The sequence below is a fragment of the Aedes aegypti genome, chromosome 2, assembly GCF_002204515.2.
Source record: "Aedes aegypti strain LVP_AGWG chromosome 2, AaegL5.0 Primary Assembly, whole genome shotgun sequence".
Lineage (NCBI taxonomy): Eukaryota > Metazoa > Arthropoda > Insecta > Diptera > Culicidae > Aedes > Aedes aegypti.
The window spans coordinates 299,334,543-299,406,631 of record NC_035108.1 but is presented as its reverse complement, the minus strand read 5'-3'; the positions used below and the strand labels follow the sequence as shown (position 1 = coordinate 299,406,631).

Sequence of the window (72,089 nt, the reverse complement as noted above, 5' to 3'; positions counted from 1 at the left end):
TATTTAACCCACCGTCAGCCCCTCACATGGGTGGATCGTGGGAGAGACTGGTCAGATCTATCAAGATCGCTTTTTCAGCCCTAACGACAACCAAAAATCCAGATGATGAGACACTTCTGACACAGACAAACAGACGTCACACTCTCATCGTTGTCCATCGACCACCTTTTTAACGGTCGATTCAAAAATATGGTAGGTGGCCGATCCGCCACCCGCAGCGCTCGTATCGTTTTTGTTCGTATTTGACGTTTACACACTACCGCCATCTGTTGGCCCGTCGGCCAAAAATACCGATTATAGCATTGGGCGTACATGTCTTCGTGACTATGATTTTGATTAAGATTTATTCTAAGTGTTACGTCTGTTTGTCTGTGCTTCTGACGTTGATGATAGAGGCATAGTTAACTCTAGGCCACTAACGTTTGTGCCTCTAGAAACAGAATCCCAAGCGGCTCTCACACCGAATCATTTTTTGTTGTTGAGCTCGCGTGGAGTCGCTCAACCACCAATGACCATCCCAGAACGTCCAGAGTCCCTTAGGACCAACTGGCGAATGACGACGAACCTGGTGAATCAATTCTGGCACCGTTGGGTGCGGGAATACCTCCCAACTATCGCTGTCCGTACCAAGTGGTACGAAGATACTAAGGACCCGAAGGTTGGAGACCTAGCTATCATCGTAGATCCATCGGTTCGAAACGGCTGGCTGCGTGGGCGAATTCTTTCCGTTATCATTGGTCGGGACGGAAGATGCAGACAGGTTCTTGTGAAGACATCTAGCGGTGTACTACGGCGTCCTGTGACAAAGGTTGCCATCCTGGATATTAAGCCAGCAGAGCGAGGTGATGTTGAAGGTAACGCAGTACCGCCGGAAGTGCTGGACCTGCATTACGGGTCGGGGGATGTTGGGGTCAAACCTACGCCACTGTAATCCGATCGCAGGCAACCCTGCTCGTCGTCACAAACACTTATCAATTGACAAGCCGTCAAACCTTGACAGATAGCACTGTCGTAATATCCGCTAACCATTCTTCTCTAAACCATTATTTGTACCACACAAACAAGGCAGAGTCAGAATTTGTAGAAAGATATAGATCGTGAATTTGAACCGTCATCCTGTTGCTTTAACGTTGAACTAAAACTAGGAGACCAATTGTAAGTTAAATTGTATGTATTACTTGAACTACTTACTTATAACCATTCTTAATGAATAGTTGGAGCTCGCTTAACTTATAAAACGGCGTGCTACAGAAACTCCGAAAACGTCCGAAACGTTCCAACACATGGTGAACAAGACACCAGCGGAGATGGACCACAAGAAGTCGACTTTCGTGGTTGATTCTGGATGTAGCGATCATCTAGTGAAAAGCTTGGAGTGCATGCAGTCGGTGAGGAAGCTCAAGGAACCGTTCGTGATCGATATGGCCAAAGATGGCGTCTCGATTGTTGGCAAATATGAAGGTGAAGTCCTTGGATTTTCCAAAGAAGGCGTGCGGTTTGAGAAAGAGCTAGTCGTCTGCTGAAGCGGATACACTCGGATGTGTGTGGACCGATCGATCCTCCTGCTTGGGACGGGTCGAAGTACTTTGTCTCATTCATTGACGATTGGAGCCATTTCGCTTGCGTGTACACAATGAAGAAGAAGTCTGAAGTATTTGGTCTTTTTCAAGAGTTTGAAGCGATGGTGACTGCCCAGTTTGAAAAACGAAACAGCAAGCTTACCGTTGACCAAGGACGAGAGTTCGGTTCGAAGGAACAAAAGGCGCTCTACAAGCGGAAGGGGATACAAATCCAGTCTACCGTTGCATATTCCCCGCAACAAAACGGTGTTGCTGAGAGATTCAACCGTACGCTAGTTGAGAAGGAAAGGACGATGCTGATTGATTCGAATATGCCGAAGTACATGTGGCTGTGCTTGCTGGTACGTATATCTTGAATCGTTGCCCTACTGCCTCTCTCTCTGACAACCGTACACCTGCGGAGTATTGGACCGGTGTTAAACCGGATCTCTCGAAATTGCGAATTTTTGGATGCAAGGCTTTCGCATGGGTGCCAGGCCAACTTAGAAAGAAGCTGGACAACAAGAGTTGACAGGCGGTGATGGTCGGATATGCTCCTAATGGCTACCGCCTTTGGGACAGATCGTCAAGAAAAATCTTCATAGCTCGTGACATCAAATTTGACGAGAAATCAATGCCGTATGCAGTTGAAGACAGTGAAGATTTGAAGCTTCCGTTGATGATTCCGACAGTGTACCCAGCCGAGACAGATGATCAGGAAGCCGAACCGGAAGCGGTAATTTCATTTCCAAGCGATGATGAAGATTCGGTTGACCTGGAGGAACTTCCTGAAGAACAGCTTGAAAATCCTGGGGCGCTCCCTTCACAAACAAGAGGTGATGACTGTTTAGAGTCTAACACTAGGCGCAGTGAACGGGAGCGCAAGCTCCCAGGTAAGTTCTTTGACTTTTTGACTGGGTTCAGAGCAACCCCTTCAGGCGAAGTGAGTGTTCCGTAACAAGGAGGATGAGAACGGCAACCCCGTGCGCCGTAAAGCGAGACTGGTCGTCAAGGGTTTTCTACAGAAACCTGGCCTGGACTACAACGACACTTATGCACCTGTTGCGAAGCTAGCGACAATTCGGATCGTGCTGGCTGTTGGTGTTCAAAAAGGGTTTCATTTCCACCAAATGGATGTAAAGACGGCGTTTCATAACGGAGAACTTGAAGAAGAAATATACATGGTGGTTCCAGATGGTTTGCCAGCGCGACCAGGCCCGGTATGCCGTCTGATGAAATCGTTATACGGACTGAAGCAATCCCCTAGATGTTGGAACGAGAAATTCAATCAAGCGCTCCTTAAATTAGGCTTTGTTCGTTCCAAGCACGGTTATTGCCTTTACACCCGTACCGACGAGAGGGGGGAAGATGTCGTGTTCGTCGTACTGTATGTTGATGATCTCCTCATAGCGGGCATGAAATTGTCGACGATCTTGAAGCTGAAGCGCGAACTGTCCCGGATGTTTGCCATGACTGACTGTGGGGAGCTTAACCATTTCCTCGGCATGAAGATACAGTACGATCGGTCAAGCGGAAAGATGGCGTTATCTCAAGAAAATAGTCTGGAAAAAATCTTCCAGAAGTTCGGCATGTCGCAGTGCAACCCTACAAGGACCCCGATGGAGAAGGGTTTGCAGCTCGATCGTAAAGTAACCGAAGCCTTTGACGAACCGTACCGTGAACTTTTGGGGAGCCTGATGTACGTTATGGTGTCCACGCGGTCGGACATCTGTTTTCCAGTCGGGTATCATGGAGGTTCCAATCCCAACCCGGACAGCAGCACTGGACCGCACTAACGAGTGGTGCGTTACCTAAAAGGAACGATGGACCATTGCCTTACGTTTTACCGAGATGACCGAGCGCTACCCCTGATCGGATTCGCGGATGCAGACTGGGCTACCGACACAGAGGACCGGAAGTCAGTTAGCGGATTCGTTTTCCAAGTGTATGGATCGACGGTTGTATGGTCAAGCAAGAAGCAGACGACGGTGGCCACTTCGTCAAGTGAAGCAGAGTATGTGGCATTGAGTGCTGCAGCATCGGAAGCAGTATGGCTAGCCGGAATCCTCGGTGATTTAGGTGAGAAGACGATCGAACCAGTGACCATATTCGAAGACAATCGTGGATGTATCGGTATGGCCAAGAACGTGGAGAGCAAGAGAGTGAAGCATATAGACATCAAGCATCATTTTCTGCGAGATCTTGTTGCTACTGGGAAGTTGCTAGTCGAACCGATTGCGAGCGTAAACCAACTAGCTGACTTCTTCACGAAGGACTTGGACGTTGGACGATTTGAGAAACTTCGGAAGAAGCTAGGAGTGTCCCAACGAGAGGGGGTGTAAACGTAGTAGCCGTTGGTTTACTGACGTGAGTGCCCGCGCAATTTTTTCAACCCCATTCCACACCAAGACACCGAAGTGTACAGACCGTTTCCTGTTAATAAACCTTGTTCGTTATTGTTAGAACCCGTGTCCTGGTCATTTCTCCCAGCCCTGTCCGCCTCAGATTCCATCAAGAACCAACATTTATAACAAGTAAATCAAATAAAAATAAATTGATATTAATAGTAATTGAAAATACGTCGAACAATTCGAAAGAAGTTTTTATTAATGGCGAAAACATAAAATTATATGTAAATACTTTAAATAATATGAAACAGGAATAATGCCGACACTTGTAGTGACGAACCAAACATAGTTTGTTTGAAAATTACATATGTACTGTAATCTTTACAGTGCATTTCTGTCTCGAGATGGTAGAAGTTTTAAAAAATACGTCACCATTCATTATGTCGAACAATTCAAAAGATAGTTTTAGTAATGTCAAAAAGAGAAAAATATATGTATATTGAAATTGTATAGAACAGACATAATGCCGACACTTGTAGTGACGAACCATACAAAGTTTGTTTAAAATGTAATATTTAAAGGTAACGCTTCCATGAAAAAATGTGTTATCATAAGCATGAAACGAGCTCACCAGTTGGTAATCCATCTTCGACTGAACACGAATATCTCTTCGCACTCACACAGCACGAACAGCAAACTCTCCCCGTCTTGCTTAGGCTTTCCAAAGCACTCCCTTGTCAACCGGCGTTCACGGTTGGATACGAATTCAAAGCTCTTAATCTATACAAAACAGCGTTCAAACCGTCAATGACGTACGGATCTCCCGCCTGGTATGACTGCGCTGCCGTTTAAAAAAAAGCTTCAAGTGAAACAAAATAGGATACTTAAAATGTTTTTTTCATGTTTTTTTTTAATTTTTTTATTAGTATCATTCTAAACATTACATTCATTATTTCTTATATCTAGGTGTTCTGTGTTATTAGACAACACTATCATCCTAATTTGGTAAAACAAATTTAACATTTTGTTAACAACATATTACATTTCATTTCCCGTAGCAGTTCAGATTTTTTACAGGTGAGTTGATTTCACCTGCTTATAAGAGAAAAAAAAACACTTTGAATATACTTAACCTAACTTAACCTAAACATATAACGCATTAATCGTGGCAATAGAAGATTGCAACGATTTTTGCCTGAAATTATTTATTATTTTATTTGACATTTGTTCCAATGTTTCAACATTGGATATTCTATGTAACTCATTGGTACTATACCAGGGAGGAAGTCTCAGAATCATTTTCAAAATTTTATTTTGAATTCTCTGCAGAGCTTTCTTCCTGGTATTACAACAGCTAGTCCATATTGGTACAGCATACAACATGGCTGGCCTGAAAATTTGTTTGAATATCAAAAGCTTGTTCTTAAGACAAAGTTTTGATTTTCTATTAATAAGGGGATAGAGACATTTTACATATTTGTTACATTTGGCTTGAATGCCCTCAATGTGATTTTTGAAAGTTAAATTCTTATCTAGCATGAGCCCAAGATACTTAACTTCATCTGACCAATTTATTGGAACCCCTCTCATCGTGACAACATGTCTACTTGAAGGTTTCAAATAAAGAGCCTTTGGTTTATGTGGGAATATTATTAGTTGAGTTTTGGAAGCATTAGGAGAAATCTTCCATTTTTGCAAGTATGAAGAAAAAATATCCAAACTTTTTTGCAATCGACTACAGATGACACGCAGGCTTCGTCCTTTGGCGGAGAGGCCTGTGTCATCCGCAAACAAAAATTTTTGACATCCCTGAGGTAACTCAGGTAAGTCAGATGTGAAAATATTGTATAATATTGGTCCCAATATGCTGCCTTGGGGAACACCAGCTCTTACAGGAAGTCTTTCAGATCTGGAGTTCTGATAATTAACCTGAAGTGTACGATTTGACAGATAACTTTGAATTATTCTAACAATGTATGTTGGAAAATTAAAGTTTTTCAATTTTACAATCAAACCTTCATGCCAAACACTGTTAAATGCTTTTTCTATGTCTGGAAGAGCAAGACCAGTAGAGTAGCCTTCAGATTTGTTGGAACGGATCAAATTTGTTACACGTAAAAGTTGATGAGTGGTCGAATGTCCATGACGGAATCCGAACTGTTCATTGGCAAAAATTGAATTTTCGTTGATGTGGGCCATCATTCTATTCAAAATAACCCTTTCAAAAAGTTTACTGATGGAGGAAAGCAAACTGATTGGACGATAGCTAGAAGCTTCTGCAGGATTTTTGTCTGGTTTTAAAATTGGAACAACCTTAGCATTTTTCCATTTGTCAGGAAAATATGCTAATTGAAAACATTTGTTAAATATATCAACTAAAAATGGTAAGCTACTTTCTGGAAGTTTCTTGATGAGGATGTAGAAAATTCCATCATCGCCAGGAGCTTTCATATTTTTGATTTTTTTAATAATAGTTCTCACTTCTTCCAAATCAGTCTCTCAGGCATTTTCGAAAACGTTCTCTTGATTGAGAATATTTTCGAAGTCCTGAGTAACTTGATTTTCAATTGGACTAGTAAGTCCTAAATTAAAATTGTGCGCACTTTCAAACTGCATAGCATGTTTTTGAGCTTTTTCGCAATTAGTTAGTAATAATTTGTTTCCTCTTTCAATGCCGGTATTGGCTTCTGAGGTTTTTTCAAGATTTTCGATAATTTCCAAATAGGCTTAGAGCCAGGGTCCAATTGAGAAATTTTATTTTCAAAATTTTTTTTCTTAAATCTGCAAAACGTTTCTTGATTTCTTTCTGCAAATCCTGCCATATAATTTTCATAGCAGGATCACGAGTGCGCTGAAATTGCCTTCTCCTCACGTTTTTAAGACGGATCATGAGTTTAAGATCATCGTCTATAATCACGGATTCAAATTTTACTTCACATTTTGGAATTGCAATGTTCCTGGCTTCAACAATGGAATTTGTCAAGAGCATTGTCAATATCAAGTTTAGTTTCTAAAGAAATGTTAACATCAAGATTGGAATCAACATACGTTTTATATATATTCCAGTCGGCTCGTAAATAATTGAAAGTGGAGCTGATAGGATTGAGAATCGCTTCATGCGATATTTGAAATGTAACAGGGACATGATCAGAATCAAAATCAGCATGAGTAACTAATTGGCTACAAAGATGACTAGAGTCGGTTAAGACCAAGTCAATCGTAGATAGATTTCTAGAAGAGGAAAAACATGTAGGGCTATCAGGGTATTGAATTGAGAAATATCCTGAAGAGCACTCATCAAATAAAATTCTGCCGTTGGAATTACTTTGAGAATTATTCCATGACCGATGTTTGGCATTAAAGTCACCAATGACAAAAAATTTTGACTTATTGCGAATCAATTTTCGCAAGTCAGTTTGGAGCAAATTAACTTGCTGTCCAGAGCATTGAAAAGGCAAATAGGCAGCTATGAAATATCAAGTTTAGTTTCTAAAGAAATGTTAACATCAAGATTGGAATCAACATACGTTTTATATATATTCCAGTCGGCTCGTAAATAATTGAAAGTGGAGCTTACCAAACTGTGTTTCAACAGAAACACCTGAAGTTTCAAATGACGAAAACAGTTGATGTTTTATACGCCTATGAATGATGATTGCAACTCCCCCACATGCCCCATCAAGTCGATCATTACGATAATCAAAAAATTTAGGATCTCTTTTGAGTTTAGATCCAGGTTTTAAATACGTTTCGGTAATAACTGCTATATGCACGTTATTAACCGTAAGAAAATTAAACAGCTCGTCCTCTTTACCATTCAGAGAACGAGCATTCCAATTTAAAATATTTAAATTATTATTTGGATCCATTAGAAAAACGTAATCCAATAACAATTTGATTTGTAAATTTTACACCTACTTGGACTGCTTCAGTCATAGTGGTGGCTTTGAACATTGCATCAATCATTAGATTCAATTGTTCAGTTAGAAAATTAAAATCAGAGGCAGACATATCATCTGATGATTTCCCATTGGAATTTTCGGTAGACGAAGAAGCGGGGTAGGAGTTACCTGTTGCGGTAGGGTTTTTTCCATTTGATTTGAAACAAGTAGAATGGGTACTCATGGAACGAATAGGGGAAGAGTTCAAATTACCTGCTACGATATCGGCAAAGGATTTACCGTGGGTAGATACATTCGAAATTGAATGATAGCCACCCGGCGGATTAAAATTTGTTTGTGAATGAGCATGATTATGATCTTCCTGGTGGGTATGATTTCTCATCAAGCGATCGCTAACTGAAAAATGAGCATTGTTCGATACTCTACCAGGCACGACCGTTATCGTAACGGATATTATCCTTCATCTGCCTGGCACGAGCCTCAATGACTCTTTTGCGTGAAGGGCATTCCCAAAAGTTAGCTTTGTGAGGGCCCTTGCAATTGGCGCATTCAAACTTTCTGGTATCTTCTTTCACAGGACAATCGTCCTTTGCGTGAGAAGAACCTCCGCAAATCATGCATTTAGCATCCATGCGACAATTTTTTGTACCATGACCCCACTTTTGGCACCGACGGCACTGAGTGGGGTTCTGGTAATTTCCTCCAGGTTTCTGGAAATGTTCCCACGTCACACGGACATCAAACATAAGTTTAGCTTTTTCTAAAGCTTTAATATTATTTAGTTCTTTTTTGTTGAAGTGAACTAAATAATATTCTTGAGAAAGCCATTTCCGAACAATGCCAGATTGGGTTCTCTTTTTCATAATGATTACTTGGACTGGGGAAAATCCAAGTAAATCATTTATTCCATTTTTGATCTCTTCAGTCACTTGAGAGACCTTTCAAGACAACTTTGAACAAACGTTCAGTTTTGTCGTCATAAGTAAAAAAATTGTGCTTCTTCTCTTCAAGATGTCTGAGAAGAAGTTCACGATCTTTAATAGTTTCCGGCAAAACGCGACAGTCTCCTTTCTTTGCGATTTGGAAGGAAACCTTGTTTCCCCTAATGGAGTTCAAGATCTCCTGCCTAAATCCCCCAAATTCGGAACAACTGACCACGATAGGCGGCACTCTTTGCTTTCTCACTTGAATCAAAGAGCCTGGGCTAGAGGCTGCTTCGATTTGGTGTTCGGAAAATTTGTCTAGAGCATCGAACTGATTGCTCCCTACGATGCAATTATCAACATTTTCCATTTCACCCTTGGAAGAAAGTTCGCATTCCGGAGAAACGTCCTTTCTTCCATTCTTGCCACGTGTAGTGACAGTTTTAAAACCCACTTTTTTTGGAAGGAAGTAGTGAATTCAGAGATTCACCCTTCCTTTTGTTAGTTGTTGATACCATGTTTAGTTAATAAACGAGAAAGACGTGACCTTCGAGAGGTTTTTTCCCTAGACGGTGTCCAAGAAGGATTACCACCGCTAGCTTTCGCCAACGGGCCAACGAAAAATCGAAGGCACGGGTCCAAACAAGGATCGTAAAGGGATAAATAGTAGAAAAAATAGTACTGAAAAGTACTGTTTAAGTAGCACTGAAAAGTACCGTTTTTAATTTTAGCACTGAAAAGTATTGTTTGTGTAGCACTGAAAAGTACTGTTTTATTGCTTTAGGTAGTTTTTAAGAAAACTTCCAAGAGCAGAGAGAATTCGTGTACGCACAGCACGAAGGTACGATGCGCACTATACTTAAAATGATCCTGAACCTAAAGCCACAGTATCCGTTCACGAAATTGCGAAAATAATTTTAAAAAAATCGACGACTGGTTCCAACGTGTCCTTCCAAAGTTTTGGACGGGATGTGCAACATCAGCAAACCCTTCACTCGAGCAATTGTGCCTGTAGTTCCTGTGATATTAGAATAGTAGTATTGTACCTTTCCTCTATGTATACTCTTTCTATTTGCTATAATAAAGGTTTTTCTTACTTTTTCCTTCCATGAATTCAATTTAACCGTTAAGCACCAGTAATTTTGTAATTAATTGTTTTTTAGCTGTTGAAAGGATTTCCATAGCTCAGCTTAAGATACCGTCAAACGGGGTGACTTGCAACACTTTTCAACTTCAATCAACCAAAACCATGATCTAAACGTAATCTAAAAATCTAAATTCCTTGTGGAACTTTGAATGGCCGGCTCGCCTACAGAATGAGATGATAGAAAATTGAATCGAATTATTTTGTCATATCAAAAGTCATCAAAAAGGTGAAATTTTTTAAATGCCCTTGTGCGGGGTGACTTGCAACACTCACTGCTAATTTAGTTTTTTCCAACAAAATGTTGATATTTTTCATTAGTCACACTTATTAACTATTGTTATTCATGTATTTAAAGCATTCGAACTAGTACAAGAACATTTAGAATACATTTTTGTAAGAAAATAATTGAGTTTTTTTGTATGGGAAAAAGAGGCGTTAAATCATCAAGGTCCAATATCTTAACTGAACAATATTTTTAACGAGTGTTTGTAGTTGATTCATGAATTATTACTCTTTTGATTATAAAGTAGACCTAACACAAAAGTTTTTAACTTTTATAAAACTCTAAATTGCTTAGAAAAAAGTGTTGCAAGTCACCCCGCATAGGCACATGTGTATAAAAAATATTTTTATTAAAATTGTTGTTGCTACAATTTTGTAAAATAAAGTTCGTCATATTATCACTTATTAGTTATAGAAACAACATGTAGAATATTACTTTTGTACATTAAATCTATCTCATGTTTTCAGGTCACGATTTCGAACCTCCATCAAGTATCAGTTTTCCAGACATTTAAAAGAATTATGTTTATTGTATGAACATATTTATAATAACAGTTTTAATCGTGGCTCCTACTTGAATTGTGAGTCACACGTATTGAAGCACCGATTTAAAACGAATTTTCTATTGAAAATTGTGTTTTATAGTAAAATTTAGTTTTAAATTACAATGTGTTGCAAGTCACCCCGCCGTTGCAAGTCACCCCGTTTGACGGTACTTAAACACATGCCATGTAACGTTAAGTTTGAATAAATAATTAAAATAAAAAAAATATTATGAATTTGTATCGACACGAATCCCACCATAATGGTAAAGTGTCGTAATAATAATAATAATAATAATTATGTATTTGAATTATTGATGGACGTTTCGGAATGTTGTAGATCTTCTACTTGGCATTAACGTCATCACTGAGACAGAGCCTGCTTCTCAGCGTAGTGTTCTTTTTGAGCACTTCCACAGTTTCGTATATCGTGTGGCAGGTACGATGATACTCTATGCCCAGGGAAGTCAAGGAAATTTCCATTTTGAAAAGATCCTGGACCGATCGGGAAAGGAACCCAGACACCTTCAGCATGGCTTTGCTTTGTAGCCGCGGACTCTAACCACTCGGCTAAGGAAGGAGCTCACTGTAGAAAATTTCTCAACCATATCTTAGGATGATTTTTTTACATTTCTTGAGCGGAACAGCATACTTAGCTTAAAAATGAAATATAAAATTAAAACAATGTTATGTTCATTATTATTAATCCATATACTGCAACACGGATGCTCGCGGAAGAATATTAGCTTGGGGACTAATAAAAAGCATACATTTAATTTTTTTTCTATTCGCAGAGTTTTTACGATCCTGTCTATGAAAGTTGAAGAAATTTAAATTTTTCATAGGGCTAGTGTTCCATTCCTTGGCCTATTATGCTCGAGCCGGTAACCTTTATCAAATATGTCATCATTAGGGAGTTTGTGATAGAAAAAGAAGTTCACCACAATGCTACAGTTCGGACAATCATAATATTACAAGCATAAATGGAAACATTACTAAGAATTCGACTTACGTTTAAGCGAAAATCTTCTCCTCCCGTCGCTTCTTCGTGACGACAGTGCCCGGCTTGTGTTGAGCATCCGGATGGTTCATCAACTCTGGCGGACAAACCGACACGGGACTGGCTACGACGATTTGCTTCAGATCGTAGAACAGATGGCTGTCGTCCTTGGTGCAGAACGAAATGGCGCAACCCGTCTTTCCAGCACGACCAGTTCGACCGATACGATGCGTGTAATCCTCGATGGTTTTGGCCATATCGTAGTTGATGACAAGGGACACGTCCTTGATATCGATACCACGACCTGCCACGTCTGTGGCCACCAGGATGTCCTTGGAACCGTTCTTGAGCGATGCCAGGGCGTACTCTCGCTGTTCCTGACCTTTGCCACCGTGAAGCGTACAAGCGTTGTAGCCAAGCTTCTCGAGTCCCTTGGCCAATACATCCGCTCCCTTCTTCTGGTTGACGAAGATAATGCAGGGAGGTTCGACTCCACGAGAAAGAATTTCCATGAGCTTCTTGCGTTTCTCGTTTTCGGTCATGATGTGCACGATCTGTTCGGTTCTTTCTGTGGGTTTTCCTACGGAACCAATGTAGACCGTAGCCGGACGCCGGAGATAGGTTCGGGCGAGTCTTTCTACTGCTGGAGGCATAGTGGCTGTGAACATGACAGTTTGACGATACTTTTTCTTGGTGTTGAAGTTCTCCATCAGTTTGGAGGCATCTTCAGCTTCTTCGGTGTCTGGTTTGAGATTGGTGACGGGCATGTATTCAAGGATCTTCTGCACATCTGGTTCAAAACCCATGTCAATCATACGATCGGCTTCATCCAAAACGATGTAAGTACACTGATTCAACACCAGATAACGATTCTCCAAAACGTCAATCAAACGACCGGGAGTGGCAATAACGATTTCACAACCAAGTCGAAGCCGGAAACCCTGTTCTTCTCGAGACAAACCTCCGACAACGACAACCGTACGGATGCCTAATGGTTGACCGAACTTTTGCGTTTCTTCTTCGATCTGTTGAGCCAATTCTCGAGTTGGGGCCAAAATGATGGCATACGGGCCTTGGTCAGCTGTTTCCAAACGATCGATCTTTGGAAGCGATTGGATCCATGTCAGGAGAGGAATCAAGAAGGCCAGAGTTTTACCAGAACCAGTTTCAGCAATACCAATAATATCCCGGTTCTGAAGACCAATTGGGATGGCTTGTCTCTGAATAGGAGTGGGCTCTTTATAACCAACTTTATCGATAATGTCCAGGATTTCTTTTGGAAATCCGGTTTCACTCCAACTTCTGAAGGGATTTGGAATCTTACCGCCTTTGATTGTAATGTTGTAGTCTTCTCTGAAGATACGCCAATCACGCTCAGTCATCTCATCGCAATCCTTTTCAGACCAATGACGATCATCCCACTTTTGTTTGTCTTCCTTCTTTTTGACCTTCTTCAGACGAACTTTCTCCTGTTCCTTCTCTGCATCCGTTCGACGTTTTTCCAAAAGATCTCCATAAAATTTACTTTGCTTACGCTTCTGATCTTTTATATCAATTCCAGCAATATTTCCTCGTCCGAAGAACTGGACGTGATGCCGTTCCTTATACAGGTTGTTGTAATCTATTGAAGTGTCCTCAGCAGCATCCCAGTCAAAGACAAACTTCCTATCATTCAGTCTCCTGACTCGTCTTTTCTTCTTCACGATTCCCAGATAACGTTCTCGAATCGCTTCCTGCTCTTTTTCCTTGTCCTTAACTGTTGTGTCTTCCGTCGTGGAACGTCTTTTATCATCATCTCGATCTTTCTCCTTCCCGTCTCTCTCCCTTTCCCGATCTCTTGCTCTTTCCCGTTCACGTTCACGTTCCCTTTCTCTTCTGTCATACTTTTCCAGTGGATCCTTCTTCTCCCTGTTTAACAAAGTCGTCACCGGAACATCTCCGAACTTGGGAACTCCAACCGAAGCCCCTGCTCGCATTGCGGCTACTTCTTCCTGCCTCCTCTTCAGTGCTTCGGCTGCTCTTTGCTCCTTCGTTATGAAAACCGGCTTACTTCTGGCTTCCTCTTCCGCTTTCTTTTTCGCCAACAATTCCTCCAGCGAAAGCGGTTCCTTCTTAGCCTTTTCCTCCTTTTTCGGCACTTCAACCTTCACCTCCTCAACGTCGTCGTCCTTTTTGTCCTTCTCATCCTTCCGCTTCTTTTCGTCACGATCCCTCTCTCGGGAACGGGATCTCTTCCTAGCAATGGCCTTATCCAGCGCCCGATCCCGTTCTCGTTCCCTTTCGCGCTCCCGCTCCCTTTCCCGGATATCTCGTTCGCGTTCCCGGTCCTGGTACCTCTCCCGTTCTCTGTCCCGTTCGTATTCGCGTTCCCGGTAACGATCCCTGCCGCCTCCACCTCGGTCCCGATCCAAGTCGATCCTCTCCCGCGACCGTGAGCGACGCTTCCTGTCGCCGGCCATGGTTTATTTTCCTACAAATAACGAGGAATAGTAAATATTGTTTCTAGAACTTCCATCAGGAATCGAAACGTTTACAAACCTTTCACTGGCGCCGGATTATGCTTCTGCAGCTTGCCACCAATCTAACTGGATAGATATTTTACTGTTCACGCCAAAAACCTTTTAAATAGCTTGCAAATTTTAATATATCTGCAATTTATAATTTATTTTCGGTATAATGTGAAAAACTATTGAAAATATGCGATTTTCTGTGTAGCGCACGCAAAAATGTTTTCTATAGAAAAATGTAAACACCAGCTGACATTCGAACCTTTTAAAATCTCTCTCACGTAACATGTTCCTGAAGGTCATTACTGTCAGTGCTGCCAGCATAAATTCTGGACAAACATTTCAAAAGGGCACATCGACATTGGTAAACATTGGGTGATATGAATAAAAAAACTTTGAACTTTACTACATGTAGCATCTACTCAAAAACAAAATCCACAAAGTTTACTACACTTTTGGTATGAATAAAAAACTTTTCGAACATGTAGTACTTACTACTTTCGAACATGAGCAGTGACTGAAGCTGCACGTTAAGAAATTTACATTCAGAGTGCAGAGTGATTCTGCACGTAGAGAACAATCTATTCAGAGTGACGCTTAAAATTATTACAATCATGCATATGAAGAAAATGCATGGAATCTTATCGATAACACGACAACTTGCACAAATCATGAAGGTGCTGTTATTTGACAAGATTTGTAGTGTAATTTTGCGATTAGTTTGGTATTCTCTTTATGTCTATGATTTTATGATGATGGTACATCAAATAATTTTCTGGGTAGTTATCGGCTTTCGCCAACGCCAGTGATTGATGATTTTTTAAATACTAGCTTAACATCTATGAGGAGATCTTGAGATTACAGCTATCAAATTTAGAACCACATATTTTCTAGCAGCAGTACTGAGATTCTGGTGAAATTGCGGTAGAATTTTGATGCTCCCCGTGTGTTTTCTCAACAGCATGTTGAATTCCGGAAGTTCTAAGTGTTTCTGTGATATTCTCGTTATTTTGGTGGGGTTTCTGATAGTATCCTTGGAATTTCTAGAACTTAGAATGTCGAAATTTTTATGGGAATTGTAGTGATTCCATTGGTAGTCGTTAGAATTCAATGAGGATCTCCCCTAAAACACCATGGTTTCCTTTGAAATTATTAAAATTCTTATTGATTTCACAAAAAAAATCCCATTGAAATCTATAAAATATTTACCGACATTCAAAACGTTTATATTGAAGCTATGCTTTGAAATTCCAACGGAACTGGAGATCAATGGAATCTTTTTACAATAATTACAAAGATTGATTTTCAGAATTACAAATATTCACACAATAATTCGCAGGAATCCCACCGCAATATCATAGATTCTTACAGAAATACCAACTCAAAGATACCCAAAGAATTCCAAGAGATTAATATTATGAATCCCATTCCCACCCCAATTCTAGAGTTTTTACCAGATTCCTAATATTTCCGCAATATTCCTAGAATGGTATTTATACTTCCAGAATTATCATAAAAATCCGACATCCCTACCGGTATCTCAAAGTTCCTACAGGAATTCCGGTATTCAAAAGGAAATCTGAGTTGTTAGAATTTACACGTAAAATTCAGAATTACATTATAAATATCTGCATTCCTACCGACATTCTAAAATTCCTAGAAAATAACATGATTATCGTAATGCCAGAATTCACACGGATATTACAAATTGCTACTGCCGCTAATCTTACCGGAATCTCAGCATTGGCGGGGCGAATATTTTCGTAACCTCAGAATTCCTAAGCAAAACTCAAAATACCTTCGGAAATATCAAAACTCATATCGTTTTCCCATGATTTTTACTCAAAAGTTAATTATTCCATTCAATTCCGCAATCTCAAAGCATGTGTAGCAACCTCTGAAGCTAACTACCAGTAGCTTTGTAGTAAATTCTACCTTTATTCATAGCAATGCGTTGTTTGTAGTATGTTCGAAAGGTGTAGAAAGGAAAATGACACAAACATGTTCCACTTGTGTTCCACATATAGCGTTTACTACCGAGATTGTAGCAAACTCAACTTTACTACATTTTATTCATACGGCCCATTGGCTTTGCAAGACGCTGTTGAGCCCAATTCAACTTGATCACGCTCACCAATACCACTATCAGGAAGAGCTAACACCAATCTTTCTGATAGTGGTGTTAGTTTGCGTGGGCGGGCTAAGAAGGGCTCAACAGCAACGTTTCTAAAAAAAGGCTCAAGACCTCTTGGGCCCTTTTCAAATGTTTGTCCAGAATTGCTATGAGCCATTTTACGAGACGTTTCGGAACAGCTGATCGCCGCAACGGCGTCAATTGACAGGAGACCTGGGAATAAATTCAGCGTGATTTTCAACAACGCCTCATCTTACCAAACGTGGACATGGAGAAAATGACAAAAATGAGATCTAAAAATGTTCGTTACTGCAACATTACACCTAGTTATTGTATCAGCTACCTCTTTGTTACCCATATTGCACATAAAAAAGCACTTTTGTGATCAGAAATATTTTAATAATTTTTCTCCATTTAAGTTTTCGCCTGGATGAAAAGCTATGCTAGAGATGCGCACAGTCATCAACCATCATCATCGCGAAAACTGACGACGATGATTGAAAAATCCCAGGTCTCCTGTCATTTGACCAGGCTTCGTAAAATGGCTTATAGCATGTACATGAAATCTCGCATAACTTATGATCTCGCCCTAAAAGCCATTGGTAACCTGGGAGGGAGAAACCGATACGAAATTTCTGTACGTCATAGTGAGCCGAGATTCTGCTGTCACGAACTGTCACTGTGAGCCCGGATCTCAAACAATGGACAAACTTGGAAAAAGTGCATAATTGATCAAAACATTTTTTGGCATTTCAACAAATGTGACAAAAAATCGATTGCTAAGCTATTCATGCCTATTCAAAAGTAATGCCACGATAGCACCTTTTATTCTGATTGAATATAAAGTACTTAAATACGCATCATTTTACTTTTTCTAATAAAAACGAAAATGAAATGCATAGAAAACTTTGGCCCTTTTTCAATGTTTGTCCGAAAAGGTGGAAGGTACACAACAAAAGAAAACTAGCGATTTTCATCAGGTCTGCCTTGATTGTCGTTGGCAAGCTGGAGTTTTCTTGCAGTTTGAAAAAAAAAATCATGTCATATTTCGTGTGTAGTATCGGTGCCTCCCTCCCAGTTGGTAACCATAAGTGTAGCTCATTATTTCTGAGCATTTGAATGGATTTACACGTTGTTTAACAACTCTATGGTGAAGAAAGGATCATTAGGGGTATTCACTAAAAGCTGCGTAAAGTGAAAATTTGCGTAACTTCGGCAAAGAAACATTTCACGTGAAATATTCCTCTTCTGATTCTATTGAACGTCAAATGAGAGATTTATAATCTAGTCACCCACTGAAAGTGACAGCTTATAAATGTATAATGAAAATAGCTTCATCTTTAGGATCATCAGTTTTTTCTATAAGTTTTTAGGTACGATCTATGGGCACGATTAAGCCGTTCCTACATTATTATTGAAGGTAAAGATACAAACTAAAACGAACTATAAGCCCAATTATCAATCTATCAAAAAACAGTTATTTGTTTCTAGGGCTTCCGTGGATTCTGAAGCTGGTTCCGGACTATCAATAACTTTCCTGCACTAAATTGTGACAAAGATAAAGCTACCCAAGTATTGCTGAGAGTTGATTCTATGTTGTGAAATAATATGTTTTGTGAGTCGCTTTTAATAAATGTTTTGCTCGATACTGATATCAGGCCTCTGCATTCAGTATTGCAGTATTGTTTGTCGTCAATTATTGGCCGAGTTTCCCCAAACACAACCTCCGCTCCGTCCCTAATTTGAGAGCTCCCTCCTGCAAATGCATATATCAAGAAAAAATAAATAGGCTCCTCCTAGAAGGCACTATTTGTAGACATTTTCAAAATCATTATATGACGTTTGGCATTCTCTAACACTCCATACTTAATGGGACTCATAATAAAATCAACTATACGCTAAACCAAATGAAACGGGGATGGAATAGGTACGGTATATTGCACATTAGAATTGACTGTTTGCACTTGTAGGTACTTTCAGCCGAAGTGTTCTTAAATTTTTGTAAACTCTTTTGCTTCCAGCAACACGAACATGTACCAATGAAAATAAAATTGGATACGTTTATTTGGATTTTCAATATTGACATTTGCCATATTTCCAAAGAGTTCTCAGCTTTCTTGGATTGAAAGACCGTTGAATGTCATCGTTCTGAAATGTTTCATTGATTGTTTAGGCAATATCATGAAACATTTAAGATAATCAATTTAGCATGACTTACGCAGCGCTTTACGCTGTTTAGTGAATACCCCTATTATCTACCTACCAGTGATGTTGATTTGGATGTTTGTTCCTTCACTTGCTCAGAAACAACGAGCTACACACATGGTTACCAATGGCTTTTAGGGCGTTATCTCAGAGTATGCGAGAAATATAGAACAATGTTTGTTTGAACTGCAAGATAACTCCAGCTTGCGAACAACAATCAAGGCAGGCTTGGGGAAAATGAACTAATTTACAATGACGTCACGTTGCTTCTTCCACCGGGAAGAAAACCTTTTACTGCGGGCCGTGTTTACAAAAAATGAACGATTTCGTTGTGCATTCATCCACCTCATGTTCATCCGGTGAACATTTGTTGTCCGGATGTCATTTTATGTAAACATTGCCCGCATTTAGAGCAGACAAGAAAAAGAAAGTTGAGGATAAAAGAAGACCGTGGATAAGTCCATCGCTAGTTTTCTTTTGTTGTGTACTTTTGATTTTTCTTGACAAACATGGAAAAAGGGCCACAGTTATTCGTGGGCTTCGTAGCCGTGCGGTTAGTGTCACCGAGGCATTTAGCCGCATCGTGCTAAGGAGTGTGGGTTCGATTCCCGCCTCAGGCCGAAAAACTTTTCGAGAGGAATGTTTTCCGACTGTGCCACTGGGCGTTGCATGCTAGTTCGTTGTCTAGTGTGGTGCTTCCTTAAAAGGGCAACTAGCCCACTGGAAGCATTAACGTGTAGTGTCTTTTTTTTTATTATGCACTGAATATTATTTTTTATTGGAAAAAGTAAAACGATGCGTTTTTCAATGCTTTATATTCAATCCGATTGAAAGGTGCTCACGTGACATTACTTGCATTGTGTGCATGAATTGATTTTCATTCGATTTTTGTCACTTTTGATGAAATGCGAAAATGTGTTTTAATCAGTTACGCGCTTTTTCCATGTTAGTCCAATGTTTGAGATCTGGGCTCACAGTGACAATTCGTGACAGCGGAATCCCGGCTCACTATGACGTACAGAAGTTTTGTATTGGTTTCTCCCCACCGACGATTGAGCGTATGCTGCCAGTGTTTGGATTTCGATCAGAATACACCCGATTCTTGTTTTGCACGGATTTTTTTACACGGCCGTGCAAAAAAAGTTTCCATGCATTATTTTCCTACAAAACCTTATTTTTGCACGACCACAGATAACAGATGTTTATGTCCGATTGAAAAACTGTGTAAAACAAATAATGGTGATTTTAAGTGGCAACACAAGTAGCAACAACGTGGTGGCGCTGTTATCGATAAGTTCTCATGGTGATGTCTGTGGTGAATATGAAACATTTCAAGATACTTTAATTCACCACTGATTGAAGCAATACGTTGTGTGGCAGCGCTAGTGTTTTCAACGTGTTTTAGTTTGAATATTTACACAAGTTTTCAGAAGATTTTTGTTCTAGCATAAACATCTGTTATCTGTGGCACGACGTTTCAAGAAATGGTGTTACTTATTTTGCACGGTTTTTTGAAATTTTGAACTGATAATTTTTTTTGCACGGTACGCATCCCCCGTGCAAAAACCGAATCGGGTGTAAGCCGATCGAACCATATTCGGAGAATGTTACAGTTCGCGAACCATCGCAGTTCGTGGCACATCACATACGGAGAGCCCAATGAATATAAACATTCACTCTCTCGTTTGGCACGTGGCACTAGAGCATTCAAGAGCCGCAACTCTCACAGACTGCAACCGTATAGAGTCGTTCGGGTGATTTATGTTTTGCAAAAAAATGGTAAAAACTTCTATATTTACTGGTAATGCAGCCTTTAACAACCTAATTATATTTATAAAACGGTGCGTATGCGGGTAAAAATACGACTATTATACCCAACGATCGAAGGTGTTCGACAATTGACTTGTGGCAATGAATACGTGCTCCGTCTAAGATCCACAAAGATTACTTTCCTGGACTCCGCTGCACTTGTCCTGATGTCGCAAACGCTCGAACACACTTGAAGAATTTCTTTCGGGTGAATTTTCCTTCCGTCGAATAAGTTTCAAGCATTCCATCGTACCCAATAAAACTCAACATTGAACAGCGTGGTCGACGTACGAATTCAACTCTGTTTTTCTCCAGCAGGGGCATAACCTTTGTTGCGGAGCATACCCCGGTTATCGTCAAGAAATACTAGAGAGAGAATATCCAACGATACGATGGCCATATCAGATACAAATCGATAAATGTCCTGCATGCGTTTTTGAACTGCCCGTCGCTCCAACATGTCGTATTCTTTCAAAATTTAAACTATTTTTGTTAATTTTCGCGACTTTCGTGTTTTATTTTTTTTTCTTTTCAACAACAAACCGTTCGCGTCAAAATTCGTCAATTGACTGAGGATGCGCACCGACAGATCTCAATGCGAGTGCGCTGCTGAAATCTTCCATCTCTTTTCCTCATTCGCTCTTCAGTTCTCTTGACACCCCCAGTGGTGACTGTATCGACGTATTTCGTTGCCGCGTCGATTCGGCTCACTCGCTTTGCATCTTCGTGTTCTTCTTTTATGCTTGAGCTTGGACCGAACGTAGAAACTGTCGTGTGATGCTTAAGATTACACTGAATGAAATTCACTATCGATTATAATTTGTGAAGTAAACAATGACAAATTAAATTTGTTTGTTCCCATAATCATACATCATAAATAATCTACTACTAGTTTTCTATTTGCTCTTCAATACTACATTCGCTCTCTACTCTACTCTTCAAATAATCAACGAACATATCGTTGTCGTATTACACGTTGCAAAAATTGAATTATTCATTTTTTTAATATTAAATCAAAGACAAATAAATTAAATATTTCAAACTAATTTGACATAATATTCCATTAAATAATTATATTATTCCTATTTCAAATAAATATCAATTCAAAGCATTGAAACACAAGTGTTACAAATTTCAATCACTGGTAAGAAAATTCTCTCATTATAATCATTATTTATGAGGTTATCATTTATGAAATTCAACTACATTACCTTTCATCTGCTGACTGCATTGGATGTATGTAATATTTCAATTACGCGTACTTATTTTTTCAATAATGAAAACAAAAATTGACAAAATCGTAATATTATTTTTCTTTGTTTTTCTCTTGTTTTCAATTTAGTATAAGTCTGAAAATGTTTTATTTAAGTGTAATGTAGTAATGACAATAAAAGATTGATACAATGTGAAATAATTATAGTTTTAAAGTAGTCGTGTTTCATTTAAACTAATCACCTGGACAAATTTCATAAAAGTCAACAATATTCCATATCTTTATTCAATTTTTAAGATGCTAAATTGATAGTCCTCTATTTTGAAGAGATACATACATATTACACTCTATAAATCTATAACATTCCCTTTAATTGTTTATTTAAGTTACTTTTCTTTCTAATTTGCAACTAACAAGCTGCTGCGCTAAACTGCTTAAATGGATATCAATATTTTAATTTTCATCATTAAAAAATGAACGTGATAAAAATTCCATACCGCTCGACCTACAATAGCATGCAAAATAAAACATTACAGAAAATGATAAAATTCAATTACTTTCGATTGGAAACTGTATAAGCATTAATAATCATCATTTAGGAATAATTGCATTTATAAATAATATATTAAATATAAAATGCCGAAACAAACTGAGTTTTAACGCAATTTACATCTGAAATTTCACACTTTCTATACTTACCCACTAGGTCTTAACGTGTTTAACCATCAAACAAAAAATGTTATATATCTTTTTTTTTAAGTACTTTCATACAAAATTCAAACTTTTCTAGTTTTTACAAATATTCCTTGCGTTCATTAATAATATTTTCATTATCTCATTATCAGTAATTTTCGATCTAAATAATGAATTTAATTTACCGGAAAATAAATTTTCAAAATAATAGATTATCCTTTCTCAAACTCACTGCTTTTTTTTATTAACAACAAATTATTATTTCATTAGACACTGTCTCAATAAAACAAATCTATTTAAATCTCTCAAAATGCATTACTTATTGACCATGTTCTCCTATTTTCAAACAATAAAATTTGTAATCACGGTAAAACAAGTGAAAAAATCTAATTTTTGATATTGTCACACTAACAAATTAGAAGCACAGACAAACAGACGTCACACTCTCATCGCTATTCATCGACCAACTTTTTAACGATCGATTCGAATATCTTGTAGGTGGTCAATCGACCATCCGCAGCGCTCGCGTCGCTTTTGTTCGTGTTTGACGTTTACACATTACCGCCACCTGTTGGTCCATCGGCCAACTACAGTGTTTTTAGCATTGGGCGTACATGTTTTCGCGACTATGATTTTGATCGCGAAACATATTATACTTGATTCATGATACTCGTTTACAGCAGTAGTTTCGAACAATAAACTTTAGTATACAAAACCTGAAGGAAAAGTCTCTTGCTTAACTGAAGCAAAGGTTTGATATACGCATTACCATAACAGTGATACACTTAATTCAAAATCTCATTATCTAGTAATTAGAACCATAATTCTAATTGATACCTTTTCAGCCCATTTGGTTGTGACTGTACTTATTTGAATCACTATTTAACCAACTTTTGATTCACTTGACCTTCCTTTCAATACATAAGGATAGATTGTGTTGTTGTAATAACCGTTGTAATTTATCTTAATATTTTATAATTAAATTTTAAGCAGAGTATTGCTACCTTAAAATCATAACAATGAACAGTTGGTAAATACAGTTGTTTCTCGATTTTATCACTGTTCGTTTTAATATCGCTTCATTATATCACTCTCGATTTTAGCACGGTTTTCTGTTCGACTTTATCACGCCACAATAATTGTATGATTTTTATACAATTTACATAGAAAATAACCATAACCAATTATCATATATCTATTTGACCCATCTCCTTCGTGCTTATCATTTCATCTGATCGATTTCTGCAATATGAATCTCAAATTTTGATGAAAATTATTTAGCAGAAAAACACATTTTCAATATATCACGCTTCGGTATATCACGCCAAAAATTTTTGGATCCGTGATATAATCGAGAAATTACTGTATTTCTAATACAATAGGGTCCTAAAGCCCTGTCCCAATTTTAGTACCAAACTATTAAGTTTAGGCCAGAATCACATGTTTACTCAATTTTTGTATGATTTTCGTTGGTTTACGGCCAAAAAACATTTTTTTCGGATTTCTGGGATTTTGTCACACCCTTTGGTTTAAACTCAAATTTTGGGTGTATTTTGTTTTCCGTGTCCCTTCCGAAATGTTAAATAGGAACAACCCCAATGTTAAAAAGATGAGCCCCTGTGGCGTTTTTGCCGACTCAGTGAATGTCAAACATGATCTAAAGTGTCAAGGTTCAAATCTGAACCTATTTTTGTAATTTAATTTTAAATGTGATATAACCGTGATTTGAACAGGAAAAATTGCTTAAAGTGGTTGCAAGAACATACTCTTTCGTCTTATTAAATAAAAACAAGATTTCATTAAAAATTTTAGGACCCTATGCAAAACGTTCTAATATTTTCATTTCAGACTAGTTATTCTGATATCTATTCTACTTATCAGTATGCTGTATGTGTAGAGATTTTTTTTTATTATTGTTTAAGATTAAAGTATCAAAAAAATAATAGTATTAAAAGCGTGAGACATAGTTCCTTGATGTTTTCCATTATTTCAATTGTATTTCACGTCAATTTGAAATGTTATCGATAAAAGCATCAATCGAATGAATAATTTTTGAATCAACACATATAATCAACTAACGACTTGCTAGTATTTTTATTCGTCTAACGTCTAATTTCATTGGATTCCTACTCAAAACAATATATTTTTGATAACAAATACACAACAAATATTAAATTAAATAAATTGCTCCACAATCTTTGGAAAAACCATTACTCTCTCTACATACATTTAGCCTTATTAGCCTTTTGCTATGCTGTGTTTTCTATACAAATTTTACTGATTGAGTTCTCTCACGCTTTACATATCCGATATTTGCATGTCGTCTTTGAATATTTTCTTTGTTTGATATGAATTTGAAATTGTCTTCAAAGAATAAATTAAACTATTAATTTCTTATTCTAGCGAAACATTCAATTTAGCGAGCATGTCACGCTAGCTGATTGGTTTTCAGTCTATCATCTAATTCATGAAAACTTCTAGCAAATCAAAATCTATTGCTAAGTTGTAGCAATTCATAAATTGTTCGTGTTTACTACATTAATCATTTAATTTAATCAGTTGATAATTTATCGAATTGATAATCTGAGAAGTTGAAGTTCACCCCACATTTACGTTTTGTTTAATCAAATTATGCGGTGTTCTCTCCAATATATTAACTAATTTCATATCTTTCATTATTTTCTTCTATTTTCATGTTGATTAAGAACCCTTCTAGAAAATTCAATTAAAAAAACAATTGCTGAAACCGGATAGAAAATTAGTTCAACGAGCTTGCCAGGCTGGTTGATAGCCTCTAAATCCAGAATCAAACCCTTTTTCAATCATTTAATGAATTATGATTCTAACTCAAACGAATTAGTTATTGTCTTATTTTTTTTTATTAAAGATTATTAATTTTAAATCCTCATAGATAGAGACATCACTTGAAAACAAATGACTGAAGCTAGATAGAAAATCAGTGCAACGAGCTTGCCAGGCTGGTTGTTGACTTCAAATCCAGTATCGAACTCTATCTAAACAATTGATTGAAATATGAATTGAACCCAAATGCATTGAGTTTTGCCTTGGTTTTATCTCTTCCATAATCATTAAAGTGTATTACCTTCAACTATAATAATCTGCTTAATCGTTTTTTAATTATCCAGCTAGAATCCGGTCATCTAGGAGTAGTCCGCTCGCTAAGCTTTTCTAATATTTTTCTTCCTCTCATACGCTCATCTGTATAGCCAGCAGTGGCCGGTTCGCTCTGATTTTTTATCATTTCCCTTCTTTTTTTTGCTGAAAACTGCAGGAATCCGTTCATCTGCATAGTTAGCAGTAGCCCACTCGCTCTGCTTTTCAAATATTTATTCCATTTCCTTTATTTTTTTAAATTACTATGCAGGAATCCGCTCATCTGCATAATCAGCAGTAGCCCACTTGCACAGCTCTTTTATTTTTTTTTCCTCAATAACATGCAGGAATCCGCTCATCTGCATAGTTCTCATGTAGCAGTAGCCCACTCGCTCTGCTTTCAAATATTTATTCCATTTTTTTTAAAAAACGATGCAGGAATCCGCTCATCTGCATAGTCAGCAGTAGCCCACTCGCTCTGCTCTTTTTTTTATTTAATTTTTTTTTGTCTTTCAGCTCTCTTTTTTTTTGCTGAATAATTTGCAGGAATCCGCTCATCTGCATGTAGCAGTTGCCCACTCGCTCTGCTCTTCAAATATTTTTGTTTTGTTTTTAAAGCACCATGCAGGAATCCGCTCATCTGCATAGCTAGCAGTAGCCCACTCGCTCTGCTTTTCAAATAATTTCGTTCTCTCATTTTTTTTAGATTCAGGAATCCGTTAATCTGCGTTACCAGCAAAAGTCCGCTAACTCTGCTTTTCAATATTTTTTTTTTGTTCAATTTTCTAAGTATTACGCATGAATCCGCTCATCTACAATGCCGCTCATCTAGTTCGAGTGCACTCACCAGTAACCCTTTATCCACTAATTAGTTTAGAAATTGATTTTTCGTGTAAAAATAATCATTTGCGCTCGGGTATCTTCTGGTAACTTCAACAGTTGAAAATGAAGCCGTCTGAGAATATTTTTATTCATTAAAATAATACTTTGTTTAAACATAAGGCCTTTTAAGCGGCCATTGGCGATCAAATCTAAAGTAAGGTTAAGAAAATTTTAATAATTAAAATGAATATTTGCGATTACCTGTACTTTGAATTGCCAAAATCTTATCAGTTAAATTATTGTAGGAATTTTTCTTCAAAAGTTATCTCTAGTAACTTCAACTTAGATGCGCTTATCGCCTTTCTATAACAGCGGTCACCTTCGCGTTTTAGCTTTGCGAAATGAATCAGATTTGTTTTTGAATTACCACTCACGCTAAAAACAATAACAAAATCATCAATACTTGTTGAATTTGGTATATGTAAGCTTTCTTTATCATTATTGTAGTTGTTTTGATTAAAATAACTCAATAGGTTACAAAATTCAAATATTACATTTTAACATCCTTTGAATTTTGTTTTACCTTGAGCGGAAATGAAAATGCGCAGCTGCAGTATCAAATGCAATACAATCACTTTTTTTTAGAGATTTTTTTTTCAAAGAAATAAAATTTGCTACTGGTTGCATACACTTCGAGCTACATTGTGTCATAATCGACATAATAGTTATTTTACAACAAAAGTTTGTCTTCAACAAACGGAATCTAATGCACTGACGGTAGTTATGCATCTTTTATAATTATAAACGAATACGAATACGAAAACGTTACTAGTAGAATACCAAAATAATTGGCTTGTTTAGGGGTATCCTGTTTTCTTACATATTCTGATTCTACGTTACAAACTGAGCCAGAATCCAAAGTTTCATATTTTTTCGTGCTCTGGAACTATTTTTAAAACACGTTTGAATTTAGTATGGAAATCGCGTTTGAATCACCCTTCGACAAATTTTACTTCGGGGCGAGCTGTCATTATGTAAATTGAAACATCATTGAGTCGACGTAATGAAATATTTTTTAATCATTTACTATATCAAAATTAACATATTAAAGCGCAATAAAATCGTGTTACACTTAGAAAAATGTGCTCTTTCGATCGAGCTACAAAGAACTGTGAATTTTTCATCACTGAACAACCCAATTGAATGGACCAAAATAATCATAAAATATTTGCTAATTAACTGTTTCGAAAATTATTTGGAACATTATTCAAAGCACGCAACATCACCAATTTCAAAATTCATAGGCAATATCTCCTCTTCCATTTCATTGCCAGTAACTATTGCAAGCAACATTATTATTTTTAATTAAGTGCACTGTCTGCTGCATTCAATTGTCCCTTCGATGCTAAAACTATTTATCAATGTATTTTCGAGCCAAATTTTTCACGTAACATTTTATTTTATTTTTGTTGCCCGAATTTAGAAAGTTTATTAATTTATTCAGCAAGTCTATCAGATATTGGTCCTGATTATTTTTTTTTTTCAAAGAATCAAATCGCAAAAAGTGACCAGGTCATCAAAAAGTGATTTGCTACCAGCCCTGCGTAGCAGATTGGCAAAATGTTGATACACCATAATCAGGAAAATTTCCCTTTTTAGAAGTCCTTCTTTGACCAGTCTCGTCCCCCTAACATCACTATTTCATAATGAACACCTTACCTTAACTCCTGCATTACCTTCCAGCACCAATTCTGCTTTTCTCACTTCACATTACAATTACACATCACAGAACAAAGACCGACGATCGATTTCAAACAAATTCTTATGCAAACATAAACATTTCTCACAATATCACTATTATCATGAAGCATACCGACTGCGCCATGTCGTATTCTTTCAAAATTTAAACTATTTTTGTTAATTTTCGCGACTTTCGTGTTTTATTTTTTTTTTCTTTTCAACAACAAACCGTTCGCGTCAAAATTCGTCAATTGACTGAGGATGCGCACCGACAGATCTCAATGCGAGTGCGCTGCTGAAATCTTCCATCTCTTTTCCTCATTCGCTCTTCAGTTCTCTTGACACCCCCAGTGGTGACTGTATCGACGTATTTCGTTGCCGCGTCGATTCGGCTCACTCGCTTTGCATCTTCGTGTTCTTCTTTTATGCTTGAGCTTGGACCGAACGTAGAAACTGTCGTGTGATGCTTAAGATTACACTGAATGAAATTCACTATCGATTATAATTTGTGAAGTAAACAATGACAAATTAAATTTGTTTGTTCCCATAATCATACATCATAAATAATCTACTACTAGTTTTCTATTTGCTCTTCAATACTACACAACACTTTCCAGGAAAAACCTTCTGCATGTAGGTTTCTACTAGTGATCCTTTATAGAGAGATAAGCGGAAGTAAAATGGAATGATTTGGCAACAGACCAGCAGTGCTGATTTTGCTCGGCGTCGAGAATAATATTGTAACACGGACATGACTTCCTCATTGCTAAAAAGTGTATTTTGTTTCGTTATAGACCTTTGAGCTACATATCCTAACTAATAAACAGCCAAAAAATCAACAACTAAAAATCGCATTGACAAAAATTTAAAAACAAAAGTATTTTATTTTTTGCTTCATGCAAAATTACTTTTACCGAAATAATTTCAAGCGGATTTCATTACTCTTCAAGAAAAGTTCAAAACAAACATAACGCATGTTCGTTTGGCTCACACTTTGACAGCTCTCGCTGCTCGATTGGCTCACACTTTGGCAGAAATGTCAGCTTCCGCGAATCTCTCTTATAAAGGATTACTAGTTTCTACTTATAGATGAAGAGCTGATGTTCTTTTGGAACTTACGCTCAAATGCAGATTTGGCCTCATCCATATACATGATTGGACACTTTTGATAAAGATCCACCAACCATCTCCGCTGTTCAGGATCGAATTGAATGTACACTTTTTCTCGTTCTTTCCGGCTGAAAAATGCATTCTCCTCGTATTTTCTAATCCAATTTGAAATCGTTGTTCGGTGCTTGGAATAAATTTTAGAAAGACAATCCTTATTAACTCCAAGGTAGTAATAATCGTAAAGACAGTGATACACGGTGTTTATCGATGCGTGTTCATGCCGAAATTTTCGTAGGATATCGGCCATAACTTCAGATTCAGCGACGCTGTTGTGCAGTATTATTAGAGCCTTCAAAAAGATAAAACCGGAAAAGTTATATTTTATAATGAATATTTAAAAGCAGAGAACAACAAACTTAAAATACCACTTGAATGTTGATATGGTGGACGAAGAATAACCAAACAAAAAATATCACATGAAAAACAACAACAGAAAATGACGTTTCATCGTTCCGCAGTCTTGCGCGATCTTAAGCTGCGCGTTACCACCGTAGTTTGACGAGAAATTAAGATAAGCGCGACAATACAATTAATTCTATTAATAAATATGATGTCTAATTCAGTTGAACAAAACACTTAAAAAGACTGCTTTTCGCATGTGTTGTTGTTGAACTAATGCTAAACAAAGTCTACTTTTTTGTACACTTGTTACCATAAGTAATAATGGCATCTACAACTTTTCTTCGACAATTTCGAAATAACACGTCATGCAATCCTGTCAAACAAACGCCTAATAAGCATCTCTGGATGTTCGCTGTATACCTGGTGGATTAAATGTTGAATAAACATTATAAAGTCTACTTATAATGTTACTACTGTTTAACAGCCGAGGTAAGGTCATTGAATAAACATGTACTATATGTTGGGAGAAAGATAGTGTCCGACCCCTTGACCCCTAGACTGATTGAAATGTAAGTGTGCTGCCCCTTGTTTGACAAAATTGGCGCGCTGATTGTTTGTTGTTGTTCAGCAGTGAGGCTATCAGGTCGAAGTAAAGTGTTCCGTGTAATTATTAACCGCAATAAAGATAGTTATAGTTTTATTCTGTATTCATGGTGTCCTCTTCCAATCACGTGAAAGTCCCGTAGTATGTCCGGTTCGGCTGGCGGGTGTTCCACTGTTGTAGCAAGTTCCAACACTATAATACGTTAATAAAATGGTTGTTGTTGAATAGATTCTCCATTTCTGGGCGAATAAGGCTTGAATAATAGTTTAATGTTAACTAAGTCAATCCTTAAGCAACTAACAGCTTATTAAAACAGTTTCGAGAAACTTTTCTTAAAGCAAAAATTGTTTCTTGGGTTGGACACGGAAAGAGAGATAATTACAAGTCGGTTTTTTGCTCATAAAATAATTCATATAACATAGCATTCGCAATATGATCTCCGCATCCTAATAAGAATTTTTGAAGTGATATCAGTAACGGCCTCAACCTCGATGGACTTTTAACAGTCAAAAATATATAATTCGACAATTTCTGATGGTATTTATCATCGGATATAATATGATTTATGACCGCTTCGTAGAACAAATGGAACCACTGTGCATTGTGTCGTGAGTCGTGACCCCTTCAGAAACTTCGATCATGGCCGTTGCAGCCGTTTTGACAGTTGGCTAATTTTTAAATAACTGTCAAAACTGTCGCTAACCTCCAAACCGACGTCCCATCGGGGAGTTTGGAGTTTGTAAACAAAATTTAATCTCGTCCCGAATTTTTCGACGACGCTTCAAAAGTTCGTTAATGTTTCCGATCAATCCAGTGGTTTTGCGGTGATTTTGTGTTGTGTTGTGTGATTAAATATATTTCCTGGAGTATTGCGTGCGTTGTGCAATTGCTCCGCGTAAAAGATGAGTAAAAACAAGCGCCGCTCGGGAGGAGCGGCGGGACAACCTCCGGCAGCAGCTCAGCAACCTCCGGCCGAAGCAATGGAAGTGGACATTGACGACGATGCCAATCTTTCCGAGGATGAGGAAGGTAAGCGGTGTTTTTTATGATGAATTACATGGCTGGTAACAGGTCTACTAAAAAAAAGCCCTTGGTTTATGTGGGAATATTATTAGTTGAGTTTTGGAAGCATTAGTAGAAATTTTCCATTGTAAATATGAAGTAAAATATGCAAACTTTTCTGTAATTTACTACAGATGACACCCAGGCTTCGTCTTTTAGCGAAGAGGTCTGTGTCATCCGCAAACTAAGATCCCTGAGGTAACTCAGGTAAGTCAGATGTAATTGTATAATATTGGACCCAAAGTGCTGCCTTGATGAACACCAGCTCTTACAGGAAGTCTCTCAAACCTGGAGTTCTGATAATTAACCTGAAGTGTACGATTTGACAGATAATTTTGAATTATTCTAACAATGTATGTTGGAAAATTAAAGTTTTTTAATTTTACAATCAAACCTTCATGCCAAACACTGTCGAATGCTTTTTCTATGTCTAGAAGAGCAAGACCAGTAGAATAGCCTTCAGATTTGTTGGAACGAATCAAATTTGTTAGACGTAAAAGTTGATCAGTGGTCGAATGTTTATGGCAGAATCCGAACTGATCATTGGCAAAAATTAAATTTTCATTTATGTGGACCATCATACTGCTCAAAATGACCTTTCCAAAAAGTTTACTGATGGAGGAAACTGATTGGATGATAGCTAGAAGCTTCTGCAGGATTTTCGTCTGGTTTTAAAATTGGTATAACCTGTAGAGATAGTGACCCTGACTTAGCTTCCCCTTAAAAAAAATTTCTGGATGAATACCTGAAGAAATCTTCGTAGGAATCGCTGGAGTAATTATTGAAAAAAATCTCAGCGAATTTCCTAGTTAAAATCTTAAAGAAATCCTGAAGGACGGTTTTATGAGAAAACCTTAAAAAGTCCTGGAGGCAACTCTGAAAAAGTTATTGGTTGAATTTCTTAACGGAAATGTTGGACGATGTCTTATGGAAATCAATAGAAGAATCACTGGATAAATCCAGTGGAACTATGTACTTTAAACAATTTGGAGAGATTACTTATGTACTGCTGCTCTGCCACTCTACGTATATTTGTCACGGAACTTTTCCTGATGCCCTCTGAGGTGATTTCTAATGCTACCCTTAGTAAAATCCAGTTTGAATTCTTGAAGTATCCAAAACAAAATTCTTGGCAGAATTTCTTAGTAAAATTCTTGGAGGAATTCCTTAGCAAAACTATTGAAAGAATTCCATACGACATAATCGCTAAAAGAACTACTGAAGACATCTTTAGAGTAATATCGAAATATCTGGGCAATGACATGAATCAATTTTTGATGAAATTCCTAGATATAATAAAAGAAAATACATATCGTAATGCCACGAGAAATTTCCAAAAAAAGGCTCACATCTTAGAGAAATGTCTGGTCATTTTTTTTTAAGAATCAAACACTTTTCTCCTGGTTCATGTTAGGTTTCGTTTTGTTTAGTCTATTATCGTTTTATTTTTGATTTCTTTTTGGTCTCTTTTTCAGGCAAAATGTCTCTAAAGTTCCTATTTTCAAGACACACAGTCGTTGCCAGTCCTGTTAAAGGAATTTCATCAGAATTTGCTCCAGGAAATCCTTGAGCACACCAACGCTCCCATAAATTTCCCAGAGACTTTATCAGGATTTCCTCAAAATATTTCTTGACTGATTCTTCCACCGATTTTATTAGTTGTTATTTATTATGGAAGATCTTCTAAAGATTCCTACAGGAGTTCACAAAGGTTCATTTCAGAGTTTTTGATGAAATTAGTTTGAGGATTTTTCCAGAAAGATTTTTCAGTTCTATTTCCAGGTATTTTCATATGAATTCCTACAAGAATTCATCCACATTTACTCCCAGGAAATTTGAGGAAATATACCAAATCCTCTTCCAAGGATTCCTCAATATTTTCGACGTAAGATTTCTCTTGATGTTCCTCCATAAATTTATCTAGAAATTTCTCCAGAATTTCATTCAACGATTAATTCTGTAGTTTTTCCATACAGAATTTCTGTAGTAATTACTCAGATAAAATCTGCAAAGATTCTTCAAATTCTTTTTTTTTTAAGTTTTCTCACCAGGTAATACTACAGTAATCATTCCAGTAATTCCTCCGATCATTTCTACTCATCAGAAAATCCTTCCGAAGATTTTCAAGGCGATCTTATCCAGAGCTTTGATTGATTATTTTTCTCATTTTCTAATTTATCTTGGCAATTTGTCTAGGAAATGCTTTGAGTTTTCTAAAGAGTCCAGAATACCGTTGACCGTTGTGATCGCTTGTGTTGTTTCTCCTACCGTTGATTTCGTGTCATTTTACCAAGGCTCAATTTCGCAAGTCAAAAGCTCTGATATTCAATAAACATAGTTTCTTCTCAACTTGATCTTGTGGATAACTTGGTGATTTACGTTTTGAACTGATTTATTGCGGCTGCTATTGGAATTCTCGCGAAGAAATTTGGTGCCAGTATGGATCAATCTATAATGGAACGACATTGCAAAAAGTGTACGCTTGCCATCAATATGCATACAGAGTTGTACACTGTCTGCGAAGGCATTTGCGGCAAATCATTCCACGCAACTTGTGTTGGTGTGCGAGAATCGGATTTATGTGCTCTATCGTGCAACATTATATGGATTTGCGATCCCTGCTTGAAAATCTTTTGCAGAATGAGGGAAAGAAATTTCAACGATGCAGCTACTAATACCGAGTTGCCGAGTTCGATAGTTGATGACGTTAACGATCTGAAGACCACAGTTGCAGAAATTGCTCACACGTTGTCAAAGGTTATACAAAACCAAAATTCATCTGCCTCGCATTCCACACCTATCTCCTCGCCCAAGATATTCGATGGTACCAACGACATCATAAGCAGTACAAAACAGCACGAACGCACGGAATCGTCAAACGAAACATCCGAACACGAGACCGAAGTGTTCTCGTTGTATTTATCCAATATTGACAGACGAGCAACCGAGGATGATATCAGCTTGATGGTGTCTAAGCAGCTTGGAGCTCGTTTCCCGTTCCCGTGCTACGATGTCGTGAAACTAATACCGAAACGGAAGAATACTCTCTCGCTAGATTATGTGTCGTTCAGGATAGTTTTGGATAAAAGATTAAAACCGGCAGCAATGACTGCGTCTACCTGGCCGAAAGGTATTAGGTTCCGAGAGTTCGTTAACCGATTCAACGACACCTGGAAACCTGCGTGAATGTCAATCGAAACACGAGTCGAATAGTGTGGATAGATAATTTCATAAATTTAGTCCTTGTTATTGAATGATGATCATTTCGTAAATGTTTTCTTCTTATTGTTGTTGTTATTATTCATGTTGTTAGATTCAACGTTTCGAGTTTGTATGTATAATGCTGGTGTGTTAATGAAGAATATTTTTTGTAATCTGAAAAGTTTGTAAAACGTAATGAAGAATTATAGTCTTAAGTTTTTTTTACAGTCTGTACGACTTATTGTCGAAGACGGTGGATCAATAAATAAATATCTTTCAGAGAACATTGTGGAAGTTAATATGGGGTTTATTTAGAACTTAATCAAGTTGCATTAGATGTTACTATAAATCTTCCTTCTTGCTCCCGCAGAAGCAAGTGACAAGATCAATGGATCTAATTTTGACCATTTAAAACGAAACTCTTGGAGGGATTTTTTTTAGGAAGTCCGTAAAAAATCTTTGGAGTAATATCTGAATGAAACTTAAGGCAAATGCCTGAATTAATTCCTGAAAAAAAAAAATAATGAAATGCGAGCAGTAACAGATACTTGTCATGTCATAAAGAATTCCCATATAAATATCCTAAAAATGTTCTTAGAGAAATGTCTGGTAAGATTCTTTGAGAAATAAACATATCCTAGGTAATTCCTGTTAATATTTTTTATGGCCCCTTTTTGATCTCTTTTTGGTTTCTGTTTCGTCTCTTTTTCGGATAAGAAGTCTCACAAGTTCCTATTAATTATCGTGATTTAATATGAAATTTTCGTTTTGCAGGAGGAACCCGCGTCGGAGGAATTTACATCCCGCCTCCAGTTCCGCCGTACTGTTCGACGGAGTGCAAAGGGCCACGGTTAATCATCACGCACATTTCGAACTATAACTTCAAGAGCTACGCCGGACATGTGATGCTGGGACCGTTTCATCAGCGCTTCTCGGCGATCATTGGCCCGAACGGAAGCGGCAAAAGCAACGTGATCGATTCGATGCTCTTCGTGTTCGGTTACCGAGCGCAGAAGATTCGCTCGAAGAAGTTGTCCGTTTTGTTGCACAGTTCGTCGAAACATCCAAACACGAACAGCTGCTCGGTGGGAGTGCATTTTAAGCAGATCATTGACAAGGAAGACGGTTCGTTTGAGTCGGTTCCGAATTCGGAGTTTGTGGTAGCACGGACGGCCTTCAGGGACAATTCTTCGTATTATACGGTGGACAATAAGAGAGTACATTTTAAGGAAGTGTCGAAGCTGCTGAAGCAGCATGGCATCGATTTGGATCACAATCGGTTCCTGATCCTACAGGGCGAGGTAGAATCGATTTCGATGATGAAACCGAAAGCGATGACGGAGAACGATTGCGGTCTGTTGGAGTATCTGGAAGATATCGTCGGAACGACGAGGTATAAGCAGCCTTTGGTCAAGATTAACGAGCGTGTGGAACTGTTAAATGAGGAACGAACGGAGAAGCACAACCGTTGCAAGCTGGCCGAACGAGAAATGAAGGATCTGGAGAAACCAATGCACGAAGCTGTTGAGTACTTGAAGTTGGAAAACTCACTGACCAGAACGAAGAACCAGCAGATTCAAAAGTACATCAGTGAGCAGTTGAAAAAGATAACTGAGCTGGAGGTGGAACGAGAACAAGCAGGAGGGATCCTCAAAAAGCACGACGAGACCTATGAGGCCCTGAAGAAGGAACGTGTCGAGAAGGAGCACCTGGTGAAAGAGGAAATCAAGCAGTATGATGGGCTGGTCAAAAAGAAAGACGATAAGGAAGCTGCCCTTAAAGCGTCTTTGGCCAACTACACTAAAGTACAAGCAAACATGAAGGCAACCAATGAACGACGTAAAAAGACGAAGGAACAAATAGAGGCAGAGAAGAAAAAGCTTCTAGACTTGAAGGAAATCCCTGAGAAGAACGCAAAGGAAATTGCAGAATCCGAGAAGAAGATAGAATCGTTGACCAAGCAAAAAGCTGACATTGAAGCCAAACTGACGGAAAATCTTGCCACACTAAAAGACGAAACCAAAGTCCTTTTGGAAGAGAAGGAAAAACTTCAAACGGAGTTGATAGATTTGAAGAAAGCGGTGGACGATTCGAAGTCCGCTCTTTCATTGGCCGAATCTGAGTTGAAAATCTGCCAGCATAATGAAACAACTGAGAAACGTAAACTCGAAACGCTGAAATACTCCTTCGAAGATTCGAACAAAAACTTCCAAGAAAAACAAGCGCGCCTGCAAGAACTCGAAAAGAATCTCCCTCAACTTCGGACGGATCTGCAAACAGCCAAGGCAAAGCTACAGGAAAACGTAACCGAAGAGAAGGAACTTCGCTCCCAGTTGCGAACCGTTCAGGGCAAGCTGCAGGAATCGATGCAAGCCGCACAGTCAACCCGGTCGCAGGGTAAAGTGCTCGATGCGCTGATGAAGCAGAAAAACGAAGGACGCATTCCGGGCATTCTGGGGCGGTTGGGAAACTTGGGCGGGATCGATTCCAAGTTCGACGTGGCCATCTCCACCTGTTGCGGCCATTTGGACTTCATTGTGGTCGAGACGGTCAATACGGCGCAGGCCTGTATCGATTATCTGAAAAAGAGCGACATTGGCCGGGCATCGTTCATTGCGTTGGAGAAGATCCAACAGTATCAGCAGTACTGCCACCGACAGATTCAAACGTAAGTGTTAAAGCTATTTTCCATTCATTTCTTATAACTAGGTTTCTGAGTTGTTAAGCACAACTTTCATACTAATTTGGTAAAGCTATTATTAACATTTCTTTGGATTCAATTTTCCGAAGCAGTTAAGAATTTTTGGAATTGGAGTCATCTGATTAAAACACACTTTTTATTGAACTTCACCTAACATTACTCTAATGTCCTAGGGGACGGACCTGGTGTAGTGGTTAGAACCCTCGCCTCTCACGCCGAGGACCTGGGATCGAATCCCACCCCCGACATAGTCACTTATGACGTAAAAAGTTATAGTGACGACTTCCTTCGGAAGGGAAGTAAAGCCGTTGGTCCCGAGATGAACTAGCCCAGGGCTAAAAATCTCGTTAACAAAGTCAAACCAACCAACCAATCTAATGTCCTAATGGGTCCGAGATACTCAACATCATCTGACCAATTTATTGGAACCCTCGTCATCGTGACAACATGTCTACTTGAAGGTATCAAATAAAGAGCTTTTGGTTTATGTGGAAATGTTATAAGTTTAGTTTTGGAAGCATTAGGAGAAATCTTCCATTTGTGCAAGAATGAAGCCAAAAAATTCAAAACTTTTTTGTAATCTATACCACAGATTACACACACGTAAGCTTTGTCCGTTGGCGGAAAAGCCTATGTCATTCACAAACAAAGATTTTTCCCTGAGATAACACCGGAAAATCAGATGTGAAATGTTCGACAATATACCGCAAAGTGCCCTAATTCAGCGCAGTGCTTAATTCCGCGCATTTCATACAAAATTATTTATATATGGAAATACACATTAATATTTCAGCAACTTTTAATGCTATTCGAGGCTACTTTGATTAAGAATAAGTTTGAATCACAAATAAAAGCAAATAAGGCATTTTTTCGCGGCATAAAAAAATAATCAGTGAAGGCCCGTCGGAGTAGACGTTATTTTTCTAATTTTCTTAGCGTCCGCGCTAAGACTGTAGGACAACAACAAAAGCGATTTCTTTATTAAAAATGTTTTATTTTTTATGCAATATTCCATGGAACTACTTGCTACAGATATGTTTCATGGTGCCCCTTCGTAGCTTATTTTCCCATGCTTAATACATGGTTCGTAGCAAAATCGTAGACTCCCCCCTCCCCCCTAAAATGCTACGTCATTTATGGACGGTCCCTTACAGGGAAAAATACCATGTGGTTTATGCACAGCCCCAACAAAATAGTCTATAGACACTAATGTCGAATTCGTTTTTGAACCTAGGTTGGAACTGGCGCAACCCGTTCTGAATCACAGTTTCAACCCCAACCCGATTCAGGTTCGACCGGACTACAATTTGCGGACTACGTAATTTTTGGATGACCCTTAGGTTCTTCTTAGGTTTCTTTTTGCTTAAAAAAATAAGTTTCAGTTACCCGTGGCATTAGTGGATACCATTAATTGATTAGCTTAAAACCCTTTGATTCCAAGCAATAATGCGAACTGGTCCTTGTATTGTATGAACAGTGCAGTTTGCTACAAAGCAAAGCCATGCTGAAGGTGTCTGGGTTCGATTCCCGGTCGGTCCAGGATCTTTTCGTAGTGGAAATTTCCTTGACTTCCCTGGGCATGAGGTATCATCGTGCCTGCCACACGATATATACGAATGCAAAAATGGCAACTTTGACAAAGAAAGCTTCAGTTAATAACTGTGGAAGTGCTCATAAGAACACTAAGATGAGAAGCAGGCTCTGTCCCAGTGAGGACGTTAATGCCAAGAAGAAGAAGATGAGGGTTTTTTCTCGACCGAATTGTCTAAAACTATGCAATAAGAAGCATATTTAAGCCAAATATGAGCTAGCTCTATATAGATTTCGAAAGAGTATTTCATTTCTAAGCTTTCCAGTTCAGTGAATAAAATAATTAAATTGTTAGATTCTATGGGATAATTTCACAACATAAAATAGGGTGCTCATATCACCCCATCGACAGAAGAATCGACGAAAAAATTCATTCGTTTTTTTTTAAGACGACGGAAATCGTGCGTGTCTAGTGTATTGATCTAAAAATTTCAATTATTACGACTTTTCTTAAGATGGCCAAATTGCCCCACTTTCCCCTAGACGAAATTCACACGTACCAATGCCACGGTTTTGGTTATCTTTATTTCATGTGATAGACAAAAAGTTAATAAAAAAACTGAACGTAGACTAAAAAGTTACGGTTCATACAAAACTCTACGTTTTCTCTTACAAAAAGTATTACGGAAGGGGAGGAGGTTGAAAATTTTCAATTTTAAGTGTTACGTAACTAATGGATGCAGACCCTTATCAAAATTAATGTTAATTTGATTGTTTCATGAGTGCGCGGAATTAGGCATTCTTCTGCGCGGAATATGGAAAAGCGTTTAAAAAATGCGCGGAATTAGGCAATTTCAACGAGTACTATTTCAAAAACATCACAATTGTAAATTATGAATACAGTCTAGTTTTTATTTTTCCCATAATCTTGAATAGATTTGCTAGCGATCCACCCATAAAGCTGTTTTGTTGATGCAATACTAATTTTTAATTAACAATTTGAATCGTTTTATTTCTTAACTGCGCTGAATTACGGCACTTTACGGTATATTGGCCCCAGAATGCTGTCTTTCCGAACACCAGCTATATGAAGTTGAAAGCCTCTTCAATGTGTAGAAAAGCATGGCCAGTTGTGTAGCCATCAGATTTGAATCACATTTGCTCGTTGGAATACGCAAAATTCAAGCAAATTTTGAATCATGTCTTCGTAATGTGAACTTCTGGTGTCCCACAAAAAGATACTTACTACGTTCTGAAAGATTTCCACGCTCTTGACTCATTCGACGTCCAAACTGTATTGAACGCAGGATCATTCATAAGTTTTTTTTTAATTCGAAGACCCACGAAAACACCTCCTTTTATCTTGTCATCCGACAAGTACTGGAATGCCGGACATTCTTTCTGCAACGCCTTCACAAAATTTTTGAATAGTCCCAGTTTTATGTGCAGCGGAGGAAGTATAATTTTGCCAATATCCAGGACTACTCTACGTTTTCTTGACCAACCGTAAAGCTATCTCGTTCTGGCCAATCTTTCCGAACGTAGTGCTGTTTACGGGCTCGACTATCCCATTTGCACAAAAACACACGAATTTTTTGTATCCTTGTTGCAATCCGGTCAACATTGCAACGACTTTCAAATCGGAGCAGGTTTCCCAATTATGTTCGTTGTAATTGATCAGTTCGAGCAACAACGCCATTGATTCATATGTCTCCTTCATATTTACTTGTGTGTCAAGTTACTTGTGTGAAAAATATTTGACTCCAATGGGAAGTTTTGTGAAACGGCGCAAGACAATACCGGTATTGAGATACAGAACGTCAACGTTTAAATGGGATTAGATCTTTATGGCTTAGCGGAAGGGAAAGGGGTGTAGCTATGTGCTCTTGATTTGAGTGAATAATAATTGAAAAATATTGACTGACCAATGCAATTTGCTGGACACTCGTCGACGTTAATATAAAATTTTGAGGGAAGAAAAAAGGACATTTCCATTGGATGGTGGTCATATTTGGGCATTCGTCGTAGTATTTTGGATTTAACACGGTCTTCAGTTTCCTCCCACACACTTTTACTCATTCATACAGTTCTGGGTTTGGTATGGGTTTTATAAATAGATTTTTTTTATTGGGTCCACAAGGTTTCAAAAGACACCTACACGGTAATGCTTCCAGTGGGCATTTTGCCCTTTGAAGGAAGCACCACTCTAGACAACGGACTAGCATGCAACGCCCAGTGGTACAGTCGGAGAACATTCCTCACGAAAAGTTTTCCAGCCTGCAGCGGGAATCGAACCCACACACCTTAGCACGATGCGGCTAAATGCCTGGTGACACTAACCGCACGGCTACGAAGCCCACAAGAGATATGAAAGGCTACAGTAGCTGAATATCACTGATATGTGTTTTTTTCTCGTAATTAATCTGTTTCACGCTATCTCCGTAAGCAAAAGATGTTCCAACAGCGGCGCCTGTGACATTCCTCCTATATAGGTAGTTAATTACCGTCCATATTGTCGTTCTGAAATAATAACAAATTTATTAATATGCAACATAACACAATTAGCATAATAAATAGTGATAAGTTTTTGCTGCTGAAGGCTATACATTTTTTCTTACTTGGCAGAAGCGCTGTTGTTGCACCATGGCCAGATTCATTTCTCGAGCGCGTGCACGGAAAAAATAACATTTGTGCTTGAACACTAAGATAAAAGGTAGCATCCTTGAATGATATCTGAAAGATATGGTATTTCCGGAAGGACCACAGAAGGTTTTACGGAAGTGCGGGAAAAAATCCAGAAAAAATGAATGAAGTCTTCCAGCAGGGTTTTTGGATGTAATCCAGGAATATTCCACTAGAATTTCCGAGCAAATCCTAAGGAGATACTCAAAAAAATAATCACAGGGAGATTTTTTGAAAAAATCAGCAGGAATGCCCAGAAGCATCCTAGAAGTAATCTCAGAAGAACTTGTGAAAGAATTTTCGAAAAAAAAAACCTGTTGAAAGTATTCAGAGGATCCTCAGAAAGATTTCCGAAAGAATTCCAAAATGTTTTCCGAAAAAAATCCTCCAAAAATATCCGGAAGTATTCCAACAGGATTTTCGGAAAAGTGCCAGAAGTATTATGAGGATATTGAAAAAAATAATTACAAAGGCTTTTTAGAATAATTCCAGAAAGATTTTCGAAAGTATCCCCGAAAGATATCCGAAAGTATCTCAGATTATTTTCGTTAGAATCCGGAGGTATTCTCGAAGCAATCCCAGGAGTATTCAATAATCTTAGAAACATTTTCGGAATCTCAAAGGTCGGAGGAATTCCAGAAGAATTTGTATTAGAGCTCTAAATATCCAGTAGAATTACATCATGGGTTTCAGTAGAAACTTCCGGAATGTTGCCGAAAAAAAAAATTGCTGAGAATTTAATCCAGGATTTCAAAAGAAATCCCAAGGAGATACACGCAAAAATCACAGAGGGATTTCTGAAGAATCCCAAAAATATGTCCAGAAGAATCTCAGAGGGATGTCTAGGAAAATACCAGAAGTAATACCGGAAGGGTCCTATGGAATTGTTTGGAAGAATCTCAGAGCGATATCTTCAAGAATACTGGGGTTTCTAGAAGAGCTTAAAGATATATCAGAACTAATCCCATGATATCCAGAATAATCCCAGAGTGGTTTTGGAAAAATTCAAGAGGAAGGTAATGAAGAATCCCAGGGGAATTTGCCAAAGGATTCTAGAGCAATTTCCTCAATAAAAGTACAAAAACAAATGTTTTATCTTGTGTCTGGCGCAAAAACTTTGAAAAATATCGAACTGATTTTTGACAGAATTTAACATGTTGAAATGCTGTTAAATGAGCGGTGAATGGCGTCCTTACGGTATTTTTTCATAATCAAGCCTTATTTTTTAAGTTTGTACACTACCCGTCATAAATACGGACTCACTGAAATAAGTATTGCAACACTCAGCTGAATAATGAATCACCCCCAAAAAGTTTAGCATCACCTCAAAACAGGTTAATTCACATTGCTATATCTCGAGATCCTTACGACTTGCAAAGAAGCGATCTTCAGCAAAGTTGTTCAGGGGATCAAGGACATCCGGGAAGCGAACAGTTTAGTTCACGATTTTGCCGCTAGGTGGCGCTAGTGATCATGTAAAATTGAGCATTTTGAACTAGTTGTAGCTTGTGATCCATAAGAGATAGAAAGTTCGGGTCTTCGGCAAAGTTGTTCAGGGGTTCAAGGACATCCGAAATGCGATCAGTTTAGTTCGCGATTTTGCCGCTAGGTGGCGCTAGTAAGCATGTAAAACTGAGCATTTTGAACTAGTTCTAGCTTGCGATCCACAAGAGATAGAAAGTTCGAGTCTTCAGTAAGTAAAGATGAGAAATAAAGTACATTCAAACATCAAATTTTTTTGGTTCCTAATTTTGCCACTAGGTTACACTAGTACGCATATTTAATTAAATATATGAAACAAATACTATCTTTCGAGCCAGATGAGATAGAAAGTTTGAGTCTTCGGCAAGGTTGTTTGGAAAATCAAGGGCATCCAGGAAACAGTTTACTCTGGAGGGATGACTGTACCTAAACATTATGAATTTGATAAGATAGAATTTCCAGAATGCTGTTCAGAAATCATTTGACATTTGGAAGTTGAAGTGATTTGAATCACTTTATGTACGTTTTTCAGATTTGATAAGTTCAATATCCAAGTGATTGATGTTTCATTTTTGAAGCAAATTTAAGGCATTCAGGTCTCATTCACTTTATATTCAAGTGTTTCAGATTTGACTAGCTCCATATCCAAGAGACTCATGTCCAATTCACTCCATATTCAAGTGTTTCAGGCGAGAATCACTTCATGTGATTCATGTCTGATTCACTTCATAGTCAAGTGTTTAAGGTAATATTCACTTCATGCACAACTAATTCAGGACCGATTACATTCTTGTTCAATTTATTCAGATATGATTCGCTTTATATCCAAATGATTCATGTCATGTGACACTTCATTTTTGAATGCATGCTCACTAGCGACAAAATCGCGAACTAAACTGTTCGCTTTCTGGATGTCCTTGAACCCCTGAGCAACTTTGCCGAAGACCCGAACTTTCTATCTCTTATGGATCACAAGCTAGAACTAGTTTGAAATGCTCAATTTTGCATGCTCACTAGCGCCACCTAGCGGCAAAATCGCGAACTAAACTGATCGCTTCATGGATGTCATTGATCCCCTGAACAACTTTGCTGAAGATCGCTTCTTTGCAAGTCGTATGGATCTCGAGATATAGCAATGTGAAATTACCTGTTTTGAGGTGATGCTAAACTTTTCAGGGTGATTCAATATTCAGCTGAGTGTTGCAATACTTATTTCAGTGAGTCCGTATTTATGATGGGTAGTGTATATTTCAACTCTAATTTGACCTTTTGTGATCCGGCCTTTTGTGGTAGGTTAGAAAACCTTTGATCTTTTTTGATAGTCCCGCATTAAACAGCAGGATTGAATACACAACAAAATTTCCGTATCGATTTCTAGTGCAATATTCTTGATGTTCCAAACCTCTTTTTCAAAATGATTTGTAAATTAACAGTACCACTCATGGTCCTATGGAGAACGATTTTTAAAATAGAATAACAACCACTTCATGATTATCTAGTTTGATAGTCCCAGAAATCGTGTGCTTATTGTCAATCATGTCCACTCGGGAACTCGTTCAACTTCTTTGTCTCTTATAGAGCAAAAAAGAAACATAATTTCCAGAAGATTGACACTTATATCGTTTGGAATGCATTAACAATTCCCTGTTGCAAATCATGGCCCATAAGGAACATTTCACGTTATTTCAGAGTGAGCTAGGTACTATGGTAGGCCAGAAATATATTCCTGAGACAATTTCCTGATGTCCACATCTGATGCGTTTGATGTCCACATTATTGGGTTTGTACTGATAAGCGCATGTAGTAACCTAATCTAGAACGACTACTTTCGTGATCAGTATATCAGATGAATTGATAATAACTAGAAACAATCTGCTGATGCACTTTCCAGAAGTTTGATATTGTTCATTTAGATTTACTATAGACCGAAGTTCATAAGAGGAATTAAATATTACCAACGAATGTTCGCCGACGTTCTTGCGAAGTGCTACGCCGATAAAAGCATTCCTTATGCGTCCTCGAAGCACTAAATTAGAATGCCGACGCCAAACTTCGTCGAAGTTTTGACTGCCGAACTTCTAATTGTCACTCAAATTGTCAATACTCATATTACCACCAATGATTTATTAAAATTCACAAACAAAAGCAACAATAGCTTTTATATAGTGTGCAGACAAGCTATACCAACTACCAGCAGACTTCAGTAGGCTGGTCATTTAGTGAAAGTTGGTATGATCATTTCGCAATAAAAAACGTGCACGGGAACCCTAATATTTCGTAGGATTTGGAAACTATCGACGAAAATGTAATACCTTGGTAGGTATGATCGGCGTGAAGTTGAGCTGCTGTTTAAACAACGAAAGCGATTATCTTATGTTAACAGTTTTTCAACTTGCCTGTAGTATTAAGCAACCATACACAATTCTAGCTTTTAGTTACATAATTTTCAATCCATTGGTTTGAGAAATTGAGAAAAAAATCATTCAATGATTTAGGGGTGTCCATTAATTACGTGAGACAATTTTAACGGATTTTCTACCTCCATTCGCCCCATTGTGTAACTCACTCACATTGTCATTCAAAGTGGATTTAAAAACGTGGCAAAAATTTTAAGAAAAGTCGGTTTTTTCGAAATGCGCGTTTCCAACATTGGTTTTTTCCAAGTTTGTTGAAAATTCAATACTTTCGATGGTTTAGACAAATCGAAGCAGCTTCCGTTCCATTGAAAAAACGAAGGGTGTCGCCAAACGTGATCAGTATTTCAAAATTTGCTGGAATTATAAATTGTGTAAGATTGAGTTATGATTTCGGTTTAGAATTTGATTACTAATTATCATAAGGGGTCGTCATAAGGCAGATTTCTTTCGTTCGTGTTTGCAACCATAATCAAAGAAAAGACCTTCTAAGGAGGATTGGTGTCCAAAAAAGTTTATCGCTAACAAATTTTCACTTCCGTTATCCGGTGTAACAAAAAATCGAAGGCACAGCGGTTCTAACAAGAATAGAAAAATATGAATGGAGATGGAAAATAGCATTGAAGAGAACAGTTCTTTTAGCACTGAGAAGTACTGTTTAATGGTTTTCGGTAGTCTCAGCACGAGTGTACAATGGGCACTGGAGGTGTCAAAGTTGATTTTGTCCACATATTCTAATATTAACATATATTTTTGTTCTCATTTCAGCCCGGAAAATGTACCCCGCCTTTTCGATCTGATCCGCGTGGAGGACGAACGTGTACTGCCGGCATTTTATTTCGCCCTGCGAGACACGTTGGTGGCCGAGAATCTCGATCAAGGGCAGCGGATAGCCTACGGTGCCAAACGGTATCGCGTCGTTACGCTGGGCGGTGACGTGATAGAAACATCCGGTACCATGTCCGGTGGTGGCCGTTCGATGCAACGTGGCCGAATGGGCACCAAAGTACAAACCAAGACCTCTGCCTCGGATACACCCAAGTCCAACAAGGAGCTGGAGCATTTGCAGGTGAGGGCCCAAGAAATACAGTCGCAGATCAACTTCCTGCAGGAACAGCAAGGAGAGCTCGAACAACAGATTCAAAGGATGGGTTCTCAGCTGAAAAATCAGGAAAATGAAGTCAAGCGTCTGAAGATGGATGTCACCAGCTTGGCCGAACAATTGCCCCGACTGAAGGATCAAGTCGAGCGACAGCAAGCGAGAGTGGCTCAAACTCATTCTGATCCGGAAAAGGTTCGAGCGCTGGAAGCTCAAGTGGCCGAATGCAAAGAAACTCACACGAAGAGCAGCGAAGCCGCGAATACCATTCAGAAGCAAGTCGATGGGGTAACGAAGAAAATCAACGACATTACGAACAGCAAGGTCAAGGATCTGCAGACCAAAATCAACAACCTGACGAAACAGATCGACAAACTTACGACCAACATTTCCAAACTAACGGTCGAGGTGAAAACTTCCGAAAGAAATGTGAAGAAAACCGAAGACAAGATCAAGAACATGGAAGAGGAAGTAATCTCCGCGGAGCAAGCCATCCGATCCGGGTGCGAAGAGCGGGAAGCACTGGAAAAGGAAGCCAGCGATCTGAAGCAGGAAATCGACGAGCTGAAGGTGGAAATCGAGAAGGCTCATGACGGTTCGTCGAGCATCAAGAAGGAAATCGTCGCCATCCAGAAGAAGGAAGCCGAAGGCAAAATGAAACGGCTCGAGTTCGAGCAGATTTTGCAGTCGATCGAGAAGAAGCTGAGCGAAGTGAAGGACACGATTCCCCACTGGAAGAATAAGGTGAGTTTCTTTTCTTTGTTCTCTTGGGCATTGAATGGTTTGACGGGGTTTAAAATTTATTCATTTTTTTTCTGGGGCGATTAATGTACAATTCAAAGATTAACGATCACGATTCGGGCTTATAATTTAGCTTACAGTTAGATCTCGAAAGAGTTTTGAAACACTGTTTTACAAACAGGATAAATTTTCATTAAGTGAAGTAACGACGGCTAGGTGATTAGTAAGATATTGTTAATGTTTGTTGAGTCTTATGGGGAACAAGAATTATGATGTCTCCATCATAGTTGAGTAATGCACAATAGTTATTGTTATTTCGTAGTTAAAGATATGCAATAGAGTCAAATTGGGACGAAAATAGTTGCTGGTTAATGATTAACACAGTGTTGAACATTACCACTTATCGTGCTTCTCTAAAACACAGGCCTTATCAGTTACCTCAGATGTCTGTGGCAAAGAGACAAGCAGACGAACGAATAAGTTATTTTCATTATATCCAATTGAAAGGGTATCTGAAATCAACCGTATAGAATCTTTTGAATAATTTACTCACAATATCATCAGAGATATATCTCCTTATCTCTCCAGAAGTAATTTCTTCATAAATTCTTTTATAATTTTCTCTAGGAAATTTTGCAATAGTCCGACGCTGAACCCTCCATTAATTTCCATACGGATTGCTTTGAAAATTACTCCAGGTGTTCCATGATTCATTTTACAAAATCCTGCTGAAATTTCCTCCAGTAATTCTTTCTTCGTTTTTCTAATTGTTACTCCAGGAAATCTTACAAAGATTCCTGCTGAAATTCTTCTAAAAAAAACACAAAGGTTTATTCCACGCATTCCTTCTACGTTTAGGGATTTTTCCAGTGAATCCAACAAACACTCTATAGGGATTTCCCCACCATCTCATGAAAGGACTCAAAAGTTTCTTTAGTCCATAGTTTCCCGTCATGAGCCAATGTCAGGGGGGTTTTGAAAAAATAGTATAATTTCATATTTTTCGCCTATACTCGACTATCCCTTAGAAATGTGTCGATTGTTTCACAATAGTTTCAAAGAAAACAATTTCAAACTGTGCAAACGATTACTAAAGCTTAAAGGCAAAAGTTTTGAGGTCCCGCTATAATCAAGTCTAAGGACTTTGCCGGAGTCTCAAATTTTGAATTGTGATGGTTCATGTGGAATACGAATGATTCTACAAAATCTAGCCACCTACCAGGATATGATAAATTTCTACTATGTACCAGTATTCAAAGATTTTCAGCAAGTTTAAACATTTTAGTTGGCTGGAATATTTTGAGAGAGATTAAACTAGTCAACTAAAATGAGTATACCTCATTGAGAACTGAAATGAGAAAAATCCTCAGAGGTAATCAATAAAAAAAGAAAATGTCTTAATATGTACAAACAGTTAAGTTGGCTGAACTATTTTTGAAAAACATCTAGGTGTACGTTGATATACCAACAAAAAAAAATATCAATAAGTTTACAAAAAACTCATAACAAAATTAATCTCCAGGAAATCTCAAGTGAACCCTTATCCAAAATATCCAGAATAATACTCGAAGCTATCACGCGCGTTTTTTTCAGGAATTTTTGGAGGAATATCTAACTATTTTTATAAATTATCATGAAACTTCCTTTGAGCGATGCTTGAAAATCGGACAGGAAGAGTTGCTGAGGGATTTGTAGGGAAATTCCTGTGAGAATATCTGTAGAAATTCCTGAAGGAAGTCTTAAAAGAATCTCTCAAGGAATTCCTGGAGGTATTATTAGAGAAATTCTTGGTTTAAACAAAGACACAAAAAATAGGACGACCTAGAAATGTCCTGGAAGGTCAATCTAACGAAGTTATAAAGAAATTACAGGCAAAATTCTTAGAAGAAATCTTCAACATATTTTTTATAGAATCGCTGGAGAAATTCTTAAATATTTCTTTTTCTATAGTAGTTCCTGATTTTTTTGAATCTTTGTTTACGTATTTTTTACCAAACGATATTGAACTAATCTGAAAATATTTTTTTCGCGATTTCTTAACATCAAACCCTTTGATAGCGTAAAATAAAGATTTAGTGTATTTCCTCTGATAAATAAGGTCAATTCATTTTTGGAAAATCCTGATCGAAAATTCTAGAGAAATTTATGATATAGGGGGAGATCCCCCAGTGCCGGACAGCACCCAATACCGGACAAAGTCGAAACATTGAGAAATCATGGTCCAATCAAGATGGTGTATTAGTACAAAAGAAAGCTATAATGTAGACTAATGTTTGCGTAGAATAACACATCCTTGAAAAATGCATGCCTTTTTAAAAAAGTAGAAAAGTTTGAAAATCTTTAAAAAATTGACGTATCACCTTAATTTTGAGCCTATTTAGTAAATATTTTGAATATGAAAAAATACTTTGAATCCCGCAAGCATGATCGAACATAATCCTAGTTTGATAGTATCAATGTATTTTGTACCATAATTGAACTAAATATGGACAAATTACAATTTTGGTTAAGCACCTCCTGTCCCTCAGTTTCGGACAGCTTGATTTGTTATATGATATCTTTGTAATTATTGCATCAGTGTCTCAAAATACATTCATTTTTCATGGATTCCGTCGATCATGGTACCAAACATGTAATAAAATTAAGAATGAATATTCAGAACAACATCGTAAAATGTGCTATTTTTCATCATATATGAAGGAGGTTTTTGATAGGCATCTTGCAAACTAAGAAAAATTCAAATTATTCTTGTAAATGTTGCAAATGCATTGAATTGGTAATTATAAACTATTCCTATAGTGTACACATTCAATGATGTTCAAATTTACAGAATTCGAGGCATTTCCAGATCGTGTCCGGTATTGGGTGCCACCTTTCAAGATCGATCAATTTGGTACTAAAATTCATCATCAAAATGCAGTGTCAAAATTCATATTTATATTTTCAAATTTATTTTTGTGCACTATAAAAATTTTAATATTTATCATAAATGGGTAATACGAGCCCATAAAATCAAAATTTTTCGAATTATGAATTTAATGGCTTAAGTGTCCGGTACTGGGGGATCTCCCCCTAACTAATTAGAACAATTCAATGTGAATTTGTTTGAAAAATTTCTAGTACAATCTTCGTAGGAATTCATAGAGCTATAAAACAAATGTGTTCGACAAAAAAACCGGATCATTAATGGTATCCTGAATAAAAATGTTGGAGGAATTCCTAGGTAAATCCGAAAAATAATCACTAAACGAATTTGTAGCGAAATTTTCGGACAAAATTTTGTGCAAAAGCTTGACTCGATTTTTGATAACATTCCTAGAATGAAATGAAATTCGTAGGAGTATCCTCAGAAAAAAAGCTTTTGAAGTGTTCTTGATTCACAAGCGCAATCTTCAAATTATGTAACACTTTAAGGGAAGGGAGGGAAACGCCATGAGTTACGATTTTTAAATTTCAGTATAGTTTATTCGAAAGTGTAATGGAGCGGAGGAAGGAGATATAAAATGTTCAATGTCAGTGTTACGTAATAAATAGACATGCCAATCTAAAGGCAAAAATATTTACTTGCTGTATTATGGAGTAATTTACAAATGAACTTGTGGATAAATATTTGAACATATCCTTAATGAGAGAAATTATTGGTTGAATTTACTGGAGAAGTTTATTGAGGTCCTTTTTGGTTATTCAGAAATACTAGAGATAGTTTAATACGAATATCTTTTAAGAATACCATTCATATAAAGAATACTTTAGCAATTTCTTGGGGTATTCTTACGAAATTATTGTAGTTAATTTCGTGAAGTCAGCCTGAAAGAAAATATTGAATTGCAATCCGTGAAAGAATCAATGGATGAAATCCTAAAGAAATCTTCGGAATAATACTTGAAGAAAATCTCGAACCACTACTTGTTCTGTTGAAATTGCTGGAGAAAATCAGTGCCCTCAGCCGTTAGTAAGGATTCGAAAAAGATGACATCGTCCATCACTTGAAAATTGTCCCCTGTCGCGCTTTTCAGTTTATTTGCATTTTTTGGTTTTCGACGCATTTGCCATTACAATTACAAATACGCGAAGTAAACCAAATTAATGGATCTCGTAAAAATCAACCTTGTCTGTAAAATGATGATGATGATGATGATGACGATTAGATTGATTGTTAGAGAGCGAAATAATCAGTTTACGGAATACCCCGATTCAAGGGATCTGACTATAAAAACTGAGTTCCGAGTTGGGAAGTAACCTGACGTTCAATTCAAATTTCCTTGACTTCCATGGGCATAGAGTATCATTGTACCTGCCACACGATATACGAATGCGAAAATGGCAATTTAGGCAAAAAAAAACTCTCTGTTAATAACTGTGGAAGCGTGCTTAGTACACTACGCTGAGTAGTCGGCTCTGTCCCAATGGGGACGTTAATGCCAAGAAGAAGAAGAATGACAATATTCAAGTTGAAGTCAATGAGGCAAGACTTAATGGAGCCAAGACTGTCATGGATTGAATTCGGATTAAATTGAGAGTATCTTTCACTTATCGCGCTTTGTAACAATCATGATCCGCAGCACATCATGAGATCCTGTTTATCAACTACTCCTACAACTATGATTGAATTAGGGGGCTAACACTGAATGGTAAAATCAATATTAACAAGCGCCAAAAGCGGAGATTATTTGTCATGACAGTGAAATAAAACAACTACCCGCAACGACAAATGAACAAAACATGTTATTTATCAAGCTTGTTACAATTTGCGAAACATTGCCGATCATTGACCGATACAGATGGGAATGCTTTTCTTCGCTTGCTTTTATCGTGTTTCGAAATCAAATGAGAGCGAATTCCGCAATGCCTGAAGACTGTTGTTTCCATGGTAAGCGGAAGTGAAACTCGAAGATCTTATACCTAACCGAAAAGAATTGTTTCAAGTCGAATCAACCGATATATGAATGTGAAAAAATTGAACCGTGTTGTTGAAAACCATTTTTTTTGTCTCAAATATAGATGGCGTCTTGCTTTGCTGAGACCCTCATTGCCATTTAAAAATAATAACTATTTCGTACACTGAATTATAAAAATGCTGAAAGGCAGAATTCTCAGAAGGCGGAATGAATTGAAAAGCTGAAATCACCAGAAGGCAGAAACTCCAAAAGGCAGAAAGTACCGAGAAGCGGAAAAGACCTGAAGGCACCTCATTTGCTATTTTTGTTGGGCCTATGCCTTGCATTTTCTGGGGAAGTCAATATTGCGTTTCAAGGCCATTTGCGACTATGTATTGATGGGGTTATACAGGTTTCCAGTTGGGGCGTAAGTGGGATTGGGGATGTCCTCACCTCACCTTGAAGTCGCTTTAAAATTCATCATGTTTCCCTGCTTCATTTTAGTATTTTCTGCCTACTGGTGTTTGTCACCTTTCAGTACTTTCTGTCTTTTGGTTTTTCTGATATTTTCGGCCTTGTAGCCTTGTGGTATTTTCGGCATTTTGAAATTCCGTTTTGTAGTATTTTTTGCCTTCTAGCATTCAGGTTTTGTTGTTATGCGCTTGAATACTTGGAAAGAACAGATACCTTAGAAGTTTATTAACGAAAGTTAAGGTGAAGATGAATCGAAGCCAAACCTCAAATTTCCAAGAGCACAAATCTGGAGAACCAAACATCCGTTCAAGCTGAAAACTTAATCGATTGGTCACTAGCTGGTGGTGACCAATCGATTAAGTTTTTCGCTCAAACGGGTGCTTGGTTCTCCAGATTTGAGCTTGAAGTTTGAAAGTTTGGCTTCGATTCATCTTCTCCTTAAACAAAGTCAATGAAACTCAAATACCAACACAACCCGGATCCACGTTTTCTAGCATAAACAGGAATCACCTCAACTAAATACTAAAATTGCAGGCTAGATATTGGCCATTCGGGGCCCAGATAGCCGTAGCGGTAAACGCGCAGCTATTCAGCATGACCATGCTGAGGGTCGTGGGTTCGAATCCCGCTGGTCGAGGATCTTTTCGTAAAGGAAATTTTCTCGATACCCAGGGCATAGAGTATCTTCGTACCTGCCACACGATATACACATGCAAAAATGGTCAATCGGCAAAGAAAGCTCTCAGTTAATAACTGTGGAAGTGCTCATAAGAACAATAATCTGAGAAGCAGGCTTTGTCCCAGTTGGGGCGTAACGCCCGAAAGAAGAAGAAGAAGAAGATATTGGCCTTTCGAAAATCCTGAGGTTAACTAATAAGATGGTAAATTCAACATCAGGATATCTGGAGTAAAGAACTTTCGAGTTTCATTCAAAAGTCTGCAATCTCCTATCAAAGAGAATAATTAAGGAAATATTCAACACTGTTTATCGCTTTTACCAATGCAACTTAATGAGCATTATCCATAAATAATGCATTCTATCAAGTTTAATCTGTTGATACTGACTTAACACTAATGGTCATAAAGATGACAAGCATAGATACCTTCAGACTTTGAAATATATAGCCATTGCATGATTGATTATTAGGTATCCAATTTATACAATCTGACGAATAAGTCAATCATGAAACTTTCTAACAAAAATATACGTCATTTATGGATAATCTTTGAAAGATATATCGATGTTACGTAGAAATTCAAAGGGAGCTATTTAGAAAGTTAGATTGGAATCCACACCCTTACATGATTAACCTAGATGATCTCACTTGGAATGGTATATCCTTTTACTGATGATGACGATGATGTGTATCCGTTTATACCTCTCATATTACATAAGGTGCTTTCCATTTCTACAATACTGCTTTTGATTACCTCTCTATCATTCTCACTGTCACCACCACTACCACGGTGTTTGAGCTATTATTATGCTAAAATGTTGTCCCCTTCTTAATTCTGATGAGGATGTAAACGAATCTTGTCGTCGTTCTCCAGTCGAGCAGAATCGATTTCCGATACCGTTGGCAACCCACTGGGCCACTCCAATAATTCCGGTTCGTGTTGCATGATCATTTCTGCTTCGGCTGAAAAAAAAAAAAACAATCACAAACCATTATTGTCGTTAAGGAACTGGTGAATAATTTAGAACCTATTATTCGATGAACTTTGGTTCCGTACGCCAGATCGGCGTAATAAGCCACAATGAATGTCAATGGCACTATCGGTGCCAACGTTCCCGGCCGCTTAGTGCGATTGAACCGACCGATGAAGCCAACCGTGGACACACAGTAGAATGAGGCAAGCCAATAGAAGAGCTCCCTTGCACGGGATATTTCCATCGCAGCTTCCCGTTCCTTCATTTGAAAGTGCATCTGTATCCATCGTTCCATCTGAATTGAAGTGATTCATATGAACTTGACTGCTGAAGTAGATCCCACGAATTCAGTAGTCTTACCTTAATTTTGTTCATCTCGGAAATGTACTCCTGATTCTTTTTGAGCACTTCCGCCCCACTTGGATGCGAAAAAAAGCTTCCCATTTTCGATTTTTCAATACTTATCGTTTGAAATTGTTAACCGACGAATATCACAGTTTCACGTTAAAACTATACGAAACCTTCGCGCGTACTTGATAAAGTGTAAGTTTCTCAAACTAGAAAAAGGCAATTTTGCGTAATGCTACGAAACTTTCTAGACTTGTTGTCTACGATGTTCCTCTGGTTGATCTGGCCCAGTTACCTACTGTCACTCGATATTACAACATAAGAGTACGGAATTGCTCTCCAGAACCTTTATTGAATTTGTCACTCCAAAAACACACGAGTAGGTAGATGTCTTGCTACATTGGCAAGTACAAATGCATCCGTCGTTTCGTTCTGATGGCCAGAGCGATAACACATGGTAGATGTGCACTGCGCCGGCGCTTCTTTTTCCATTCTTGTAGGAGATTATGGGAAATCTCTTCTCCTTATTACCATTTGGCGCCCGCTCTCTGTTTATTTTGTTTCGATTCGGTTGCAGCGATATGCGATAGAGGAAAGTCTGGCATAGGGTCGTGAGAAATATATTAAAATAATGCCGAAGCGATAAAAATCATGCGGTGTGAGATTGGGAGAGCCCGTTGTCTGATAAGATCGATAAAAAAAATAATCGCAAAAACGGTCTATGTGCGCAGCACCACTAATGAATCGTAATATTCCTTATAAGCTTTAATTCCAATCATCTAGAACAGTGTTTCTCAAACTTTTTTTTACTTACCCGTGTGGCCGATATGATCTATTTTCTGATTTTTGAACTCATTTTTTTTATTCATTGAAAGTTATCTTCTGTTGATTTAGAATATACCGTAGAAAGCTTTTATTTTTAATTCACTAGTGTTAAAATTTTTGGAAGTAGGTCTCTTTTTTAAATTCTTTATTAGTATCATTTCAAATATTACATTAATTTCTTATATCTAGTTGTTCTGTATTAGAAAACACTATCATCCTAATTTAGTAAAATTAAATTGAGCTTTTATTAAAAATTTGTTGACAACATATTACATTTCATTTGCCGTAGAAGCTCAGAATTTTTACAGTTGAAATGATTTGACCTGCTTATAAGAGAATTTTCGTCAAATATATTTTGTGTAGCTAATTAAGGTCTTCTGTAATTTGTGATTTTAATGTTGGCACATGATATTTGCTGGTCTTCTTATTCTTATTTTTGTCATTACGTCCTCACTGGGACAGAGCCTGCTTCTCAGCTTACTGTTCTTATGAGCAATTCCACATTTATTAACTGAGAGCTTCCTTTGCCAAAGTGGCCATTTTCGCATTTGTATATCGTGTAGCAAGTACGATGATACTCAATGGCCTGGGAAGTGAAGGAAATTACAGACGCCTTCAGCATGGCTTTGCTTTGTAGCCGCGGACTCTAACCACTCGGCTAAGGAAGTTCCCTTTGCTGGTCATATATGTTATAACATAATTTTTGCATTAAGGTATGATAAGAATTATTGTGGAAAAATGTCGTTATTCTTCGAGGGAATTTCAATTGCCAATTAGGTAGTTTATCAAAATTCACTTGAGCTAAAAAACTTAATGCGTAATAAACATATTTCGTCTTCATCAATATTTGTCAAAGTTTTGTCTAACATGGTTATAAATGCGCATGTCAATAGGTACTAACAAATAGAGGTGAAATCAATTAGGATAATTCGCAAATTGTTGAAAGGCTAAAATAATGCACGTGGATTTTAGCCATTGAACAAAAGGTAAACTCTTATGATTATTAAACTAATTCTCTATTGAATTCATCCTTTATTTCTCAAGAACGTTCTGTAAAAATTCTTACATATTCAGTTGTGCTCGACATTTTCCGCACAGCTGAGCGGTCAGCAACTAAGTTTTAGTTGATATGACAGCAAAAAATCAAGTTTGTTTATAGCAGTACCTGTGCTGTCCATACTCGCATAACAGCTCCATATTCTATGGGATTTCCTATATGGATGGGACTGTTATGCGAGTATGGGTGCCGCTGACATCAAACGTCACTTTTGCTGAGCAAACGAATTTTAACTGAAATTTTCGCAGCTGAGATTGGGGGCGGTCCATTAATTATGTAAGGCTTTATGGGTGGAGGGTATTGGTTTAAGATTTCTTACACGCCATACAAATTATTTTTAGTTTCCATACAAAAAAATCTTACTATGGGGGGAGGGGGGGGTCTAAAAACCTCCAAATTGTCTTACATTATTAATGGACAGCCCCTTGGCATTCTGATTTAAGAGTATAAAATCTACAACCTTACGAATTCTTCAGAAATTCTTGTTCATCAAGCAATGATTCCTCTTAAAATTTCCCCGCCATTTCGCTTGGAAGATTTTTATCAATAGTTGCCCTACGTTTTCTTCGCGATTTTTACCATGAACTTGTCCAACACATTTTATCTGTGAATCTCTGAGAGAGTTTCTGTAAAACACATTTGATAGATTCCATTTATTGCAAAAGTCACCCTCAGTTCTTTCAGGATTTTATATAGAGATTTCTTAAAGTATTCCCCCAGTATGGAAGTCTCTTCATACTCCATACTCCTATTCATGCATGCATTCTGCTAGAAATTTCACAAGAATTTCTTCAGTGCATTTTTAAGAGAGTTTATTCAGAGAGTTTAATCTCCCTAGAAATTCTGTCATTAATACTTGAACCCAGAGGCGCGTCCACGTTCAAAACTATGGGTAGGACTAACGCTGGCAAATATTTTGTTGTAAAGCTTACATCAATTTAAATCCTATGGATTCCGAAACTGAAAATTGAAAGTTACTATATTTAAGGGGCACAAACGCAAAGGTTACCAGCCGTTATCGGTATCCGGGGGCAAATTGATCACTATTTTACAACTTTTTGTTGTGTTATCCATCAAAATTCAAATATTGTCAAAAAAATTTCAATTAAACCAGTACTCCATTGATCTTTATCAGTTTATGAAACTGATTTTTCATAAAATAATATTTAACATATGATAAAAATAGTATTGATATCAAAAAATTAAAATGCTACATTAAGGCGAAATTCATCACCATATCACAAAGTAGATTTTAGAATTAAAAATTTCCCTGTCTACTAAACTTGGATCTCCTGAATCTGAAAATGATGTCAAAATTCTTATAACTCAAGTATATAATCAGTTTATTGCAAAATTAAACTTTGAATATCTGCCTAATACGCCTAAATGTAGGCATTTTCCCTTGAAATTAGCACATTATTCGAGGTTAAACGGTTTTCTGAGCAAAAAAGGATATTTGCTATGCTGTATGATATCAATAATAAGTTCAGTAGTTCATACTTAAGCTTACACATCATTTTAAATACTCAAAGTTAACATGTAGGCATTGCTGTACTGCTTACACCTTCAAAAACTGTGTATATTTCTATGCAAAACTGATCCGAATAAAAATGAAATAGTTCAAAATCATCATAAGACATCTATGTACTAGAAAATATGGAATGTCTATTGTGCCAACGAAACCTTCAGCATTCTTGGAAGAAAATGTTTTTTGGTATCGACCTGATCAAATTCACCCCAGCAGTGATCAATTTGCCCCCGGATTACAGTACCACAAAACTAAGAAAGCTTTCCGTCTTTAGAGGGCTGCGACTGAGTACCTTAAAAATAGAAGATTAAAGATCTGTTACCTGAAACAAAGAGACCTAAAGGAAATTAAAAAGAGGCCGAACAGATACTAAACAGGAAGCAATAAAACAAAACGAAACCTAATAAAAGCTAGGAAGCAAGAGTTCAGTCAGAGCAGATATTCCTCTATGATCTAAGACTTTTTTTTTGAGAATTCGTATTACAGTATGTGTATTTTTATGATCTACTATAGGAATTTCATCAGAAGTTATTTCAGGTATGTTCAGATAATACTTCGAAAATTTCGAAAGGTGTGTATTAAGCAATTATTTCCCAAGGAATATTCCTAGGAAATTTCTGAAAGAATTTTGCTTAGGATGCTCCAAGACTCCTGGTCAGAAAATCTTCTAAAATTTAATCAATAACTTCTCTAGAATGCCTCGAGGAATTTCTAATTGCCCTTCAGAATTTTTTTAAGCTTTTAACTAAATATTTATCTGAAGATACCTTCAACAATTGCTCTAAGATTGCTACAGCAATTCCTCTACTAATTGTATGAGGTTTTCTAAAGTAAGTCTTGGAACTTTTTTGCCAGAATTCTTCCTAGAATGTCTCCAGAGAAAGGCCAAGATTATTTTTTTAAATCTCTGATGGAAATCCTTTGTAACTTTTGAAGTCATCCTTAATGGAACAACTAGACTTACTAGGAAGTTTTAGAAGATTTCATGGATAATTTTCGGAAATAACCGAAAAAAAAAATCAATCTCGTGATAGTATTTCGCAGGATGTCCTAAAGGAACTTTCGAAAAACAACCCCTGGATGAGTTTTTTAAAGAATCCATGGACAGGCGAAATAATTTTTACAGGGTTCCTTAAAAAACACTTTGAGCTATATTTCCAAAAACTCTGGAATACACATTTGTGGATTTCTTCGGGAGAAATTCTGAAAGACATTCTACAGTAACAACTGATGTTCAGCAAAGCTTTGATAGATTATGTCAAGAGTGATCGCATGTACAGAAATCGCTAGCACCACTACACTCGTGCTTTGTATAACACGATGCGACTGGTTTTACCTTTATTCATGGCCTCTTCCAAAGATTCTTCTTTTATTTTATTTTTTTTTGTTGAATCGTGGGTAGGACAATCCTTTGACTGCCCTACCCAGGTTTGTTTGTGCGTAGTACATGTCCTACCTGTCCTACCCACTTCCCGCGCCACTGAATCTAAAATAATAATAAAAACAGTAACTTCGCGTATTCCACTGAGAAATATGCCTATTTTTCTTAATGCAATTATATTGATTATAAGTTTTTTTATCAATAAGGATTTGATGTTTGAAGAATTTGTTCGATTAAAACTTCTAGTATAAGTGTTAGTATTAGTGAATGCCACTGACGGTTTGTAATCTTCTACGAAGTTTTTGCAGACCCAACATGGCGCGTGCACCGGGTTGCGGATAGGAGCGAAGGGCGATCAGTAGCCTCCATTTTCATACTCTTAGTACGAACACTAGTACATACACTTAGTACGAAACAAAATGCCGTACTATGACTAGGTGGTGTTATGTGATCTTCTATGGTGTTGTAGTGCTATACAGTTGATTGATTGATGATTTATTTACGACACTTTATATCGACAAGGTGCATTCGTGTCGGAAGTGCTATACAGTATTTCACTCTCTGGATATTAATTTTTCACTTAAGAAATAGAATAAAATAATAACGCTTAATTAACACAAAACAGCTTCATTGCTGTAATAAACCGTATACCACCAATGGTTTGAAGAAAATCTATGAGTGAAAAAAACTACATGCTTATTAAATAAGCCACGTCAGCTAAGTCCATACATATAAAAATGTTAGGCATAGGTCATGGCGAGCATTTTTCTTATCTAATTGAGGTATTACAAGACCACGCGGACAATTTTGAGACAAATTATTTCTATATATTGGTCTTATGAACCAAAAGGCTCAGCTATGCTGTAAAATCATTCATTAGAAAGTACTTCAGCCATTCTATGAAAACCCGATCTAGTGGATCACCGAAATCCATGATAATTTGCTATTTTGTTCCGTATCCAAAATAAGGATACACGTGTTTTTGGATTTTTTGATTAGGGTGACCATTTCCGAAATAGGATGACCAGAAAAATCGCGATCAGTTTTTCATGGAATGGCTGACTTATTAGTACTGTCATGTAACGAACGTAACGCAAGAGTGGGTGTGGTTGGGCTCCGCATTACATTAATTGTTCGTTTTTAGCTTATGGCAATGGGGACATCAAGGTGAAAATGAACTGAAGCCGGGCTTCAGTTCTGCAGGTCTGGAAGGCCGGACAGCCACTCAGGCTAAAAGCTTGGTCGATTGGTCTTTCGCTGGTAACTAATTCACTAGGGTTTCGGCATGAATGATTGTCTGGTTCTTTCGGTTTATGCTCTTAAAGGGTTGAGATTTGGCTTCGGTTCATCTTCATCTTAAATTGACTTCAAAGACCTTAGGAGACAAAAAAATCATTTTAGGGGTTCAACAATTAGTTATACAGTTATTTTACTTTACTTTGTTTGTAGGCATTTGGGCGACAGGGTGGGTTCTAATTTCTGTAACGAAAAATAAAAGATATATATGATAAGTAAATATTTAATTTGGGAATGTCTTACACATTATATGACAAAGTACAACAACGATGTTCAACAAAGCTTCAATACATTCAGTTTCTATGAATAGTTACGCAATGACTGATTAATTGCTTTACTTCTTGTTCGTTACACTAGTAGACATCTCATTTAACATCTCTCATGCTGCTATTCTAAGTTTATTTTTCAAATTTATTAGATTTCATCTGTAGTTCTCATATATTTTTTTAATAATTATTTATATATATTTATATATTATTTATATATTTTTATTTTATATGTTCCGAATACTACTTTAACATTAAATTATTTTGCGCGTAGGTTCCAAAACCATCAATAGAATTGTTTTGACCTACCAATTTATTACATTTTGCAGCATTATCCGCATTATTGTGTCAAGTCCGTCCCATTGTTAGGTGACCCAAACCAATCCTTTTCCCTCTAAAATGGCGTTTGCGTGGTCAGCATAGACTATTCAGCCATTACCCCTCCTATCATCGACTTTGGATTGACTTGCGCTCTTATTGTCCAACTAAAAGCTGCAAAATGAAAATGAAATTTCTCTCTCGAGTTCTTTTAGTATTGTAACTAAATGTATTCGAGATATAAATTGGCGTAAAACACTAGTCAAAATAGTGTAACTTCAACACAAATAGTGTTGTTTTACCATACAATATTTTTTTTTGCGTAGCTGAATTTAAAATTTCTTGTTCAATTGAGTTTCAAAAAATTTTACCTGTAATACACAGTTTGAAAAATATTCATTGTTTTTCGTGTTTCTATTTCAGCTCAAACCATTGAAGTTGCACGAGATCCCTGGCGAACCAGCTCCAGAACCCCTAAAGGAGTACACCGAAGAGGAACTCAACAGCTACAAACTCTCCGACCTGCAGTACCAGTTTTCCATCCAGGAAGAAAAGCTCAACGCCAGCAAACCGAATCTTTCCGTCATTGAGGAGTTCCTCAGGAAGCAGGAAGCCTACTTGCAACGCGTAGCAATACTGGAGGAGATTACCGCCAAGCGAAACGAAATGCGACAACTGTACGACGATGTGCGTAAAAAGCGGTTCACCGAGTTCATGCAGGGATTCCACATCATTACGAAAAAACTGAAAGAGATGTACCAGATGATCACGCTCGGTGGAGATGCTGAGCTGGAGTTGGTCGACTCAATGGACCCGTTCAACGAGGGTATCGTGTTTAGCGTGCGACCCCCGAAGAAATCCTGGAAGATGATCTCCAATCTGTCAGGAGGCGAGAAGACACTCTCCTCATTGGCGCTGGTTTTCGCCCTACATTATTACAAGCCATCGCCGTTGTATGTGATGGACGAAATCGATGCCGCGTTGGATTTCAAAAACGTTTCCATCGTAGCTCATTACATTAAGGTGTGACCTTATTTGAATTCTTATTTGAAACATTTGTAAAACTTTTTTTATACTCTTCAGGAACGAACGAAAAACGCCCAATTCGTTATCATTTCGTTGCGATCCAACATGTTCGAGCTGTCCGATTACCTGGTAGGTATCTACAAGGTAACCGATTGCACCAACTCGGTAACGATCGAGAACGATCCACCCAAATTCCATCATTCATCGACGCAGCAGCAATCGCAGTCGTTCTTCAATCCCAACTTGAGTCTCCAGTCTGATCTTGTGCTGGACCAATCGTTGCCCAAGGATGAGAAGACAAAAACGGAGGACTCTTTGCAGAAAAGTGATTCTCAAAAGGAAAACATACCGGAGCCTTCCCCCGTGTCCCAGCAGCCGATGGAGGTCTCAGTGGAGGCCAATTAAAGATAAGTTATTGTACTCTACTGATGTACTTCGATGTTTGTATTTAATTTCATTTTCATTCAACAACACTGACTACTATTAAATGTGTGCTAGTGGGTAGGACAACAACGTTCACAATTCTACAAACAATTAACGACATTTTGTGTGACAAGGAAAATCACTGGTAATAATTTGTTCCGGAAAGAAAGCCATATGAAAACGCACAACTTGGTGGTATTACTGTATCGCATTCGAACGGGCATAGCACTTCACGAAAGAAGTGATATAACACCCATACCAGAGAAAGTAAAAGTATAAAAGCGAAATGTCGCGCGCCCGCCCATACCGTGCAGCTACCGGGTTCATTTAATCTTAGAACCGTAGGTCAAAGGGTTCACAGCATTGCAGAGTAGCGTTCGTTGGGGAGACGTCATGCAATCTGCGGCTCATTCAAACTACGGTTACGGTGTGTGGAATGACGTAGAAAACCGAAGAAAGTTTGATTCGTTCGTCCAATAGTTATCGAATTCACGAAGTTGGATCTCGGTCATGCGCAGAATGATGAAGATGGTGTATGTCGACTGTTTGGGCTTCTGTAACACCGCAGGCTTGGATTCAGGATGCCAAGTGGGATATTTTTACAAGAAATATCATACCCAGTTACTAAGAAGCCTACAAAATAATAAATTGACATTTGTGTTTATTGTTGATGTTGTTTGAGAGCATTTTCAGATTCCTGCTAAAGACACTTTTTAAGGCATTGTTCGCAGTTTATACCTCAGATTATATTAAAAGTAGAGCGAAATTCAATTTGGATCCATAAGAAAAAAAAAACACTTTTTTTGACAATCGACCTCTTCCCGAGAAGTTGTACCTTGCCATAGTTTTGGAAAATTCTGGAAACTTCATGCTAATTTTTACAATCGTAACGGACGACCAAAATAGGTGCACCATGATCATGACCATGAAATAAATCCATCATGAAATAATGCCTATAAAACCAATAATTTATCCATGGATTCGTACATCATGTCATGTAAATTTAAATTACATGTTATGTAAAATTTACTGATTTGTCATGTAATAAAGCAGAAGTCTGTGAGATTGCGTTACATATATCAAGAATTCACATTATTATTACCAGGGCCGGATTTAAAAATTTAAAAATTTTGTAGAACCCAATCTCCCATATGCTCTGTACCATCCTTACCATAAAAATAGTGTTCTGTGAAATTTTCAGCTTTCTAGGTAGTGATTTGAAGGTGGCCCAAAGACAATTTGGTTTATAAAGAAACTACTATGGAAAAGTTTTGAGATTTGTTCCAAACACGCTAATACTGTAATGTAATGTAACGCTGAATACTGGAGCGTCTGTACTCCACGTTAGGAGCGGCTCACAACAGCGTCTGTTCCCCATGTCAGGGGCGGCTGATCATCGTCCGAGTGCCAGAGAAGGACTCTAAGCTAAACTGCGCACTATGGCCCTCCGAACATTTAGGGGGAATGGTCCTCCGGAAATCTAGGGGGTTGGTGTCAGGCCCTGCAAGCCAACCGTAAAAACACATCAGCACAGGAACGTCAACGAGAGAATACGGACCGGAACAATCGGCAAAGACCACAGCGACGAAAATGGACTAGCGATTGGAAACTCGGTACGTGGAACTGCAAATCTCTCAACTTCATTGGAAGTACTCGCATACTCTCCGATGTACTGAAGACCCGCGGTTTCGACATCGTAGCGCTGCAGGAGGTGTGCTGGACAGGAGCATTGGTGCGAACGTTTAGAGGTAATCATACCATCTACCAGAGCTGCGGCAACACACGCGAGCTGGGAACAGCTTTCATAGTGATGGGTGATATGCAAAGGCGCGTGATCGGGTGGTGGCCGATCAATGAACGAATGTGCAAATTAAGAATCAAAGGCCGATTCTTTAACTTCAGCATAATCAACGTGCATAGCCCACACTCCGGAAGCACTGATGATGACAAGGACGCATTTTACGCGCAGCTCGAACGCGAGTACGACCGCTGTCCAAGCCACGACGTCAAGATCATCATAGGAGATTTGAACGGCCAGGAGGAGGAGTTCAGACCGACGATTGGAAAGTTCAGCGCCCACCGGCTGACGAACGAGAACGGCCTACGACTGATAGATTTTGCCGCCTCCAAGAACATTACCATTCGTAGCACCTATTTCCAGCACAGTCTCCCGTATCGGTACACCTGGAGATCACCTCAGCAGACAGAATCGCAAATCGACCACGTTTTGATCGATGGACGGCACTTCTCCGACATAACCGATGTCAGAAACTATCCGTCATCAACAATGTACGGTACCGACGCCCGCCCCGGTACAATCTCGAGCGGCTGAAACAACCGGATGTCGCCAATGCGTACGCACAGCATCTTGAGGCAGCGTTGCCGGATGAGGGCGAGCTCGATAGGGCCCCTCTTGAGGACTGCTGGAGGACAGTCAAAGCAGCCATTAACGACGCTGCCGAAAGCGTTGTCGGATATGTGGAACGGAGCTCAAGAAACGATTGGTTCGACGAGGAGTGCCAGGAGGTTTTAGAGGAGAAGAATGCAGCGCGGGCTGCAATGCTGCAGCATGGTACGCGGCAAAACGTGGAACGATACAGAATGAAGCGGAAACAGCAAACCCGCCTATTCCGGGACAAAAAGCGCCGCCTGGAAGAGGTGGAATGCCAAGAGATGGAGTTGCTGTACCGTTCTCAAGAAACGCGGAAGTTCTATCAGAAGCTCAACACATCCCGCAAAGGCTTCGTGCCGCGAGCTGAGATGTGCCGGGATAAGGATGGGAGCATCTTGACGGACGGATGCGAGGTGATCGAAAGGTGGAAGCAGCACTACGATGAACACCTGAATGGCGCAGAGAACACAGGCACAGAAGGTCAGGACAACGAAGGCGATGGCTACGTCAGCACAGCGGACAGCGGAAATCAACCAGCTCCCACGATGGGGGAAGTTAAGGATGCCATTCAACAGCTCAAGAACAACAAAGCCGCTGGCAAGGATGGTATCGGAGCCGAACTCATCAAGATGGGCCCGGACAGGTTGGCCGCTTGTCTGCATCGGCTGATAGTCAGAATCTGGGAAACGGAACAGCTACCGGAGGAGTGGAAGCAAGGCGTTATATGCCCTATCTACAAAAAGGGCGACAAACTGGAGTGTGAAAATTATCGTGCAATCACCATCCTAAACGCCGCCTATAAAGTGCTATCCCAGATTCTCTTCCGTCGTCTATCACCTATAGCAAACGAGTTCGTGGGAAGTTATCAAGCAGGTTTCATCGACGGCTACTCGACAACGGACCAGATCTTTTCCGTGCGGCAAATCCTCCAGAAATGCCGTGAGTACCAGGTCCCTACGCACCATTTGTTCATCGATTTCAAGGCGGCATACGATAGTATCGACCGCATAGAGCTATGGAAAATCATGGACGAGAACAGGAGTGCGCATCGTACCTTCGTGCTGTGCGTACACGAATTCTCTCTGCTCTTGGAAGTTTTCTTAAAAACTACCTAAAGCAATAAAACAGTACTTTTCAGTGCTACAAAAACAGTACTTTTCAGTGCTAAAATTAAAAACGGTACTTTTCAGTGCTGCTAAAACAGTAATTTTCAGTACTATTTTTTCTACTATTGATCCCTTTACGATCCTTGTTTGGACCCGTGCCTTCGATTTTTCGTTGGACCCGTTGGCGAAAGCTAGCGGTGGTAATCCTTCTTGGACACCGTCTTGGGAAAAAACCTTTCGAAGGTCACGTCTTCTTTCGTTTATTAATTAAACATGGTATCAACAACAAACAAAAGGAAGGGTGAATCTCTGAATTCACTACTTCCTTCCAAAAAAGTGGGTTTTAAAACTGTCACTACACGTGGCAAGAATGGAAGAAAGGACGCTTCCCCGGAATGCGAAGTTTCTTCCAAGGGTGAAATGAATAATTGTATCGAAATGAGCAATCAGTTCGATGCTCTAGACAAATTTTCCGAACACCAAATCGAAGCAGCCTCTAGCCCAGGCTCTTTGATTCAAGTGAGGAAGCAAAGAGTGCCGCCTATCGTGGTCAGTTGTTCCGAATTTGGGGGATTTAGGCAGGAGATCTTGAACTCCATTAGGGGAATCAAGGTTTCCTTCCAAATCGCAAAGAAAGGAGACTGTCGCGTTTTGCCGGAAACTCTTAAAGATCGTGAGCTTCTTCTCAAACATCTTGAAGAGAAGAAGCACAAATTTTTTACTTATGACGACAAAACTGAACGTTTGTTCAAAGTTGTCTTGAAAGGTCTCTCAAGTGACTATAAATCACCTGAAGAGATCAAAAATGGAATAAATGATATACTTGGATTTTCCCCAGTCCAAGTAATCATTATGAAAAAGAGAACCCAATCTGGCATTGTTCGGAAAGGGCTTTCTCAAGAATTTTATTTAGTTCACTTTAACAAAAAGAACTAAATAATATTAAAGCTTTAGAAAAAGCAAAACTTTTGTTTGATGTCCGTGTGACATGGGAACATTTCCAGAAACCTGGAGGAAATTACCAGAACCCCACTCAGTGCCGTCGGTGCCAAAAGTGGGGTCATGGTACAAAAAATTGTCGCATGGATGCTAAATGCATGATTTGCGGAGGTTCTTCTCACGCCAAAGACGTCTGTCCAGTGAAGGAAGATACCACCAAATTCATATGCTGTAATTGCGGGGCTAACCATAAGTCCAATTTTTGGAATTGTCCTTCACGCAAAAGGGTCATTGAGGCTCGTGCCAGGCAGATGAAAGATAATATCCGTTACGATAACGGTCGTTTCCGCAATTTGCCTGGTAGAGTATCGAACAATGCTCATTTTTCAGTTAACGATCGCTTGATCATGAATCATACCCATCAGGAAGATCATAATCATGCTCAGTCACAAACTAATTTTAATCCGTCGGGTAGCCGTTCGAATCTTTCTATTTCGAATGTATCTACCCACGGTAAATCCTTTGCCGATATCGTAGCAGGAAATTCGAACTCCTCCCCTGTTCGATCCATGGGTACCCATTCTACTAGTTTCAAATCAAATGGAAAGAACCCTACCGCCACAGGTAACTCCGCTTCTTCGTCTACCGAAAATTCCAATGGGAAATCACATGACATGTCTGCCTCTGATTTTAATTTTCTAACTGAACAATTGAATCTAATGATTGATGCAATGTTCAAAGCCACCACTATGACTGAAGCAGTCCAAGTAGGTGTAAAATTTACAAATCAAATTGTTATTGGAATACGTTTTTCTAATGGATCCAAATAATAATTTAAATATTTTAAATTGGAATGCTCGTTCTCTGAATGGTAAAGAGGACGAGCTGTTTAATTTTCTTACGGTTAATAACGTGCATATAGCAGTTATTACCGAAACGTATTTAAAACCTGGATCTAAACTCAAAAGAGATCCTAACTTTTTTGTTTATCGTAATGATCGACTTGATGGGGCATGTGGGGGAGTTGCAATCATCATTCATAGGCGTATAAAACATCAACTGTTTTCATCATTTGAAACTAAAGTTTTTGAAACTTTAGGTGTTTCTGTTGAAACACAGTTTGGTAAATATACTTTCATAGCTGCCTATTTGCCTTTTCAATGCTCTGGGCAGCAAGTTAATTTGCTCCAAACTGACTTGCGTAAATTGACTCGCAATAAGTCAAAATTTTTTGTCATTGGTGACTTTAATGCCAAACATCGGTCATGGAATAATTCTCAAAGTAATTCCAACGGCAGAATTTTATTTGATGAGTGCTCTTCAGGATATTTCTCAATTCAATACCCTGATAGCCCCACATGTTTTTCCTCTTCTAGAAATCCATCTACGATTGATTTGGTCTTAACTGACTCTAGTCATCTTTGTAGCCAACCGATTACTCATGCTGATTTTGATTCTGATCATGTCCCTGTTACATTTCAAATATCCCAAGAAGCGATTCTCAATCCTATCAGCTCCACTTTCAATTATTTACGGGCCGACTGGAATATATATAAAACGTATGTTGACTCCAATCTTGATGTTAACATTTCTTTAGAAACTAAACTTGATATTGACAATGCTCTTGAAACTTTAACAAATTCCATTGTTGAAGCCCGGAGCATTGCAATTCCAAAATGTGAAGTAAAATTTGAATCCGTGATTATAGACGATGATCTTAAACTCTTGATCCGTCTTAAAAACGTGAGGAGAAGGCAATTTCAACGCACTCGCGATCCTGCTATGAAAATTATATGGCAGGATTTGCAGAAAGAAATCAAGAAACGTTTTGCTCAATTAAGAAACAAAAATTTTGAAAATAAAATTTCTCAATTGGACCCTGGCTCTAAGCCCTTTTGGAAATTATCTAAAATCTTGAAAAAACCTCAGAAGCCAATACCGGCATTGAAAGAGGAAAACAAATTATTACTAAATAATTGCGAAAAAGCTCAAAAACTTGCTATGCAGTTTGAAAGCGCGCACAATTTTAATTTAGGACTTACTAGTCCAATTGAAAATGAAGTTACTCAGGAGTTCGAAAATATTCTTAATCAAGAGAACGTTTTCGAAAATGCCTGGGAGACTGATCTGGAAGAAGTGAGAACTATTATTAAAAAATTCAAAAACATGAAAGCTCCTGGCGATGATGGAATTTTCTACATCCTCATCAAGAAACTTCCAGAAAGTAGCTTATCATTTTTAGTTGATATATTTAACAAATGTTTTCAATTAGCATATTTTCCTGACAAATGGAAAAATGCTAAGGTTGTTCCAATTTTAAAACCAGACAAAAATCCTGCAGAAGCTTCTAGCTATCGTCCAATCAGTTTGCTTTCCTCCATCAGTAAACTTTTTGAAAAGGTTATTTTGAACAGAATGATGGCCCACATCAACGAAAATTCAATTTTTGCCAATGAACAGTTCGGATTCCGCCATGGACATTCGACCACTCATCAACTTTTACGTGTAACAAATTTGATCCGTTCCAACAAATCTGAAGGCTATTCTACTGGTCTTGCTCTTCTAGACATAGAAAAAGCATTCGACAGTGTTTGGCATGAAGGTTTGATTGTAAAATTGAAAAACTTTAATTTTCCAACATACATTGTTAGAATAATTCAAAGTTATCTGTCAAATCGTACACTTCAGGTTAATTATCAGAACTCCAGATCTGAAAGACTTCCTGTAAGAGCTGGTGTTCCTCAAGGCAGCATTTTGGGACCAATATTATACAATATTTTCACATCTGACTTACCTGAGCTACCTCTGGGATGTCAAAAATCTTTGTTTGCGGATGACACAGGCCTCTCCGCCAAAGGACGAAGCCTGCGTGTCATCTGTAGTCGATTGCAAAAAAGTTTGGATATTTTTTCTTCATACTTGCAAAAATGGAAGATTTCTCCTAATGCTTCCAAAACTCAACTAATAATATTCCCACATAAACCAAAAGCTCTTTATTTGAAACCTTCAAGTAGACATGTTGTCAGGATGAGAGGGGTTCCAATAAATTGGTCAGATGAAGTTAAGTATCTAGGGCTCATGCTAGATAAGAATTTAACTTTCAAAAATCACATTGAGGGCATTCAAGCCAAATGTAATAAATATGTAAAATGTCTCTATCCCCTTATTAATAGAAAATCAAAACTTTGTCTTAAGAACAAGCTGTTGATATTCAAACAAATTTTCAGGCCAGCCATGTTGTATGCTGTACCAATATGGACTAGCTGTTGTAATACCAGGAAGAAAGCTCTGCAGAGAATTCAAAATAAAATTTTGAAAATGATTCTGAGGCTTCCTCCCTGGTATAGTACCAATGAGTTACATAGAATATCCAATGTTGAAACATTGGAACAAATGTCAAATACAATCATTAATAATTTCAGGCAAAAATCGTTACAATCTTCTATTGCCACGATTAATGCGTTATATGTTTAGGTTAAGTTAGGTTAAGTATATTAAAAACATTTTTTTTTTCTCTTATAAGCAGGTGAAATCAACTCACCTGTAAAAAAAAAACTGAACTGCTACGGCAAATGAAATGTAATATGTTGTTAACAAAATGTTAATTAAATCTTAAATTTGTTTTACCAAATTAGGATGATAGTGTTGTCAAATAACACAGAACACCTAGATATAAGAAATGAATGTAATGTTTAGAATGATACTAATAAAGAAATTAAAAAAAAAAAAAAAAAAAAAAAAAAAAAAAAAAAAAAAAAAAAAAAAAAAAAAAATGGACGAGAACAGCTTTCCCGGGAAGCTCACAAGATTGATCAGAGCAACGATGGACGGTGTGCAAAACTGCGTGAAGATCTCGGGCGAACACTCCAGTTCGTTCGAGTCTCGGCGGGGACTACGACAGGGCGACGGACTTTCGTGCCTGTTGTTCAATATTGCGCTTGAAGGTGTCATGCGGAGAGCCGGACTTAACAGTCGAGGCACGATTTTCACGAGATCCGGACAATTTGTTTGCTTCGCGGACGACATGGATATTATTGGGAGAAAATTTGAAACGGTGGCAGATTTGTTCACCCGCCTGAAACGCGAAGCAACAAGAGTCGGGCTAATGGTGAATGCGTCGAAAACAAAGTACATGCTGGTTGGCGGAACTGAGCGCGACAGGGCCCGCCTAGGAAGCAGTGTTACGATAGACGGGGATACCTTCGAGGTGGTGAACGAGTTCGTCTACCTCGGATCCTTGTTGACGGCTGACAACAATGTTAGTCGGGAAATACGAAGGCGCATCATCAGCGGAAGTCGTGCCTACTATGGGCTCCAGAAGAAACTGCGGTCAAGAAAGATTCACCCCCGCACCAAATGCACGATGTACAAAACGCTTATAAGACCGGTAGTCCTCTATGGGCATGAGGCGTGGACTATGCTCGAGGAGGACTTGCAAGCTCTTGGGGTTTTCGAACGCCGAGTGCTATGGACGATCTTCGGCGGCGTGCAGGAGAACGGCGTGTGGCGGCGAAGGATGAACCACGAGCTCGCTCAACTCTACGGCGAACCCAGTATCGTGAAGGTAGCTAAAGCTGGAAGGATACGCTGGGCAGGGCATGTTGCAAGAATGCCGGACAACAACCCTGTAAAGATGGTGTTCGCCACGAATCCGGTCGGAACAAGAAGGCGTGGGGCGCAGCGAGCTATGTGGATTGACCAGGTACACCAGGACCTGGAGAGCGTGGGTCACAGTCGAGGATGGAGAGAAGCGGCCATGAACCGAGTGAATTGGCGAAATATTGTTGGCGAGGCTTAATCAAGATAATTGATGTAAAGCCAAATAAGTAAGTAAGTAATACTGTAATGTAAGTACACACTTATTATCCCATTCTCATTCTCATATCTAATTTTTCATACCATAATAGAGAAATTTGCTGAAGAGATAAATTCAATCCGATGGATAGCAGAAGAGATATTCATGAGTTTGTTTGCTATTATTTAGCTTAATATGAGATTATAGTCTTGTAAACATGTACAAAAATCTCAAACAAAATTAGCTCAAAAGGGATTTGTTTCTTCAGCAACATCCTTCATTAAGGTTTGAAGAATGAGTTTTCAATGTGGTATGATAAGTTTCTGCTTACATTACAGTAATGGCGTGTTTGGAACATTTCTCAAAATTTCTCCATAATAATTTCTATATCAACCTACATTCTCTTTGGGCCACCTTCA

At 38.2% G+C, this 72,089-nt stretch overlaps 3 protein-coding genes across 3 annotated transcripts; 1 reads left to right on the top strand and 2 right to left on the bottom strand.

Annotated features, from left to right (window-relative positions):
• Positions 1 to 11,652: 11,652 nt before the first annotated feature.
• Positions 11,653 to 14,451, bottom strand: LOC5571661 (probable ATP-dependent RNA helicase DDX23). Its single transcript, XM_021845497.1, has 2 exons — positions 14,242 to 14,451; positions 11,653 to 14,173 (listed from the first exon to the last, which is right to left on the bottom strand). Exon 2 carries the CDS (start codon positions 14,160 to 14,162, stop codon positions 11,718 to 11,720), a length of 2,445 nt encoding a protein of 814 aa, XP_021701189.1. The 5' UTR covers positions 14,163 to 14,173; positions 14,242 to 14,451; the 3' UTR covers positions 11,653 to 11,717.
• A 16,316-nt stretch (positions 14,452 to 30,767) lies between these two features.
• Positions 30,768 to 62,577, top strand: LOC5571662 (structural maintenance of chromosomes protein 4). The gene is made up of 5 exons (XM_001653698.2): positions 30,768 to 31,085; positions 35,094 to 36,987; positions 45,897 to 46,971; positions 61,413 to 62,012; positions 62,073 to 62,577. Exons 1-5 carry the CDS (start codon positions 30,959 to 30,961, stop codon positions 62,418 to 62,420), a joined length of 4,044 nt encoding a protein of 1,347 aa, XP_001653748.2. The 5' UTR covers positions 30,768 to 30,958; the 3' UTR covers positions 62,421 to 62,577.
• On the bottom strand, positions 53,347 to 54,853 carry LOC5571663 (plasminogen receptor (KT)). The gene is made up of 3 exons (XM_001653699.2): positions 54,331 to 54,853; positions 54,025 to 54,265; positions 53,347 to 53,959 (listed from the first exon to the last, which is right to left on the bottom strand). The coding sequence occupies exons 1-3, from the start codon at positions 54,412 to 54,414 to the stop codon at positions 53,826 to 53,828; spliced, it is 459 nt and encodes a 152-aa protein (XP_001653749.1). The 5' UTR covers positions 54,415 to 54,853; the 3' UTR covers positions 53,347 to 53,825.
• Positions 62,578 to 72,089: the final 9,512 nt, after the last annotated feature.

Coding starts and splice junctions, on each gene's coding strand:
- LOC5571661 (XM_021845497.1), bottom strand. CDS start 14,162: ATGGCCGGCGACAGGAAGCGTCGCTCACGGTCGCGGGAGAGGATCGAC.
- LOC5571662 (XM_001653698.2), top strand. CDS start 30,959: ATGAGTAAAAACAAGCGCCGCTCGGGAGGAGCGGCGGGACAACCTCCG. Junction 31,086..35,093: donor TCTTTCCGAGGATGAGGAAG/GTAAGCGGTGTT, acceptor TTCGTTTTGCAG/GAGGAACCCGCGTCGGAGGA. Junction 46,972..61,412: donor TTCCCCACTGGAAGAATAAG/GTGAGTTTCTTT, acceptor TTTCTATTTCAG/CTCAAACCATTGAAGTTGCA.
- LOC5571663 (XM_001653699.2), bottom strand. CDS start 54,414: ATGGGAAGCTTTTTTTCGCATCCAAGTGGGGCGGAAGTGCTCAAAAAG. Junction 54,266..54,330: donor CCGAGATGAACAAAATTAAG/GTAAGACTACTG, acceptor ACTTCAATTCAG/ATGGAACGATGGATACAGAT. Junction 53,960..54,024: donor CAAAGTTCATCGAATAATAG/GTTCTAAATTAT, acceptor TTTTTTTTTCAG/CCGAAGCAGAAATGATCATG.